The following is a 72,089-nucleotide window of genomic DNA, read 5'->3' on the forward strand; positions in this document are numbered from 1 at the left end:
TTGTATTCCTCTAAAATTTTTATTTTGAAATCCTAACCCCCAAGATAATGATATTTGGAGAAGGGGCCTTTGGGAGGTGATTAGGGGACTTTGAGAATGGTATGAGTGCCCTTAAAAAGAGGTCGCGGAGAGATCCTTTGCCCCTCTGCCATGTGAAGTTACAGCAAAAACACAGTCATCAATGAACCAGAAAGTGTCACCAGACACCAAATCTGTGGGTGCCTTGATTCTGGACTTCCCAGCCTCCAGAACTATGAGAAATACATTTACGTTTTTTATAAGCAGCCCAGTCTGTGGTATTTTTTTATAGCAGCCCAGATGGACTAAGGCAATCCTTAAGTGACATTTTTCCAGCAGTGACATTCTATGACTTGTTACCTTAGCCTTCTCATCTGTGTGATGAGCTTAATACTTCCTCTTGCCTCCAGGGCTGTTGGGAGGATTGATTCAGTCAACACATCAATTGCATTGAACAGAATGTGGCATGTGGTGTTAAAATGTGTTTGCTCTTTTGTGAGGTCCTCCCAAGTCTCCGAAGACACTATTATTGTCCCGTTTCACAAATGATGCCTTGCTCAGTCTGAGAGAGGCAAGTCACCCAGTATTTTAATGCCAAAACTGGTCAGAATTCAACCCCAGGACCTTGAAATCTACTCCCATGATAAAAAATATGTGACACAAAATTTACCTTTTTAAACATTTTTAAGCGTATGGTTCAGTGGCATTAAGTGTATTCATGTGGTTGTGAAACGATTATCACCAACCATCTTCAGACCTTTTCCATCATTCAAAACTGAAACTTTGTACACGTGAAGCAGTAACTCCCTGTTTTCTCCTCCCCCAGCTCCTGGTAAACACCGTCCTACTTTCTCTCTATGAATTTGACTTCTCTAGGAGCATCGTGTAAGTGGAATCACACAGGATTTGTCCTTTCGTGTCCTTTTGCTGATTTCATTTAGCATAATGTCCTTGAAGTTTATTCATGGTACAGCATATGTCAGAATTTCCTTTCTTTTTAAGGCTGAATAATGCCCCATTGTATGTATCGCTGTCCTTTTGTTTATCTGTTCATACCTTGACGGACACTGGGGTTGTTTCCAACTTTTGGCTATTGTGAATAATGCTGCTATGGACATGGGTATACACATATCCGTTCAGTTCCCACTTTCAGTTATTTTGTGTATATAGTTAGAAATAGGATTGCTGGATTGCGTGGCAATTCAATGTTTAATTTTTTGAGGAAGTGCCACACTGTTTTCCACAGCAGTGCCCAGGGAGTAGGGTGTGGGCAGTGCTGCATTAGGCTGAGGATTCCCTCAGTCCCTGAAGCTGGAGTCCCCATCTCTGCAGCACTGTCCCTAGATCTAAGAATTCCCTGGGGTTGCTCTGGCAGCTAGCCTAGCTCAGCCAAGTCCAGCAGACAGAACTCCTACTGCACAGCAGTTTTTAAAATGAATTACCTCCTCTATGTGTATTTTCTCTGATTGAAAAGCTTAAGGTTTGGGGGGGGGTAGGGAATTGACTGGGTGGGTGGGTGATTATTAATGATTTTTTTGCTGTGTTACAGGATTTATTAGTTATTTTTGCATTACTTCTTAGAGTTTAAAAAAGCCTATAAAATAAAATAAAATGGTAATGCATACTCACTGAAAAGAAAATGACAAAAGGCTAATAGTAAAATATGAAGAAGAAAATATGATTTGCAATCTTACAACTGCCTTTGGCTCATTCTCAATGAAACAGTTTTCTATGCAGCATAAATCCTGGTGGATATCATACCCCACATTCAATTTTAAATCATGCTCTTCTCCCCTTAAAATTAGGCTAGGAGCATTTTCCACATGATTAAAGACTAATAAGAGTTGCCATTTGGGCAGCACTTACAATGTGGCAGGTGCTGGGCCAAGTGCGCTACCCAATTTGCTCCTTTAATTTTCACAACTGCAACGAAGGGACGGGCCCTGGAGCCGAGCAACTTTGTGCTACTCCTGGTTCCATCTCCCCTGAGCTGTGTGACTTTGGGCAAGGTGGGTGTATTAGTTTCCTGTGACTGCTGTAACAGATTACCATGAACTAGGTGGTTTGAAGCAGCAAACGTTTATTCTCTCACAGTTCTGAAAGCCGGAAGTCCAGAATCAAGGTGTCAGCCCAGCAATGCTCCCTCTGAAGATGCTAGGGGAGATTTTTTCCTTGCCTCTTGCAGCTTTTGGTGGTTGCAGGCAATCCAGGCCTTGCTTGGCTTCCATATGCTCTCTCCAGTCTGCCTCCCCCCTTACATGGCCTTCTTCTTATAATGATATCAGTCACCGGATTTAAGGACCACCCAAATCCAGTATGACCCCGTCTTAACTTGCAGTGGCAAATACTCTATTTCCAGATAAGCTCACATTCCAAAGTTCTAGACACGAATTTTGGAGGGACACTATTCAACCCAGGACAGTGGGTGACCTCTCTGTGGGTCACCTTCCTCATTTGTCAGATGTGGAGAATAGTGTCTATCTTCTAGGGTTAGTCCCATGATTAAATGCAGGCACATATGTGCACATATAGCTTAGAATGATGACTAGCACCTTGCAACTTCCAGGGCTGGGCTTGCTGTAACGATGACACAGCTCTACAACCATCCCTGTCGGTCTGGTGAGAACGGTGCATCTCAGCAAGGTTAAAGGTGCTCAACTCAGGATGACACCGCTGGCATAAATGGAGCTGCTGCAGAAATTTTGGGGAGGCATCACCTTTTCAGGAGACAATATCAAAAAGCAATCAAAAGAAGAGACTTTATGCCATCCAGGGCTGAGTACGATTCCCAGCTTTAGTCACCAGGTGTGTAGCCTTGGGTGAGTCGCTTAAACTCTCTGAGGTTCCTTTCACCAGCTCTGATATGGAAGAACCCCCCCACCCCCACCCCACAGGGCTATTGTGAGGCCAAAGAAAATCTTCACGGGGCTTTTAGCCTGATAAGAAGTGCAAAGCACTCAGAAAATGACAGCTTGTTATTTAAATTTAAACCTAGTTCTGACTCGACACATTATTTTGTTTTAAAAATAACGTTCATTGTTTTTCTTACTGCAGAAGTCATATATGTTCATTATAGGACAGTAAGAACACACAGATAAGCAAGGAGGAAGTGTTATTCACCATCATGCTACCATCCAGAAGTAAAACCTAACTACCCTTCTAGTATTGCCAGTGTAATGCTACCGTCCAGAAATGAAGCTTACTAACTACCCTTCTAGTATCGCCTATGCACAGGGATGTACACACATGTATGCATATATAAAACACACTTCAATGAGTTATTTGTGAGCTGTCTTTCTTAGCTATATGCCATGCACATTGCATGTGTGTGTGTTTATCAGTATAATTTGTCACAGCTACATGATATTGCATCAAGTGGCTGTAGTGCACGTTACTGAGCCACGCTCTTATTTAGACACTAGGTGGTCGCCTGTCTCATCTTGGGTGTGTTTTGATAATGCACTGGTTTCCATATTGGTGACCTGGGTCTGTGGTGGGGTGAGGGGGCCTCTTCAGCATCTAGCCTGTGGCCACATAGGAGAATGGGAATGTCACCAATAATGTACTTGTAAAAGTTGTCAAGTGTCATGAAACATCCTCATGGTTTCATCCCGGGGTTGCCTGCTGTGTGAATTTGGGCCTCCCTTTTGTTGGTCAGGAAATGAGGGCTCCGGGGAGCCAAGAATACATCCAAGGAAGAAGATGGCAATGCCCGGACCTGAAGGCAGGACCTCTGTGTCTTAGGGAGTCTCGGTTCTGCCATCCATAGGGATGGGGGCTGAATGACAGGGGATCCCCCCCCCCATGGAATAAACAGAGAAACTCTCACTGTGTTTGGGGTCTCAAGGTCTTCCATCATATGCAGAACTTGAATATTTGGTGGAATAGCTACAGAAGGTGCCCCTTCTCCAGGAACGTCCTCACCATGCAGACTTCCATCACTACAGTTCTTTTACTGTCTGCTTCCTTTTTCTTCGCTGGCCTCGGAGCCAGCCTCCTATACCTAACACAGAAAGGAGTGCAGTAGGAACTATGCTGGCTGAAGTGAGCAGAGATGAGAGGTGGGAGCTCAGGCAACAGCTGCCTGCATGGCTCGAGCCTTTCGACCACTGTATATTAAAGATCTCTTATGTTTATACATGAGACGTGTTCTATGACATTATGCAGATTACGAAGGGTTCTGCTCATATTCATCATCTCGTAAGTCAGGCTGAGTTTAAGTTATAATGATGTGGTTTCATAGTGAGCATGATTTTTTCCCTCTTGTATTCACTTTTCTCCTGGATCTTATATATTTCTCCTGTGGCACCCTTGCTAGCATTGTGAATTTGTATCTTAAATATTAGCCGAATGGGAGTGAGTTGGTTCTTCTTTACATTAGCTGATTTTTGGCCAGCTCGAACATTTTTGGAAAGTGTTCATTTCTGTTCTTTGCTCATTTGTATCTTGTAGTCTCAATATACTATTATTTTCTTGTCAGTTTGCATGGGCACAATCATGGTTGTGACTTTTCCTGCAGACTCTTTTTTTAAAAAAATTATAGTTGTGTTCATTTTCATAAGAGAGTTTAGCATGATTGCACAGCCATACATCTTGATCTTTTCATTGGGACACCGTCAAAAACTTTAGAAAGTCCTCTCTGTTAAAGAGATTTGATAAGATGGAAATCTACTTTAGTATAGGTTTTCATGTTTTAATTTCCCAGTTTGCTTTTTTAATCTATCTAGAGGTTATTTTGATGCTAGCAATGAACTGAGACTCCAAGCTGACTTTTCCTCCCCAATATTAAAAGCAGCCTTTCAATTTCTACTTATTGATTTATTTTCTCTATCTACATACACACACACATGCACACACACACACACGTGCACACCCCTTCCATTCCTCTATAGCATCTTTACTTCTTAAATACAGTAGAAATATCTGAATATCTACAGTATTTATTTCTACTGGTAGCCGATATTGCAAGTCCCATTTATTTCGCAGATAAGTACCTTGAGACATATGGAGACAAATTAATTTTCACGGACTCACCCAGTTAGTTAGTGGAACATCTAAGAGGAAATTCCATTTCTGTGGACTCCCAACTCAGTGCTATTCCACTGATCTCCTGATACTCTATTCTTTCTCTCATAAGACACCACAATTAATGACATCACTTATTTCCACTATCTGTCTTTCCAAGTATACCTGCACTGTCCAGTATGGTAACCACAAACCATATGTGGCTATTGAGTGAGTGACATGTGGCTTGTCCAAATTGAGATATGCTACAAGTGTCAAATGCACTCTGGGATTTGAAGACTTGGTGCAGAAAAAAAAAAAAAAAAAAAAGAAAGCAAAATGTCTCATTAATAATTTTTATTGTGATTGCTTGATGAAATAATACATTAGATGTATTGAATTAAATAAAAATATAATTAAAATTAATTTCACCTGTTTCTTTATACTTTTTAAATGTGGCTCCTAGAAAATTAAGAAATACACATGTGGCTTGCATTATGTTTCTATGGGATAGTGTTAAAAACTAGATTGTCACCTCTACATGGGCACTGTATTTTGTTTATTCTGTTCTTTTTCTTAGCAATTAGCACATTTCCTAGTACATAGGAGATGCTCACTGCCTATTTGTTAAGTAAATGAATATGTGAATAAGCAAACTATACAACCACAACCACACTCCCTTATGAAAGGACATGATTCTCAAAAGTCATGGTGGCTCAATGGTTTTTTTCCTCCAAGTTTAAAGGAATTGGTTAGGCTACATGATAGTGACCAAAAAGAATCCCTTAATCACTGGGGAGCAACCTAGGCTGGGCCATGAACTCGGGCCATGGAGGCAGTCTCTGTTTGAGAACCCCCTACGTTGTCAACAGGGGGATCTTACACCGTGGTTCTAACGGCACCTTGGCTGAGCATAGACAGATTTTAGGTTTCCACTCACACAATGTGATTTGCTCCCTCTCTCTCTGACCAGCAAGTATCACTCTGTAATCCAGCCCCCTCTTATCATGCTCGTCTTCAATTTCTCTTTTAAGCAACGTGTGCACAGACACGTGGTTCCTCATGCAGCCCACCACCACACCTGTAGGTAGACTAGTACACAGCTCAAAGAGCAGACCCAGGAACAGGATCCCCTGGGTTTGAATCCTGTCTGTCCTACTTAAAAGCTGTTTGATCTCAGGAAGATTCTTTCACCTCTCTATGCCTCATCTTTCCCATTTATAGCATCAGCATTGGAGCTAATAATTCTAAAGTGTTGAGGATTGTGTCTGGGGCACACTCAGACTTCACAGATGTTACTTGTCTCCATCAGAAGATGGCAGGGCCACCTAGAACTCATTCTAATTCACAAACCACACTTACCTTTTTCTGTTTATCTTTGCTCCTCCTTGGGCCAACAAGCTGCAATCTGGGAGCTCATGTTTGCTTGATTTTTATGGTTACAATTACAGAATGTCCATCTGCAATGAGATACACTGCTATGTGTTGCAATAAAAGGCTTTCAGTCAATCTAAGTGGCAGACATTTGCTAATTGTAGGAAGTTTGGTAAGTCCCTTAATTTTGTGAGTTTTTCTAAACAGGGGAAATAATACCTACTCGCTGAAGTCACTTGACAGCCAAGTGATAAAACCTATGTCAGTCCTCTTTCTAAACTCAAAAGTACTAAAACGAATAAATAAGCAAAATATCAGATATGTGAACAGTTTGTCCACATGTTCAGAACAGAAAAAGGGGTTCACTCTGGGTAAGCAAGACTTATTTTTTTATAAGACTTCTGGGTCTATTATTTGTTTTAAATATATATATAATGTGAAATGATAGTTTCTAGGGACTGGGAGAGTGGGGAATTACTGTCTAAGTAGGAAGAGAGTTTCAGTCTGGGAGGATGAGAAACTTTGGAGTTGGGTGGTGGTGGTGGTTGCACAAAAATGTGACTGTCTTAAGGCTACCGAGCTGCCCACTGAAAAGTGATTAGAATAGTAAGTTTTATGTTATGTGTGTTTTACCACAAGTTTAAAAACAAAATAAAATTTTACAAGTAAAAAATGTGGAAAAAGTAAAGTATGGAATTCTACCATATATCTCCAGGCCACGGGGAGTCAATAGGAAACCAAGAGGCGCATGACCCCTGCCAAGACTGTGCCCACCCTCTTATCGGGCGGAGACAGGGGAGTGGAGTGGGCTTTATGATACAGAACGTGTTTAGGTTGTAGATCCCATGGGACCTGTGGATGCACAAAGGTGGGACCCCTGATGATTCTGGGGTGGTGGTGGTCTGGAAATGTGTCTTGGGCATCAGCCAGGGCAAAGGGGGTGGGTTTGATTCGGGTGGAGGAAGGAGGATGTGGGGTGTGAGTCTGGCAGGGGAGGAGATGCAGGGCCCTGTGAGTCATCTCCCCCAAGGGCACCAGGAAGCTATTGAAGGGTTTGGGGAGCAGGGGATGACACCTTCATCTTAGCCTTTCTGACAGCTCACTGGGGACGCCAACAACACTCAGAAGGCTGCTGCAATGGATCCAGTGACAGCCAGCCAGCAGGGCAGTGTGGATGGGACCAAGTGGGCAGACTGGGGAGTGTTTAGGAGTCAAGAAGGGACATGGATTCCTGGATTGAGCAACTGGGTGGATGGGAGAGCTTGAAAAATATTTGCTGGCTGGATGTCTGTGTGGACAGATGCTTGGATGGAAGATGGATGAGTGACGATGGGTGTTGGATACGGCACTTTCTTTGAACCTCCAAGCCTTTGGATACATCATCCACCTTGAGCTGTTCTAATTCCCCACAGACCTTGACGATACATCTCAAGCCTCCTCTTACTCTTCCCTTCCAAGTTCCCCCCTTTGGGTTTCCCTGGTGTCCTGCAATTTCCACTTTCCAAGCACTCTGTTACAATTGATGGCTTACTTTGCTGTCTCTGTACAGGTTAATAAAGGAAGGACTGGCAATGTCTTTCTTCTTTGTGTTCTCAGTGTCTAGCTTACAGAAGATGTTAAATTAGCATGTGTTGAATGAATGGATATGTTAAAATAGCCTCCAAGTTCACCAGATTATAAGCAAGAGCCACACCTGCCTTGGTCATCATCCTGTCCCCTGAGTCTGCCTGTCACACAGGCTGGCCTTATGCAGAGGTAGAATATGAGCTTTCTTAAAGACCCAGATATAGAAAATGTACTGGAACCAATCTTTTTTCCCAAGAAACTCCCCTTCTACCACAGGACTGCGAGCACTATTACTGTTGCTCCATCTACCATATGCACCCACGGGAGAGAACTTTTCTACTTAGGGCTTTGAACTTGGCATGCTCAGGCACTTCTTCGCTCCCCCCCTCTCATTCATTCATTCACCCATTCACTCATTCATTCACTCACTCAGCAGATGCTCTGGCCATACAACCTCAGGTGTTGGTATTCTGGTTCTGGACACCATCCATCATCAATGACACAGGATGAAGTCCGAGGTGGTGTCTGAAACCCAGGTTGTCCTGAGGGTGTGGTCCTCGCCAGGGTGTTCATTTCAAAGAACACTTGCAGATCCGCAATCTTTTTTCATGCTTCTAAAGCCTACGTGTGAAGGAATAGTCACAGGCAAGCATGGGAAGCAGATGTGAGCTCCCTGAGAAGGAAGCCCTCTGCTGTGGATGGATTGAATTGTGTCCCCAAAGTTCATATATTAGAAGCTTAATTCCCTCTGTAACTGTTGAGGATGGGAAATCCTATTATGGTCATTGTAAGGTGGGGCCCTGAAGAGGTGATTAGATTGTAGGTCCGTGCCATAGTGAATGGATTAATAATGGTGGTCAGGGGCATAGTTCTGAGGGCTTTAAAAGAAGAGCACGTAAGAGGTTAGTCTCTCTCTGTTTCCACCATTCTTGCAATGTGAGACCCCTGGGTCACTGTCACCACCACATGTGTTCCCTGGACTTTGGACTTCCAACTTTTGAAACTATAAGTAATAAATTTCATTTTCTTTATAGATTACTCAGTTCCAAGTATTTTGTTATAAGCAACAGAAATGGACTAATTCTTCTCCCAGGCAGGGTGGCTGCTCTGAGAGTTGGGGTCCCTGCTCCCTGTGCACAAAGAGCTTCCTGGTGGCTAGCCATGGACCTGCTGAGGTGTGGCACAGCCATCTACTATGTGACTCACAGGATGGGAGGGATAAACTCTGAAGTTCATTGTGATTCTTAAGTTTCAGGAATTCTAAGGCTAAATTTCTTGCAGTGTTACTTTCCTTCAACCCATTGTTCATGTTTTGTCAACTAATTTGTCAATGTCTTGAATGAAGGAGCCATGAATCAAAAAGCCAGGGCCATGGTCTTAATTATGTTAGGTTTGAATCTTTGCTTGACTGCTCTTTAATTGTGTGACCACAGGGTAGTTACATAATCTCTCTGAGTCAACTTCCTCCTTCTAAATGAGGACCCTCACATCTCCCTCTTGGTTTTCCATGGGAATTGCATGACATCGCATATGTGAAAACACCCAGTGCGGCCTCCGGTACACGGCTGTTTATTAAGTCCAAGCTCTGTCATTTTTGGCTGTGTGACCTTGAAGAAATTAATTAAACTCACCTTTGGGATCCCATTAGTTGATATATGCAAATCTCTTAGAACAACATCTGCCACATGGAAAGCATTAAGCACCATATAAACATCAGCAATGATTACCACCTGCTGTGTGCTCTCCTAACATTCTGCACATCCCCAGCCTGGTCCTCATTACAGTGTCTTGTCATTGGCTAGCTTCACCTGTCCTGTCCACCACCTGCAGCACTGCCTTCCTGCTCCCACCCCCATCCCAGCACCTGAACAGAGCCCGGGTCACTGCAGAAGCCCAAGTTGTCTGCAGAAGTTAATGAACAAAGAGGCCACTGTCGCCCAGTGCTCGGCTCTGCAGCACTGTGTCCAGATCACAGATGATTGGAATTTCCAGGAGCACTGTCTGAGGAGTCCTGTCTTCAGACCAGAGCCACCATACACCACACTGCCCAGCTCCAGTGGGTACCACAATTCATACACATTGGAGGCTCTGCGAGTGGGTCCTAGGGACACACTGTTTTCTGTATGCATGCTCTTTCTGGGAACTGTGTGACCTTGATACTCTAACTGCTGTACAGACCCCATGTGCTGGGAGCTCTGGACTCTCAGGAATACCTCAGGCATGGATATGGAGCTTGGGTAATTAATACTTCTCTGGGGGGTGGGAGGGATTCCCAGGAAGCCATAACTAACTATTTAAACTCAGTCTGTGTGGCAACAAAATATTCTAGGGAAACATGAAGTGCTGGCAGCTGCAAATCATTTCTGACTCTGCAGCTGGGGAGAGGCTGTTGTTAGGGCAGACAAGAGAGGGAACACCAGGGAGTGCCGGGAATTCCTATTAGTTGTGGGCTCAGGGATGATCCTGCCCAAGTGGTGCTGACAAGAAGCTGTTTGTGTTCAGTTTTCCTCTGGGGACGAAGGCCTCAAAGATGGGTCTAAAAGGGGCTTATTTTCTATCCTTCATATGGAGTCCCATGCTGTGGGGGCCCTCCTGGGAAATTCACCTACGAGAATGTGTGTGATAAGGGGGTGGGGCCGTGTATTTTGAAGTTATTTTAATTGTATGCAATATAACAAACTCCAGTCTGCTTAATTAAGCCTAAAGGGTGGATTAATTGGAAGGTACCTGGCTAGCTCAGAAACTGAAGGAAAAGTTGAATAATCAAGATGCTCATGGTCAAGGGGCTCGGGTGGTTTGGGAAACCTAAGCTTCAGGTGTTTGGGGTTCTCTCGAGAGCAGGGGTGGGTGAACTTTCTCTGTAAAGTGCCAGATTTTAAGTATTTTCTACTTTGGGGCCACACTCAACTCTGACCTTGTAGTGGGAAAGGAGGACATACTAGACAAATGAACATGGACATGTTCCGACAAAACTTTATTTAATAAACAGGCAGTGTATGCTGGCCCTTAGCCTGGAGTGAGGTTGTGGAGAGGACTGTGGCTTCCTCCTCACCTCTTCCTCCCGTGGGACTTTGTCTCCTCGCAATGGTGATTCCAACAGGTGAAAGCCAGGCGTGATGGGTGTAGTTCCCCAGGCCTAGGCCAGCCAACTCACTGACTCACCACCAACTGCACCTATTGGCTTAGGTTAGTCCAATCAGAGTAAAGCAGGGACTTTATTTCCGGGGACTAAGATCTCCGTCTCCCCCCTCCCCGCTCTCTATTTCTCTCTCTCTCCCCTTCCCCCCTCCACCGCCCCATCTATGAAGAAGCTCATGGACTCTGAGGTTTTCATCAACCCAGGATCTAGGGGTTTTGCCCACATTTCTTTCCACTCAAGTCACACCAGATTGACATAATTCCACCTCCTGAGTCATTACTATGAGTCAAATGCCAGTGAATCCTAGGGCACAGAGAAGAAGGAGACATTCCCCATATCCCCACAAACTCATGGCTGGTGAGAAAGATGGAAACACAACCAAAAAAGTCACAACACAATGTGATACAGCAAAAATGAAGTATGAAAACAAGACATTGTCCTTGCACAGAGATGGTGGCTCAGGACTGGAGAAGGGGTCACCCGGGCCAGCAGAGGTCATGTCTGAACAAAGACCGGCAGGAACTGGGGTTTGACAGGTGCACATGCAGATGGAGGGACAAGCATGCACAGCATCACAGAGAGTGGACAACCATGGTGTGTTCAGGAAAAACTCGTCACATCTTTCATACTCCACCTGCCAACTGTGACCTGGGCTTCTTTGGAATGACAGACTCAGAGAGGCAACTCAATGCTGTCACTGAGCAGCTGGTGGAAGCCCCAGCTGGCAGATGCTGGGAGCAGCTGACCTTGGCAGAGCCCAGTGGTGGTAGAGGTGAGGAGCTGGTCCTCCAGGACAGATGTGTCCCCAGGCTACATGGAAAACCTTCTGGCCTCTGCCTGAGCCACCACTATGTATATTTGCAGCCCCCTGGACTCTTTAATGGACTGAAACTGTAAACAGTAAATTATGTTTTTTTTATAAATTACCCAGTACCAGGTATTTTGTTATAAGCAACAGAAATGGACTAGTACACGAGCCATGTCCTTGGGCATGTAGGCCACTGTCTTCACCCCCTTGTGGACTTCCTGACACGTCAGACTTTACATCCATGTGGATAAGGTCAGGACTAACCCATATACCTACCCCCAGGAGAGGACCTGGCCTTTGACCCTTGGGTTCCTGCCAGGGCCCATTTAACCACTGAAATGCCTGAACCATGGAGTTTCAACCATGCACTGTGTGTATTTGTTTAAAAATATATATATGTTTAAATATGTATGGTAATTATTAATATATTAATAAATATATCTGTTTAAAAAAGTAAGCCTGATATTATTTTTTAAAAAACAGCTTAAATAAGCCATGATGTCCATTTGGAGGAAGCCTATTTAAAAGAGCCTTTGCCATGTGCAGTATGGTGGGGGCAGGTTTCACAAAACCTGTAAATTCCTTTTCTCCTTATGCATCCACACTTCCAAACGAATGGCCCCAGGGAGAATGGATTGCATTGAGCCTCACTGGACACTGACAGTTTTAGAAGCAAGATTGTTATTTGATATGTGGTGGCAGAGAGCCCCCAGGGGGTGATTTGTTTCCATTGTTGGACTCTGATTCCTGCATCAGTGGGTAGAGCTGTTTTGACGATTGCACACTAAAGACTTGTCAGCAGCTTCTGCTAATTGAAGGCCACCTCCCTTAGACTGATAAGCCCTGAAAGGGAGCAGGACCTCAGCAGAGAGAGATGTCTATACAAATGTTTGGCTGCTTGGGCAGGTGCACCAAAAGGGGCACAGGGGCTTGGTGAGATGGGAATTGGAGTTCTAGAATGTTCTGGTTTAAGGCTACCAAGGGGCTGCTTCTGGAGGCATTGCCTCCTTTCTCTCATGTCAATGTGGTGAGAAGATCACAAACTGTGTGCCAAAGCATCTGCGTACCCTGTGTACCCTGTGTACCCTGGCTCTGCCCCTGGGACAGGCACAGAGCCTCTCTAAGACTCAGGATCGTGACTTGAGAGACCTGGGGAGGGATGAGGATCTCCAGGCGTGCTCCTGGAAATAAGTAACACATGTGACTCACAACAAAGCACAAGTAAGGCCATGTGCTCTTCTGTCCATCATGGCTCTGTGAGAACATGGACTGAGGGTACGGTTCCAGGTGACAATGGTTCGGCCACGTCCAGGTGATGGATGGTGAGAAAAAGGCCTCATTGAAACCAAGTGTCCCATCCAGAATCTTTACCACATGACCCCTGGACAACAGGGTTGGGTGGGGGTGAAGCTCTGGGGAACAAAGATGGCTTTAGAGCTCCTGGCTGAGACATTGACTGTGAAACCAACCCCCAAAGAGTTAACCTCCCAAATTTAAGCATGGTGCAGAATCTTAAAGCTGTTTTTGTAGGAAGCAAGAACAAAAAAAAAAGCCTATGCCAGTGACCAATAGGTGAACTTTTGACAGCAGAGGAGCAAAAAACCCCTCCCTTGGATCATGCTAAGGCTGACGTTTTCTGCATGTGGACCCATGAAGAGGCATGAAACTTGCCTGCACCTGTGCAGATGAATAAAAGACATCCTCAAACCCTCTAACCCATCACCACCCTTTGCACCCTACACCGACCCTGACCATTCTCTCATAAATGTCCTGATCACTCTGCCACTGGGGAGGTGGATTTGAGAAAGATTTCTCCCATCTCCTTGCTTTGCACCTACAGTAAACCTCTCTCTTCTGAAAACTGGTGTGTCGGTGTTTGGTTCTGTAGCACGTTGGGCAAGTGAACCCCAGTTCAATTACAACTGTTGCTCAGGGCCAGGGGAGCCCAGGGTGGCCTTGGGTGGCCTTATAACCAATCTTCCTTCCTTTCTCAAGTGCTACTCAATGTGCAGAGCCCTGGCAAGGCCTTGGAGACACAGCCACCCTTTCTCCTATAGACATCTCAGTTTAATTGTCACCTTATTTTAGCTCCCTGGATATTTTGAGTGTGGAGAGGAATATCCCCTGTCGTAAGTCATCCAGCCCGAGGAGAGTGATCCTTTGCACCAGATACTATGCTAGGCACTGGTGAACGGAGTAAAGAGGGCCCACGGCCTGGCCCGGAGATGCTCCAAGTTTAGGGTGCTCCATGTTTGGGGCACTCTGTGTTAGGGGTGCCCCATGTTTTGGCACTCTATGTTTGGGGTATGCCAAGTTTGGACACTCCATGTTTGGGGTACACCACATTTGGGCACTCCATGTGTGGGTGCTCCATGTTTGGCTGCTCCACATTTGGGCACTCTTTGCTTGGGGTACACTATGTTTGGGTGCTCCATGTTTGGGGTGCTCCATGTTTGGGGCACACAGTTGGCTGCTACAGAAGAGCACATTCTGCAGCAAAGGCTCAAAATCAGCCCAGAGAAGAGATGGTCTGTCACAGGGCTCCTGCTGTGGGCTCAGCTCTAGGTGAGCCTTGTGGGGAAGGCAAGAAATGAGTATATCTTTAGTGTCCCCTGCTGGTGTGTCCAAGCCTTTGGGCTGCGTGAGGTCATCATTTAATATTTAAATAATTCTCCTACTTACAGATAGAAGTCCAGCCTCCTCCCTCAGCCTGAAAGCTTCAGGGATTTTCAGAGGCTTCCCCTTTTCCTCAGTTTTTCTTGCTCCAGTTTTACATGTTGACACAGTAAACTAATCATGAAAGATATGTTCTCTTTCTTTGGCTTGGTGCGGGTCCCTTGAGACCCTGAGAGAATGATTCAGTGCAAGTCGTTTGGGACATCATCCCTGAAAATGCTTGTCGTGCAAGGAAGTGAGGCGGGGAGGGGAAGGGGGCAGATGAGGGTGTCTCATCAAGCCACCATGTTGTTACCGCTGTGGGCAGATGGGGCTCAGCCCACTGGGCACTCAGAGACCTTGTGGAATGTGTGGCAAAGTTCCCCCCACCAAAGGGCGAGGCAGCGGGGAGACTTATCTACAACTTCTCTGTCTGTCACTGGCTGCGGGCTGATTCTGGGGGCTGAATGCAGGCTGCTTGCGCTTCCTGGCCAGAAATATATGCCCCCAGCAGAGAGGCAGGAGTGTCGGCACAGACAGCCTTCCAGCGTGGACTAACCCAGCAGAAGCAGGTGGGCGGGCACCGAAAGCGTCGGAACACCTGAATCGCCTGCTCTGGCTGGTCGCATTTTTCCTCTTGGTTGGAACCCTTCGTTTTTCATTTGGTCAACAGACCCAAGCAGTTTCCCAAGCAGGCTTTTATGAAGTGGCTGGGAATGAGGGGGCCGGGGTCATGTCACAGTGGGCACCACATGCTGAACATCAGTACCTCTGATTTCCACTGGCTTCTCTTCTCCCAGGCCCAGCCTGAGCTTTTTTCCCTCCTGACACCTTCCTACCCTCTTATTTTTCCTTTTTTCAGACATCAGGGTGACAGGAACCATGGACGCCGGGGCTTGAAGACAGTAGATGCTCGATAACTAATTATAGGATGGGTGGAAGCACATAGGCACAGATGCTAAAGGGACGTTGGCGTGTGTGGACCCGTATCCTCCAGATGATGGATAATAACTAAAGGACAAGGTGACTGTGGTCCCTGAGACCACGCCCTTCCTTTCTTATGTGTCAATTTCCCCATCAAGGAGGGTGTTAAACAAGCTGAATCGGAAGATCCCATCCAGCTCAGACATTTCATAGCTTACAAAAATTTCATAAGATGTAGAAAGTTGAAAGCCATTTTGGAGAGATGAGCACTTGGGTAAAATCCAAGAATAACATCTGGGAGGTCAACTGGGACCATCAGGAGGCTCTGAGATAGCAGAGAGAGCCTCATTGATGGTGTGACTGGCAGGAGAGAGATGTGGGGTGAGAATCTGGATAAAGAGGTGTCAGAACTAGAGGGAAAGCCTCCAAGACTAACCAAGAACAATTCACCACTAAAACAAAGACCAAGGGGTCACCAACATGGGCCAGTTAGTTTGATTTGAGCAATGTTTTCTGCACAGCCTCTTGTGCTGGGATGTTTGTTCAGCAAAGGGGACACAGAGAAGAAGACACAATGACAGAAGCAGAAGTCACAGTGATGTGACCATGAATCAGTGAATGGGGGTGGCCTCTAGAAGCTGGAGAAGAAAGATCCTCCCCAGAGGAACTTCAAGGCTTATGGGGAGTGCTAATATGGTGATAGCTGTCATGCAAAAGGTGCAACGGTCTGAGTAAGGACAAAGCACCTGGGGACAAAGACGCCAGCCTGCGGGTGCTGAAGAAGCATTGAAAATGACAAGATTGTTGAGCTCTTTCTGCAAGTTAACCGGGAATAAGCTACAGCAGAAAGGCAGCCTCAGGACAGCCGACTCCAAGGGAACTTCACGGACAAGCCACAGCACAGAGAAACAGCGTGTGTACTGGGAAGCCACACGTGATTCTCCCCAACGTGGGAAGCCACGGTGCGAGCTCAGGCTGAAGGGGTTGATCAGAGCCAGGTGTGAAGGAAACAGGGTAGCAGGGAGGAGTAGGCAGCTCTGAGGAGCCATGGGGCCGGGTGTGAGGTCCCGGCACCCTCCTCACGTCCTGCCTGTCTGGTCTCTCCCATCACAGTACGCTCCGCAGCTGGGCAGCGGCGTGCAGGTGCAGGGCCCGCTCACGCTATCACTCCTCACACCCTGCTTTCCAGATCACCGGTGATCTGCCAGGGCTGGGCACACTGCCCGACGTGAGGGCCTCAGAGATGCAGACTGAATGGAGTCAGGCGGTGTCTTAGGTGAGCCTCTATAGCCCCCGCTTCTGGGATGAGCTGGGCCAGGCCTCAGGGAGTAGGAGCCAGACAAGTTAGTGTGTGTGCATGTGTGTGCATGTGTGTGCATGTGTGAGGGGGAGTGAAAAGCTGAATTGATTGTTCTACATTAACATATGATTTTTCTTAGCATGTCACTCTTAACAGACATCTATGGGCCAGGGATCATTTTCAGTGCTTTGTAAATATTAACTCATTTACTTTTCATAACTACTCTATTGAATAAATTGTATTATTTAAGCATGTCACTCTTAACAGACATCTAAATAATGCTTACTATGGGCCAGGGATTATTTTCAGTGCTTTGTAAATATTAACTCATTTACTTTTCATAACTACTCTATTGAATAAATTGTATTATTTATTTCATTGTACAGATAAACTGAAGCACAATGACATTAGGTAGCTTTCTTGAGGTCACATACTTGAATACAATTGTGTGAATGATGTCCCTCCAAAGAAATCCATGTTCTCGTCTTGGGAACTTCTGAATATTTACCTTATGTGGCAAAAGGGACTTTGGGATGTGATTATGAATGTTGAGATGGGGAGATTATTCTAGATTATCTCAGTGGGCCCAATATGTTCACAATGGTCTTTATAAGAGGGAGGCAGGAAGGTCAGAACCAGAGGAGATGTGACAACAGAAACAGAGTTCAGAGTGATGCAGCCACAAGCTAAGGAATACAGGCAGCCTTTAAAAGCAGGTTCACCTCTAGAGCCCCAGGAGGAACCCAGTCCTTTTGACACCTTGATTTTATCCCCCTAAGTCCATTTTTGACTTCTGACCTCCAGGACTGTAAGATATTCAGTTTATGTTGTTTTAAGTCACTCGATTTGTGGTAATTTGTTACAGCCGCAATAGCAAACTAATATAACAGGTAACTGGCTCCAAACTTCCTAGTAGATTGAGTCTGGTTTCCCCACATGACATCAGATGGGAAGATGGATATGGAAAGGACAGTCTCACTGTAGTGAGGTCGGCCTCTATTAGGACTGTAGGGCAGAGAGAGAACTACATTCAGGAGGTGATGCATAAATTCTAAACCCTTTGGCATGATGGTCAATGATCCTTCAATCTGGTGGAACTGATATTGCCTCCACCTTCACTCTTCTAGTCTCCTGCAGTCCCTGGCATTTTGCTTTCCCCTGATGGGGCCATGGTATTCATCTATGCCTTAAACGTTCAGCTCTGCTCCACTGGCCCCTCTTTCTGGAGACTTCTTTTCTCCAGACTCCATCTGCTTGAATCATTCTTGTCATTCAAGGTCAATGGTTGACATCAGGAGGTTGTTATACATGTTGGACAATGGGGCTCAGTTTTTTGGGAACTTGACTGTATATAGGATTTTTGAGCTTCTAAAAGTCTGATAGGGGATTATGGAAGAGTTAGTTCTCCTGATGTGGGGTTGGCACACACCTGCTTTTTAGATTAAAGTTAGTCTAGAATGCTGACAGGTGTGTATGGGAGGGGCTGGGAAAAAGAAAGAACTCATTTTTTTCACCACTCTCTTCCTGCCAGGCACTTCAGGGACCATTTGCCTTTTTAAACTTCCCACCCACATGACCTATCCGGTTTTTACAGGTGTGGACTCCAGGTGCCAGGTTCAAGTTCAGGCTTTGCCAGCATCTAGCTATGCCATAACTCAAAATTGCTATTCCTCAGTCTTCTCATCTTTAAAATGGGAAGAGTAACAGCACAGGCCTCGTCGTGAGGATTAAATCAATTAATGCATGTTAACTTCTTAGAACAGTCCCCGACACCTAGAAAACGTGAAATGTGTGCCAGTTGTTATGACGATAATCAGTATCAAAATGACAGCACCCTTATTTTTTTACTCCTCTAAAGACATTTATTCTCATCTCTCTTTTTCATGTAGTAAAACTGAGGCTCATAGAGGTCAGTCACATGTTCAAAGTCACATAGCGAGTGTGTCAGAGCTGATTTCAACCCCAGAGCTCTCTTTTAGTGCCAAGTGATTTCCAAAACTTCTCTTTGCTCTGTACATCCATGACACATATTACTCGCACTGTCTGATCCAACTCCTGGGCCCTTGGGCTCTGTCAGCTCAGATTCTCCTCTGTCCTTCCCTAATGAGTTCTCTGTCAATTACCAGCTCCTGCCCCTGTGGGATCCAGGGCAGCCCCAGCTGATTGTTCTGTCACATCAGGGTCTAGGGAGGGCATCTCAATTTGGGCAGCTATTCAGTGGTCAATCACAATCTAAAACAGAGACAGCAGGGTGGCCTTATGCCCGGCAATTTCTGGAAACCAGCCAGACTTTCTCCCCAATAAGACACTCAATTTCTCACCATGCTGTTTTCTATCAGACTTTTCATGCTGAGCCAGGCTAGTCCTGATTATAATTGGTTCTGGCTAGTTCCCGCGGGAGCTGTTAAATCCTTTACTTGCTCACCCTGTGCCTTTGGGAAAGAACCCCTTACACCCCTGAGAACAGGTGTCTCCCCTGACTCTTGCTAAAATACATCCTTTTACTCCTACCCCACTTCATCCCAGCCATCAGCAGTCTCTTTAAATGGACATTAGTTTTGATCTCCTAGAAAAATCTGTGTGCTCCAGTTCCTTTGATAGACCTTAAGCCTGGGGCTCCAGACACCTGGTTCTCTGTAGGATATACTTGTTGGCAAATCAACCTTCTCTTCAATAAGGACTAGCCAGTAGAAGCCCTGCCAAATTATCCTTGTGGTTTCCGCAGGTTTAATTGGAAGTTTATGGGGTCCAACATGTGCTGTCACTAAGTTTAAATGCCACGTTGATTTAGTCCTCTTAGCTGGTGATATTTCTCATCAGCTCAGGATCTCAGTAACTGCACAGGGTTCAGGGATCATTATCGTTATTAAGCACTTGATATAGCTGTGATGCCATTTGTCCTGAGGGAATCTTCAGGGTATTATTATTTGTTAACCAGATGAAGAAATTGGGCTCAGAGTGGTTAAGTGATTTGCCCCAGATCACACAGTTGTGACAGACTCAGGATTAACACCCGATGTCATTTGGATGCCAAGCCTCTTGTTCTTTTCACTGTGTCTATTTTTGGTGGTTTATTTATTTATTCAGGAGCCTACCAGGCAATAATATAGGCACTGGGAGTCTAGCTGCAATAAAATGGTTTCCACCCTGGGGGAGATAAGCAACCAAGAAACAACGCTGTGAAGTGATAACTGCTCTGCAGAGGATTAAAATAAAGTGAGGCAGTGGAAGTGTAAACTGGGTCCACCTCTATGCAGGGCAATTGGTCAATAGCTAACAAAACTGGGAATGCGCAATCACTCTGATCCGAGAATTTGACGCTAGGTAATTTATCCCACAAACAGATTAGCACATATTCAAGGAAACTGATATATGTACAAGGATATTCAGGGCATTGTTGAACTAGCAAAATAGTGGAAATAATGTAAACGCCCCTCAATAGAGAATATGGCACATCCCTGCAGTAGGGCACTTTGTAGCCATTAACAAGAGTAAGGCCATTTATAAATAGATAGATAGAAATATGAAATCGAAGATACTTGGTTAAGTAAAAAAGCAACTTGTAAAACAGTGTATTTAGTGTGCTTCAATTTAATAGTGGGAAAAATCAATCAACAGAATTTACGAGGGTACTTCAAAAAGTTCTTGGAAAGATTTGTATCATTTTTAATTCTGTTTTTCCATTAACTTTTTGCAGAGCCTTCATGTGTGTTCTTCCTCACACAGATCACACTGGGAAAGCACGCACCAGAGAGTAGGAACAAAAGTTACCTCCCGGGACAATCAGTCTGGCTGGAGAAAGGAAAGAAAACTTTTGCTTTTCTCCTCCTGTATAACATTTTATATCTTTTGAATGTATATTTATTTCATATTCTAGGACACATATTTTAAAAGTAGCAATGTGGGGGCCGACCCCGTGGCTCACTCGGCTGAGTGTGGTACTGGGAGTGCAGCGGAGCTGGGAGCGCCGAGGCTGCAGGTTCGGATTCTATATAAGGGTGGCTGGTGTGCTCACTGGCTGAGCGTGGTGTGGGTGACACCAAGCCAAGGGTTACGATCCCCTTACCAGTCACACACACACACAAAAAATAAATAAATAAATAAATAAAATAAAAAGTAGCAATGTGAGTGACTTGTGGCTGACCAGTTAAGGTCTCTCTGTGGAGGTGAGGTGACACTGAGATTTGAATTTAAAAAGGGAGACAGCCCATGACAATTACGGTCTCACCCTTCCTAGCAGAGAGAGCAACTAGTACAAGGGCAGGAAGACAAAATGAGCCAGTCACGAGAAACTGAAAGAAAACCAGTGTTAAGAGAGCCCAGGAGGTGAGGGAGAGAGAGCATGTGACGTGTCTAGAGATACAGGCAGGGGCCAGATTATATAGAACTTTTGTCAATAGACATAAGGAGTTTGGATTTTTTTTTTTCCAGTTTCCAAAGGCTTTATCGATATGCTTTGGAAAAGAATGATCCATCCTACTTCTTCCAAGTTAGTGGAATGAAGAGCTGTATGCAAGACACATCAGGCAGTGCTGAGCGGACTGCTGCTTTCTCTACCTCTTATTCACAGACCCAGCTATAAGCATAAGACGTGCAGTCAACCACGTCTTCAGGCTGAAACAACGGGGTGTTTTCTTTTTCAGCACTTTGTACTGAATCACTGCCAAGAATGATGTTCCTGCTAGCTTGAATGTCACTGTCCCAGTGACTAGTGCCTAGCTCAAAGTCCACTGGATTGGTCTTCCCAAGCCAGGAGTTTGGATTTTATTCCAAGGGTGATGAGAAGACATTGGTGGATTTCAAGCAGGCAGCAGCCGGGTCTAATTTACGTTTGATAGAGTTTGGATGTGTTGTCCCCACCAAAACTCATGTAGAAATCTGATCTCCAATGTGGCAGTGCTAGAAACTGATTGAGCATGGGGGCGGATCCCTCATGAATGGATTAATGCTCTCCCTGGGGGAGGAGGGGTAGTGAGTGAGATCTTGCTCTATTAGTTCCTGTGAGAGCTGATTGTTTATAGGACCCTGGCACCTCCTCTCTCTCTTTGCTTCCTCTTGCCACGTGATCTGCTTGTACCCACCGGCTGCCTGCCACTGTCTGCCATGAGTAGTAGCAGCCTGAAGCCCGTGCCAGATGCAGCTGTCCCAGAATTGTAAGCCAAATAAACCCTGTTCTTCATAAATGACCCAGTCTCAGGTATTTCTGTTATAGCAACACAAATGGACTAATACAATGCTTTAAAGTGATTGCTCTGCAGGGTGAGACAAGAGTTGAAAGGAGCTAGAGGAGAGGCGGAAGCTGTGGTATCATCCACAGGAGAGAGGATGGTGGCTTGGCCAGGGTGACAGAGGTGCAGATGAGAGAGGTACACAGATGTGGAATAGGTTTTAGAGCAAGGGCTACGAGACTTGTTGAAAGACTGAACATGGGGTCTGTGCAAAAGAGAATCTCAAGTAATTTCTAAAGTTTCTTGTTGAGCAACTAGATACCATATACCATGGTGAAAAATACTGAGAAAGGACAGGTTTAGAGGGGAATCAATAGCTCCATTTTGGTCACATTAACATTGACATCCCTCCTGAAACCATGTTGGGATGTCAAGCAGACATTTGTGTAAAAGTAGATGTAGAGTTAGAGAGAGGTAAGGACTGGAAGCAGGGACTTGGGTGTTATGAGTAAATAGATAATATTTACAGCTGTAAGACCAGAGAAGAGAGGGTTTAGTGAAAGAGAAAGAACCTTAGGGGGCTCAACTCTTCCAAGTCAAGCAGAGGAGCAAGAGCAAGGAAATGAGACAGCGGGGGTGGGTGAGGGGTGGAAGAATCAGTGAGTTGGGGGGAAACGTGAAAAGTGTGGGGTTATGGAAGCCAAGAGAAGGAAGGGACTCTAGAAAGAGGATGTGGTCAGCTGGGTCAACTTCTGCCGAGTGGTTATTGGAGATTCTGCAGGGAACAGTCTTGGTTGGGTCATGAGGTTAGTCAGTCCAACCAAAATGAACTGAGGGGGAAACCTTAGGTGAGCGAGTAGAGGTGGACATGTAGACAGTTTCCAAATGTCCTTCAGTGGAGGGACGCAGATGGATGGGATGGAGCTAGAAGTACTGTAGGGCTAACGAAGATTTGTATTCAGTTTATTTGCTCTGAATTGTGGAGATACTAGAGCATTTTATACACCAGTAAGGATGATCCAGTAGAAAGGGGATGATTGAGGATGCAGGCAGGGGGAGGAGGAAGTAATGACAGGAGCAAAGTCCTTGAATAGATGAGGTTGGGTGAGATCTAAAAAATAAGTGGAGGGTTCACCTGAAGGACCAGAGACCCATTTTTCATAAGAAGGAAGATATGAGAGTAGGTGGTTGGTATAGGTGGGGGGAAGATGAGTGAGGTCCTATAATAGTTCTTTCCATATTTTCAATGAATATAAAGTATATTTTACGTATAGAAATGAAGTAGCAGGCAAAGTCACAATCTGAAAATGGTGTGAAGGTGGGAAGATGAGGGTGTAGGGTTCAATAAGAGAGAAGAAGATGTGAAGTCATCATTTTGGGAAGTATAAAGAGTGGTAGGATTGTAGGAATACTTTGCATGCAGTTTCAGATCTGTTGCTCTGAATTTAAAGTTAGGCCAGTCAGCAAGGCGGTATGTTTTCCTCCAGGAATATTCAACTTTTCGGTCATAGACCACTGCGTGATGAAGAAGTGAATTAATGAGGTGTGGGCTCTAACCAGGTAAGAATGATGGGGAAAGAGCAGGGGGCAAAGGAGCAAAGGGTGTTTCCAAGGGAGTGATTTATTCACAAACTGTGGTCCCCGAGCTGAGGAATGTGAGGGTAGGCATGGGGCACTTAAAATAATAAATTGGCAAGGTTAAAAAATTCTTCAAGAATCCTTGCAGTGGATACACTAGGGAGGTAATGGGAGGTGACAGGAAGTGAGTGTCTTGGAATAGAATGTCAGATGGGTACTGTTATTGGAACCACAGGTCAAGGATATGACCATAGATGTGTGTAGCTGAGAATTTAGAGCAATAGCTTATTAGAGGTGAAGTCAAGGTGATTTGATGGATCAAACATGGATATTTAAGTATTTGTGAATAATGATAAAACTGAAGAAAAGTGAGTCAGGAACCAGAATTATCAATTAATAGGTGGAATAATGGAGAGTCAGCAAGATGGTGTATTTACTGCCACCAATATTCAACTACTCAGGTGTAGGCACTAGATGGGTGAAGAAATGAATTAATGAGTTGTGGGCTTGACCATGTACAAATGATGGGGGTAAAGGGTGTTTCCAAGGAAGCAGTTCCAGTGATGAACTGTGGTCCCTGGGATAGGTGAAGAGGAAAGCACGTGCAACATAACACATCTGTTCATGACAACACAAAGGAGCACTAGGGGATGCTGAATCTAATCACATAAACTTTGAAAAAATGAAGTTTTTGAAGATGGGTCTAGGGATATCAAAGAAATAATTGGGGAGCAAAGAGGACACCTGCCCCACCTCTCAGGATTGTGCAAAGTACTGGTGTGACTGACACAGAATCTGTTGACTGTTGCAAAGACAGAAGCAGCACGGGTGGCTATCATCGTTTGGACCAGGGGTGCCTGGGCTTGGCTCGGCATTGGCTTTCAGCATTTGTCAAGTGAACGACTTCTCAGCCCTCTACTGCAGTGTCTCTCTCTCTCTTCTCATGATTCATGCATGTCGTTCTTTTCTCTCCAATAAAATAGAAAGTACTTTGAGGGCAGGAAATGTATGGTGCTTGTTTTTCTTTCCTTACAGAGCCAAGCACTTCAAGGTCAGGTATAAAGGCCCATTCCAAATTGGCTTGTTAACTGCGATCTTGGTTGCAAATGACAGAAATCTAGTTCAATTTGGCTCAAAAGTGGAATTAACTGCCTCAGAAACCAGGAGTTTCACAGGTGAAGCTGGCCTCAAGCATACCTCTGTCTTGGGTTTGCTGATGACTTTCACTGGGAATTTGTCTTCTCCTTCAGCTGAGCCTGAGCTGGCTTCATTCTCAGATGTTCTCTTTCTGAGTGGTACAGAAGATGCCAGGAGCTCTAGGTTTTATCATCTTTGAAGTGATAACCCAGTGAGAGCAGAACCATCTTTTGTGGTTGCACAGAATTTCTGTGGCTGATTCTGATGGGTATGGCTTGGGTCACCCCATGACCAAGTGTAGACACATGGCTACAGAGATGGAGTTCTCTGATGGGCTGGCTCATGAGGGCACTTTAGGGTCAGGGAAGGGGTCAATCCTATTAGATCTCATAAATAAATGTGGAAGAGCCATGGTTTCTCAAAAAACCAAAAAACAAATTGGGTTGCTATTATGAAAGAAAGCAAAGGAGGCCTGTTGGGCAGACAAAAACACCAGATGTTCATCTGCATGGACAAAAGCTGCTAACCAGGGTACTGGGGAGATTAAAGGAGATAAAGTATATAAAACCCTGCTATGGTACATGCTGCTAAGTAAGTGTTAAATACATTTTCATTCCCTGTAATCCTCCTGCTATTTTCTGGACTCTGACCATGGCTTGCTTTGCTGTGTGACATTGGACAAGTCTGTGACCTTCTTTGAGGTCAGTGAGTTTTTATGTCAGATGTCCTCATGGTAGATCTCAGCAAAATATGGCCACAATTCTTCCCCTGCCTGTATCCACATCCCTTGTCATGTGACTAGCAGCTCCTGCCATCAGAAGCTGCTCCTTGAACTGCGGCTGGCCTGCTGACTTGCTTTGGCCAATAGAATATGGCAGAAGTAGTGGGTCAGTTCCACACCCAGGTCACAAGAGGCTGGTGCTTCAGCTCACTGTCTTGGGACCCCACCTAGCGATCATGTAAACAAGCCTGAGCTAACCTGCTGAAGCTTTAGGTCACATGGAGATGGGGTTCTCAGCCAAGGCATTTCCCAGACTAGCCAGGCCGCAGCTGACCTTCCAGAAACTACAGACTCAGAGCAAGCCCAGCTGAGATTAGCCAGGCCCAGCCCAGATCCACAGACCTGCCCAGCTGACCCACAGACACGTGAGCTAAGTAAATGCTTGTGATTTTAAGACTAAATCTTGGGGTGGTTTGTTACACAGCAATAAAAATTTGATACAGCTCCTTCATAACCCAAATCTTTTATATTTCCAATTCCTGTTAAATGCCTCCCTGTAAAGCTGATTTCCTGCATATTAAACGGCTTTCTTTCTATAGCTTCAGTTCACAGGATTTAGATCTACAAGTGTTGGGCAGTAGTCTCTGCAATAAAAGCAGATTCAAGGACACTATTTTTGATCAACCATGTGGCCTTTTGATTTTTCTTATTTCCTGGAGTTTTGGTGAATGAATACTAATGCTTTTTCTTTCCTCTAGTTCTCACATGTGGGTTTTAAAAGTTTACTCTTTTATTCTTTGATTTTCAATGCTTTACCTAATGAGCCTTTGCAGTTGGACTTCAAGGACACAGGTTCACAGCCCAGGTCTGCCACTACTAGCTGTGCCCCTTGAGCAGTGCAGCTCTGGGGTTTCCTCACCTGTAGCATTAGGGATAACCAGCAGTGGCTCCACAGGATTCCAGAAAGAAATGAAACTGAATGCCTGAAGGTGTTAGCACAGTGTTTGGTGTGTCAAAGGGGCTTGACACGTGTTAGTTTTTTTTCCCTCCTAGTGAGGGAACCCTCATGAACCGTGTACCCTGTGACAGGTACTGTGATGGTTGCTGGGGATACAGAGATAAATAAGACGTCAGAGAGGTCATATTTTAGTGAGGGTGATTAATTTTAAAAGATTCATTTTAAAGAATGCTGTAATAATGAGTCAGAGGACAAAGGAACACTTGGAGGAACATTTATTCTCACCTGCAATGGACTCATGGAATGATTGTGGCAGAAAGATCTTAAGATTTCCCTGTTGGGTGGTGGTGAAGAACTAGGATGTGCATCAGTACACCTGGTTTCAAATCCTAGCTCTGCAATTTACAACAGGTGTGACCCATGAAAACCACTTCAACTGCACAAGCCTCTGCTTCCTTATTTGCAAAGTAGGTGAAATAATACTGTCAGTGTCATGGCGATTTTGTGGGGATGAAATGAGATGGTATTTAACCTCAGCACGAGGCCTGGTAAATAGCAAGAGAGATATCTGATTTGTCCACACTTTCTCTTGAGTTATGAGGAAAGAGAGGCTCGGAGAAAGTCTGCTGCTGGCCTGAGGTTGCACAGAGGAAGAGGGATGAGGGCCAGGCCTCCTGGTTCCTAGTGTTAATTCGAGTTGAAATCTTCCAGGGTATAATATTACCACGCAGATTCTCATTCAGGGAAAAGGGTTCTTCTCCAATTTCCAAATCAAACAGTGATTTTTCTAGTTTTGGAATGGAGTTGGTTTTCTAAGTTTAAGAAAGCTATGAAAAATTAAGCAAGTAAGCCATCAGAGCTGTTATGGAGTTTAGCATATCCTCTGCTACCCAGAGGATTGATTTGGTTTCTATGGTGAGCTGGGGATTTGTCACAGCAGATGCAATGGGGAAGGAGGCAGATGTCACAGAAGGGCAGGGAACCCAAATACCCACAGGACCTCAGGCATTCTTAGAGAGGACAGCCAGATGGTGAGTGCTGGAGGGTGTAAGGCAACTTCAGTGAGAGTCAAAGGTAACGAGAGTAAAACAAGCTCTGTGTTCTAGAAACTTTCACTGGAAGCTCATCATTCTAGTGACAGCCAGTCCTGGGCTGAATAGGCACAATATGAGAATTTAAGAACATTTCTTTAGAGTCACGTTTCATTATTACTTCTAAATTAAGCATTAAAATTCAGACTGGCCTGATTTAATAAGGAGAAGGGTAACTTTTAAAGTTTCTGAAGGGATATGTTAGCTGCCTGCAGTTGTGATTCAGCATACTTTTATTGAACCTTCTTGGAACCCTGCATTCTGCTAGGTACAGGAGGCCAAGACATAGTCCCTGCTCTCTAGTTGTTTAATCTAGTGAAAAAACCAGACATGAACTCAGAACTTAGCGGAGAGCCACCTTAGCAGAGAGGCTCACTCCAGCAGGTAGGGGAGAAAGGAATTGACCAGGTGGGGACAAGAAGAAATGGCATTGAGGAGATAGAAATAAGATGTATAAGACCGTAAAGTGCTTGAGAAGTATGACAAGGTCAAAGTGAGCCTAGGGCCAGGGTTGGTACCAGAGAAGGGGAAGCAGAGGCTGGACAAGTACAGCTGGACCAGATTATTTAACAGTTCAAGGGGACTGACTGTCTTATTTTATTCTGTATCTCTTACAAACTATATCATGATAGTCCATGTCAAAATATTGAATTTTTGATAAATGAATAAATGAGTGAATGAATGGTGTGCCATCACTGGAGTAGGGTGCCTGCTGGAAGGGAAGGGGTTTATCAGAGATGAAGGGGAACACCAAAAGGGGAGTCTTCAGCAGCAGCGGAGAGAAGGCACATGTCGAGGCAGCAGGAAGGGCTGCATGAATGGATGCTGTGGAGTGGCATGAACCAGAGACTGATCCTGGCTGTACCAAGGATCCTACGTGTGGTCTTGGCTGGCTTATGGAACCTCTCAGAACTTCAAGTCCTTCCTTAATAATACAAGGATAGCAATGCAAACCTGTTAAGTCAGCACTCTTTCAGTTCCAAGGGACAGAAAACCCAACTTGAAATGATTTTGGCAAGAGGGGGATATATTGGCTAAAGCAACTGAAATGCCAGGGTCTGGCTTGGCCCAGAAGCACAGATCAAATTTCCATGCCCTAGTTTTTCTCCATCTCTTTGCCCTGCTCTCCTCCAGGCTGGCTTTGTTTTCAGAAGCAGCATGCTGGCAAGTGAGGAAATCAGCCTCCATCATAAATGGAACCTCATGTTACATAATCTAAAAGTTCAAACACCAGCTACCAAGAGATCACTAATGTTAATTCCCTGGGGAAATCACTGGAACCCCCTTCCAGATCTTCAATGCTTTACTCCCTTGGACAAATTTTGTAGTACCTTTTGTGATGGTTACTTTTATGTGTCAACTTGACTGGGCTAAGGGATGCCTAGACAGCTGATAAAGTATTATTTTTGAGTCTGTCTGTGAGGGTGTTTCTGGAAGAGGTTAGCATTTGAATCAGTAGACTGAGTATAGAAGACGGCCCTCACAAGAGAAGTGAGCACCATCCAGTCACTGAGGGATCCCACAGAGTAAAAAGGCAAAGGAAGGGTGAATCTCTCTCTCTCTCTCCTTTAGCTGGGACTTTCATCTTCTCCTGCCCTTGGATATCAGAGCTCCTGGTTCTCAGGCTTTTAAACTCATAATGAACTATAGTTCGTTGCAGACAGCATACTGTGGGACTTCTCAGCCTCCATAACCTTGTTTGCTAATTTCTGTAATAAATCTCCTCTCATTTATCTACATGTACGTATCTCTATCTATCTATCTATCTATCTATCTATCTATCTATCTATCTATCTATCTATCTATCTATCATCGTCTATCTGTCTGTCCTATGGTTCTGTTTCTCTGGAGAATGTTGACTAATACAGCTTTACAACATTTTCATTCTTTAATGGATAAATATGATGACCTCTTTCAAGGGTATGGAACCAGCACACCTACTATTAATCATCTTTGAAGACAGGCAACCTTCCCCTCTCCTTACAGCATCTCTAGGTCTCTTCCCCTTTCTCTGAGTACCGTGGGACCCCCTTCTCCCTGGCTAACCTCAAGTTGATTATTGGAGGGGTGTCTTAGGTTGCATTTGTTAGTAAAATAAAGCCAAGAATGGTGGTATATTAAGAACCAATGCTCTCCCCTCTTTCCTTTCTAAAATACAGTACTTCGAATGGCAGTTTTATTTGTTTGTTTATTTTTTATGTTGAGCCTGAGTCTTATTTTCTGTAATACAAAAGGCTCCCAGTGGCTCCAGGCCTTCATCCCTCTTCTAAGAGTCAAGTCTGGTAGTAAAGAAATCTGTTCTCTGTCCTTCAGTTTGAACACATGTCTTGGACCTAATTTTCCCTGTTTTGAATCTGATCCTGTGCCTTTCCTAACCCAATCCATGGGGCCAGTGGGAAGGGCTGCATGGATTGGTTTATGTCCACTGAGTGCAGGAGTGAGGTCAGCCACACAAAAACTCATGTATCAAGAGCAGTCATTTTTTCTAAAAGCAATTCAGAGTGTTATTCCTCTGGACCGCAGCTAACAAATGTCTAATATACATTACTAATTGTTGATGGGGTGAGGATGGATTAAAATGACATATGCAAAGGTCCTGGCACATCCTATGTACCCAGTAGATACCCAGTATTAGTCTTTTTTACTAATGCACTCATTGCGGCTAAGATAACAGTAATAAGCCTGACTTCCTGCCTCAGGCAGTTGATTAAACTAGGAAAGAGCATGAATTCCAGAGGCAGTCTGCTTAAGTTCCAATCCCATTATTTCCTCTCGCCAGCTATGTGTCCTTGGTCAAGTAACACACTTTCTCTGTGATGCATACACATATCTCATGCTTTATGACATTAAATGAGTTAATACATGTAAAGTTTTTAGAACAGTGTCTGGCACATAGGAAGAGCTAAGCATTTGGGGTTACTACCCAGAGGAGGTTCGTAGTCAATTATACAGCAAAGAGCTCTGATCTCTGCCCTATAGGCAGTTAACTATACAAAAGGAATAAACTTTAATTACAAAAAAGTCTTCCCATCTCCTCAGTGCATGCAAACAATCCCAAATTCCTAACCAAGCAATGAAGAGGGCCATCTGGAATTCCTCAGGCTATGCATGAAAGCTGGGGAAATTCATGGCCTCCCCAGTTAGTGAAATGTGGTAAGAGGCAAAGTTCAGCTGGAAGCACAGAGTCCAGGCTGGGCTGAAATGGATTGAGTCCAGAGGTCTGTCACCAGGCCTGAAACTACTTGGGAACCAAGTCTTTTGAGAAATGACTGACAACTAGTGGTGTGCTGGTAAATGTTTAGCAGCTGGCTCTCTTGGGGAAAAAAAGCCTGCTATACAGTATTTGCCAATTTCCATGCTATAAATACTCCCACCACTGCTGACTTCAAACTACCAATGTTATGTCATTAAACAAGAAATTGGGAAAGAGATGTTGTATTAGTCTGTTTCTGCTGCTTATAATAAAATACCTGGAACTGGGTGATTTTTAAGAAAACAAAATTGATTGCTTACAGTTTCAGAGGCTGGAAGTTCAAAGTCCAGGGAACACATCTGGTGAAGGCTTTCTTTGGTGTTGACTTCAGTGAAAGCAAGGTATTACATTGGGAAATAGTGGAGCAGAGAGAGAGAGAGAGAGAGAGAGAGAGAGAGAGAGACTAACCTCCTCACATGTTCTCCTTTCAAAGCCCTCAGATCCACACCCCTGACCATTATTAATCCATTCACTACTGCATGGTCCTACAATCTAATCACCTCTTCAAAGCTCCACCTTTCAATTACCATAATAGAATTTCCCATCCTCGTAACACTGTCACAATGGGGGTAGAGTTTTGGGGGGACACTCAGTCTAAGGCAGATATACACAACTGGTTCTCACAAGCCTGGATAAACAGGTTCCAATACACTGCTGCCTGGATCCTCCTTGGAGATTTTCAGCTCTGCTTCATTCTTCTACCGCCGTTTCTGGCTTCACCACAAACTTCATTCTCTGTGTAGACAGTATGATGTGAAGTTTCCCATTTCTTGCCTCTGTCCAGTCATCGTTTCCTTGCTTACTCTTACTTCCCCTGAATTACCCATCTCAGTAGGGATGCTGTGTAGGTAGAGCAGGCTGTTTACTGCACACCTCCAGGGGAGGCATCACTGAAGGCTGCAGCTGTGCAGTGCACAACCTATATGATCCGCTGTGGCAACTCAGCATCCCAGGCTTGCCCTTCTCCAGGAAGTCTTCCTTGTCATTCCAGGCTGGGTTGTTGCTGTTCCTCTGCACTCCTGTAGCACCCTGAATTTTCCTCTATTCCCAACTTCCCTAAGTTAGAAAAGACACCTTCCCTAATACATTGAAAGAGTCTCTTTTAGGGTCTGTCTCCACTTCTATAAGTTCCATAAGAAGTGGGAACAAGTTGTACTCACTTCTTTCTCCCTAGCAGCTACTAGAGCACGTGATATAGTCTAGGGGCTCTGTCTGGAGTATGTTAGGTTGGGGCAGAGAAAACTCAGGGAGACAGAACTGTGTTGGATTACCCGATAAACTGCATGCAAAGGGGAAATTGGATTTGTTCTGTGGAGCCCCAGTGCACTGATACAGGTCAGCTGGGAAAAAAAAAAAACATTCAGGGATACAGAAAATGATTGCATGGAACAACATCTTAACTGACAAAACTCTTTATGCAGTAATTGGATTGCCTTGAGAGGAAGTGAGCTCCTTGTTTCTAGAAATATGTAAGCTAAGGTTTTGTGTGTGTGTGTATGCGTGTGTGTGTAAGGTAAGAAAGTAAGCCATATAGGGATCTATTATGTTGAATAAGAGACTGATACAGAATCCTTTGTCCTAAAGCAAGATCTGAGGCTACTGTTTTAAAATGCCTTCTACAACTATTAAGTGGCTTTAACATGGATGGTCATGTCACATATCCCATTTCTCCCTGATTTCCAGCTGAGAAAATATGGGGTAGCGGACAGATAGAAAGTAGTACCCACTCTGATGGGTCCTCCTAGTAGGTGAATTGTGTTCAGAGATAAATAAGCTCCAGTTGGAGGCACAGAGTGGCACCATATGACGTGCCAGAATATTCCATGCCTCTGGGCCTTTGTTCCCACCATTACTTCTGCCTGGAACACACTTTCCTGTCTGTGACCAACTACTCACTTTCAATAACACACTCGGCTCAGACTCTCCACCCTCAGGAAGCCCAGTCTGATCCCAGAGATAGGACCAGCCCCTTCTGCCATGTGCTCCAGCAGCCCTGTGCATAGTTCAATCACAGAATCTATGATGGTTCAATGAAATTCATAAAATTATGTATTTATGGTTGGTTCCAAGGATTTGAATTGGTTAAGGAATTCCCTAAGGGCTGGAGCTCCCTTACTGTTCTTTGCATCCTCAGAGCCTAGGTTAGTACTGAAAAACTAAAGATGCTCCAGAAAATCTGAAGAATTGGAATGTGAATAAATGAATACAAAAACCTATTTGGAGCATGGGGATTTCCTTGGGAAAGAAATTATTCAGAGAAGTGGATAATGTGATATCAGTGGATGAAGAGTCAAGAGAATAGACACAGAATGCGACTGAAAAGTCATGCTTTGTAAAGCGAATTGGACAAAATAGAAATGCCCCTTGATTCCTGGAAGAATTAACCCCACCCAAAGGAGTGAGTGAGGGCAGCCATGTTTCCACAGGAAGGTCCTATTTCCCTGCCCAGAGCTGATTGGTTCATGGGTGGGCATCTGACTTAAGCTGGGCCAATCAGATGTTCTCTTTAAAATCTGAAAATTTGTGCCTAGAGACTCATGACTGGGTCATCAGAGGGAGAGCCCTGGTAATGATAGCTTCTGGGGAGGTCTGCCACTCTTGAAGTGTATGGTGTCTGGGGCTGGCCCTGGCTCCTGTCCTCCCAAAGACCTGGATTTTCAACCTTTTTTTTGGATGCCAGTAGAACCCCTCCCCCAGCTCCAGTTGTGACTATCAAAAAATATCTTTGGACATTGCTGAAATCCACTGGGAGCAAAATCACACTTGATTGAGGGCCATTGACTATAACCCAAAGAATTATAAAACTGGCAGAAATAAACTTCTCAAACTTCATAATTTTAGCCAAAGCTTATATGGCCCATTAATTCTCTTTTCCCCACCAATGTGTAAAAACACCCACCTTTAGGAATTATGCATGCTCTCCCTTAACTAAAAGTTTTGTTCCTGAGAACCCTGTGAGAGCAGAATTTATTACCAAGGAATGCAAGACCTCCAGGAAAAAAAAAGAGCTAAGTTGTGAATAAACTATGAAAGCTTTGTAAATAATTTTATGGTAATCAAATAAAACAAAGTTGTTCAAACTGAAAATGAATTAAACAAATTAAGACCAAATTGAAACAAAACATTCATATCATATGCTAAAAAAAATAAGGTCATTGATGCCATTTGATGGACTGCATTTATAATAGTGGCTGCTAAGCTCTTTGTTCCCATTTTATTATCCCTTGCTTGCTAACACCTTGGGAAGTAACTTGGCATTGCGATCAAGAGAGTGAAGCTGGAGATTGAAGTCCTCTTGTAGCAATTATTCTGATTGTGTTGTGATGTTGGTTAGTTATTTAATTTAACCTCTTTGCACCTGTAACCTAAACTTTAATGGGATTTATAGTAATATCTATCTTAAAATTTGTTGGAGGATTAAATGACATAATAGATGTCAAGTACATACAGCAGTGCCCAACACAAAGTAATGATCTAGCTATTTTATTAGTTTCTTATTGTTTATCTTCTGCAGTTTAAACAAGGTGCATGCAGAGCTGTTATCTGTTGTGAGTGTCTGTGTGTTTTCATATGAATACTAAGAAGCACTTGTTTATCTGTTTGTGCCTACAACCTTATGCTCACATTTGTTATTATTTTATAACTAGAGTAATGAATTCTTATAACTATGATCCCCCTATAATTTTAGAAACATCATGCAACAAAAATTCTTGAGAAATCTCCCTGAGTTGACTTTGGCCCTCCATCATTTCTGCTGAAAAAAGTGTTATCAATTTTGCTTCTTTGAATATAATGTGTATTTATCCTGGCTGCTGCTTTAAAGAGGTCTTTCTTTTTCTTTGATTTTTCAGCAGTTTTACTTTGATGTTTCTGGGCTCTGTGTGTGTGTGTATGCATTTATCCACTGAGAGGTTTATAAGGATTCTGGAACCTGTGGATTAATGTCTTTCATCAGTTATGGAAAATTCTCACCCATTATCTTCTCCAATGTTATTTTTATCTTTTTATCTTGCTCCTTGCCTTCTGAGACTCCAATTATATTTATATGATTTATTTCTACCACGAGACTACTAAAGCCCTAAGCCATCACTTTGTTCCCTGTGAGATGAATAGGTGGCAAATTCTCTGAAGGGGAAAAGCTGTGGGAATGGTCTGGCTTGCTCACTGTGATTTTCTTCTGCCTGAGATCTTAGCTTCTCAAGACCTGCTTGCCTTGATTCCTTTATGACTCCCTCCAAAACCTATTTATTTAAAAATTTATTTTTATTTCTTCTTTTTTCTCAGTAGGAGAGTAGGTCTTGAAAATGCTACTTCATCATAGCAAGAAACTGTATGTTCTGAGTAATTTTTAGTTAATAAATTCTTATATGTATCCAGATCTCTTTTTCAAGCCCTGAAGGAAGGATAGCCTGATTCTAACCTCCTTTGATCTCCTCTAAAGCTTCTGAAAATTTCTCTTCTGCTCTGCTACTCTCTTTACTTTCCCTATATATATTCAACCCAAATTCCTCTTTTGTTAATTTTACCAAAAGGAGCAACTTGTGATTTTATTAAACATGTTCCAGCATTCTAATGTTTGAAAAAAAAATGCACATGTCAGAAAATTTCCAATGAAAAGCATGGAAAGTTGGGAAAGGATAGCTTAAATATCATACCTACTTTTGTTGTTGGGGGAGATAAAAGGCTTGCGCATACTTTAGCTCAATCAGTCTTAACAATAACCAAACAATGGATAAGGTCAGTATGATTATCCCCATTTTATAGAGGAGCAAATACACTCAAAGAATGTAAACAATTTTCCCACAGTGACAGAATCAGTTCTTCAACTAGATGGAAGACTCTCCTGGCCTACATTTTCTGGAAAACAGAGTTTGAGTCTGAAGCTTAGTTCCAACACCTTTTTGGCTGCACAGTAGCAGGGAAGGAAGCAAGAGGGAGGAGGAAAGGGAAGTGAGGCAGTGAAGGAGGAAGATAAAATATAACTAAGTGGATATTGACTTGGCCATAGCTTCATAACAAATGAGACATCTTCAGAGAAAGAGAATCCATATAAAGCTCTAGATAGTGCATTATAAGGGATAAAGGGAGAAGAATTGATCTCTCAGCTCCTATCTCCCACTAGTCAAAGTTTATATGATGTCAACACACTTGTATTTCCCCAGTAGTACCTCTTGGCCTCTCTGGCAGCCTGTGGAAAAGCTAGATGCAAAACAACTGTGGACTCATTCTCAGTGCAAACCGACAAGTGGTGCAAGCCAGCAGCAGTCCCCCCTACCTTCCTGGAGCTTGCAGGATGGCCTGGCCATGTGTAAGTGGGCCTGGGGCATCTTATACCTCAGTGGTGGCAGGGAATCCCCAGGGAGAGAAGCTCAGGCCAGGATGGAATAGGCACAGGACTTGTAAGCAATGATGCTATCTGGTCACACCCACCAGCCATATGAGAGTCTGGGTCAGCTGCCACAGCCAGTGTGGCCAGCTGAGAAGGATGAGCACCTTTCTTGGGATGGCACATTTCCAAAAGATGGCAATAGAACTCTAAATTCCCTCTTTAATAAGAATCAAAACCTCTTCCTACAGCCTACATGAACTGTGTTGATTGCAGAGATCTTTTTGAATGTTCATCAGTAACATCAAGAAAACCACAGCTGTATGTATTGAGGGAGGCACTGAATCCAGTACAGACTCCAACATCAGAAATGCAAATCATCAATATGAAAATTTCCCTCATTCCAGGGAATACATTTTCTAGGATTCTAGTGGTGAAGGAACATGTTACATTCCTTTTTACACTTTCCCTTTCTCCAAACGGGAAGAAGAAACTCAGAACGTAGATAAGGTCTGTACCAACAGGCCAAGACACAACCTTTACTATGCAGGATGTGTGTGTGTTTGTGTGTGTGTGTGCATGCACACACTCTTATAAGCAAATGTTAGTTTGCATTCAAGTGAGTGTTCCATGTGTTGGTGTAAATACGTGGGCTTGATTGTACGTAAAAGTACTTGTGCATTAGAATGGCTGTGTGTGAACGTCTTTACATGAGCATGTGGTTTGGGTGTGGGTGTGTCTTTTCATATCACATATGTGTAGGTGTGTGCACATGTGTCTGAGTATGCACTGAGAGTGCACTCTAATGTTTGTCTGTGCATGTGTATAAAGGGGCTGTGTGTGCTGGTTTGTGTGAGGCCTGCTCTGCAGCTTTCCTCCCATTCTGCCTGCTCCTGGAAGGACCTTTGCACTCCATATTCAAGAATCTCTCAACACCTCTAGATGCAAGACAGAGCGAGGGTCTCTCTCCGAAGGAACCAGCTTGACCAACCTCTCAGCCCCAGGGCCCTGCCTGGAATGGTGAACTTTACTATTGACTTTCTCCTCAAGGAAATGAAAAAGAATTAAAGCCCAAGCCCAAAGCATATATTCAGCAGCCAGCTTTACAGGTCCTGACTGCACCCAGAGAAGTGAGCCTAGAGATAGTGAAAGTTGACAGGCCAATTGGGCTTTGATCACCAACCAGCCCTTAAGGGTTTATGCCCGCACAGTACGTGGAACTCCTTCCGTCCTCACTAGTTCTGTGTCTGCAGCTGGGATTGTCCCAACCTGCCCCAACCCAGTTGGGTTCAATCCATCTGGTCTCCAAATCCCAGACTCTGTTAGCCTGGCCTGTCCACTGTCATTTGGTTCAGTGGAACTCGTATCAAGGAAGGCCGACACAATCATAAAACAAAAATGAAAAAAAAAAAAAAAAAATCCTTAAAACCCAAAACAGATTTTGAGAATGTGTGGGTCTGAGACTCTGAGACTGAGGTCCACCTGCAGGGGCTTTGCTCCTCTAAGAGATTCACTCCTCTAAGAGAGCCAGGGAAGCAGGTTTGGGCAGAGGGTGAAGCTGCACTGAGGTGTTTGTGCCAAAGGCTTCAATCCCATGGGCAGCTCTGGAGCTGGGGTGGCCTTCACAAGTGTCACCAATGCAGGAAAAGGGGATGTTGTGCAGCCATCACCACCATCCATTTCCAGAGCCCTTCCCATCTTGCAAAAACAAAACTCTGTACACATTAAACAAGAACTCCCCGTTGCTCCTCCCCCCAGCCCTTGGCAACCACCATTTTCCTTTTAGTCTCTGTGATTTTGACTACTTAGGTACCACATGTAAGTGGAATCGTACAGTATTTGTCTTTTGTGTGACTGGCTTATTTCACTCAGCATGATGTCCTTAAGGTTCATCCACGCTGTAGCAAATGTCAGAATTTCTTTGCTTTTTCAAGCTGCATGATATTCCATAGTATGTATGTACCACATTTGTTCATCCATTCAACCATGGATGGACACTTGGGTTGCTTCCACCTCTTGGCTATTGTGAGTAATGCTGCTATGAACATGGATGTACAAATAGCTCTTTGAGATCCTGCTTTTAACTCTTTTGTGTATATACTCAGAAGTGGAATTGCTTGATCATATGTAAGCATAAAATTCTATGTTTATTTATTTATTTTTTTCTGACCGGTAAGGGGATAGCAACCCTTGGTAGGTATGGTCTGCACCACGCTCAGCCAGCGAGCGCACTGGCCATCCCTATATAGGATCCAAACCTGCGGCCTTGGCACTACCAGCACCACACTCTCCCAAGTGAGCCACGGGGCCAGCCCTGTGTTTAATTTTTTGAGCAACCACCATACTGTTTTCCACAGCAGCTGCACCACTGTACACTCCCACCAGCAGTGCACAACTTCTCCACATCCTTGACAACACTTGTTATACTTGCTTATTTAATTATTTGCTTTATTTTTAAATTGCTTTATATAGTCGTCATCATAATGAGTGTGAGGTACTAAACTGGGTCTTGAAACATGGAGAGAAAGGAGTGGAGGAAGGGGCAGGATTTAGTGTGCACTACCTACCCAGCACCATTGTTCTGAGCATTGTCCATCATAGTGAGTGTGAGGATGCAGAGGAGACTAGGTTGTTGTGCACACAGAGAGGCGATAACTCTCAGAGGGAAGGGGCAGGGATAATAGGGGTAAGGTCCGAGTTAGGATAGTTAATAGAGTCTGTCCTTGTGACACTTTGGTCTTTTCATCTTCAAGGTGCTTGGACTCACCACATTACTGGAACCACAATCTGGAAATGTACCAGAATTAGGCACCTTTTCATGGGTCCTTAGTGACCCAGAAAATTGTTCCTGTTCTTTTGTAGCCACTTGCTTGACCCCACCCAAAGTGCAGGTGTGGCTGTTTAAACTACCGAGAGTAGGTTTGCTGAAACAATAAAAAGCAAAGGGCCTGGCTGGGGCCCTGCCCAGGGTCCAAATGGTCACACCCCTTGGCATCCAGAAGCAGAGGGTCAGGTCTCATCACATGGAGAGAGCCCATGCCAGGATGTCAGGAGACCCAGGAACAGGTCCAGCTACTGAATCCGGTCAAGCCCGCCCCTGGCATCACATGATCTCATGGTCACTTCAGCTAACAAACATCCTTGCAAGGCTGTTGCCCTTTGTTTCAGACCCTTTCTTAGGGGCCAGGACACAGGGGTGAATAAGACCAATCTCTGCCCTGCAGTAACTTGCAGTCTCACCACGCAGACACACAATTACAATGCAGTGGGTACTGTCTGAAGGCAAAGGAGAGCTGCTCTTCACAGCTGGTGGTGGGTCAAAGCAGGCGAGGAATGAACAGAACTAAGCTTGGTGTGGAGAGGTAAGTAAAGATATTACAATCATCCACAGATCACAGTGTTGGCCATACTTTAGGGGTGGAAAGAATCATTGCTGTTGGTGGTGATAATGGTGCTGTGACTCCTGGTCCACTGTCAGGGATGCAGCCGCAGCAGGTGTTCAACATGGGTGGAGCCCTCATATACATTCCTCATTAGGAGTTGACCCCACAGCCTGACCTGGATTCACACAGTGCAAAGGCTCAGTCAGAAGGATTCTCACTTGTTGCTACTGCGTCTTCAGGTGGGATCTCACCTCCATGCATGGGGCTGGGAAAAATAAATGTGACGAAGTGTTGGGGTATTTTTCACCTGCCTCCTTCTTCTTGGACTAGGAGAAGGCCTTATGGTATGATGGGGAGTGCCCGGGGAGAGTCAGGAGCCCTGGGCTGGGGTGGGAGCTCCGCATTTGCCCTGGGCTCATAGGTAGCAAGTCTCTACATGTCTCTGGGTATTGAGTGTGGGGACAGTGCGGGTTTGGTTTGAATAACCAGAATTATGGGCCCAGTTTATCATTTTTGTATCTTACATTATCTCCCTAAATCTTCTTGGAAGAACTCTAGTTAGCTGGGGGAAGAGCAGAGTTGTGGGAAGAACAGAAGAACATTTTCCTTGGACTCAGATACAACTTCACCTCTTATGAGTTCCATGACAGATCTCACCCTCACCAGGCCTCGGTTTTCTCATCCATAAAATGGGACCTCTCATACCTCTCTCTAAAATTGTTTTGACAATTTGAATGGAGCATTAAAGTGTCCTGCTTGAAGTGGTTGGAGTTGAACGTTAGTGGAACCAGCAGAAAGATCACAATCCCATTTCAAAGCTGCTCTCCAAGGTGGCTTTCTCTAAGGTTCAGGCAGCTTCTGTGTTCTAGAGGCCTTTCTGGGACCACGTTTTGGCTCATCTATGCAAAAAACCATTTTTCTTTGCAAGAAAAGCCTTCCAGGAGGCTAAATATCTATTCCAACACTATTGCATGAAACATTTTCAGCCTCATCTGGAAATTCCCTTTGGAGCAATGTCATCTAATAGAAATATAATAGGAGTCACATATGTACTTTACAATTTCCTTGTAACCCCATCAGAAAAAAAAATGAAAAGTAGCAGCTGAAATTAATTTTAATCATATATTTTATTCAACCCAAAATATCCCAAATATTATCATTTCAACATGTAATCGATATAAAACATTTGATTGAGTTATTTTACACTCTTTTGTATTAATTCTGTAACTCAGTGTGTGTTTTATGCTTCCAGTGCCTCTCAATTCAGATGCTAAATTTTCATTGTAAGTACTTCATCTATATTGCGAGCTCATAAAATGTGCAGTTGACAAAATAGATTCATGTATCCATGTTACTCCAAACATACTTAACAGTTTCCCAGTAACATTGTGTTAGTGAAAGAATATTTTACTCTGCTCCAGTTTTTAGATTTAAATTTAAATTATTTAAAATTAAAGAAAATTAAACATCGAGTTTCTCACTCATACTAGCCATATTTCAAGCACTCAGTAGCCACACGTGGCTAGTAGCCACTTACTGAACAGCACAGCTTTGGAGTCTAGGGTCATCCCTTTGAAGATTCCCAGCAACACCTCTTTTTTTTTTTCTTGAAGTCGGTTTTTTGAAAAACACCCTGAACTCACTGGGAGTCCTGCCACATTGGGGAAGATTGTAAAGACCAGTAAAGTGCTTAAGTTCAGAATGAAGACTAACTACACTGAGAAAGGATCACTCTACTAGTGTAGTTCCTGCCTGAGAATTGTTTCTGTGGTCATAAAAGCAATTTGGGCAAACAAGTCCTGGTGTGTTTGCTTTACAGTTGCTTGTATTACTTTACAGTCACGCCTGACGCAGATTGCAAGACAGCTGATGTGACCCAATGCACAGAAACACAGGAATACAGGAATTCAGCATGACTCATGAGTGCAGTAGCTAATGAAACTGAAGATCAGCTGGGAAATTGGGGTCAGAATCTCACTACAGCTGTCAACCCCCACCTGAGTCTGCACCCTCTCTCAGGAGGCAGACTCCTGACTGCATTGTCTGCCCAGGCTTTGCACACTGCTAAGGCAGGGCTAAACATCTCAGCTGTCCTGCCATGGACACAGGCAGCCTGGTGCCGCCTTCTTTGATACCCTCTGGCTTACGCAGAACCAGTTTTTAAAATGACCCACAAGTAAAATAGCAGCTTTGCTTTTTAACATTCTAACTCATAACAACCTCTGCAGATACATGAATTGAACTGCACTGAAAAAGATTTTTTGTCATCAAACCCTAAGGGTTTCTATATTAGCTACTCAAATACTCCAGTATGAATTTTTTTCTTTATTTTTATTTTTTTTGCTATTGACTGTGTTAAGCAGTACCAAGATTGCACAGGTACAAGATATGACAACTCCCTGACACCACCTCATACAAGAGCTTTGGGTTTGATTTTCCTCTCCCTTCCCTTCTCCTTTCTTTTCTTTCCATTTCATTAACTTCAACTTTTTAAAAACACCCGGTGTATACCAGACACTGGGGTAGGAGCTAGGGCTTCTAAAACTAGTGAGACAGGGGCCCTGCCATTAACCTTTAGCAGTTGGAAATGTGTAAACACATACATGTAATTAAGTAAGTACATTATAGTGATTATTATCTCTATCAGTTTAAATGGCTCTGTAGCCATTATTCCATTGGAAAGAGCCCAGAATTTAAAGTGAATAGGTCTGAATTCAAAGTCCTGACAAACCCTTTCATATATTATTTGTGTGTCCTTTGACAATTCACTTAAATCCTTTGAGCCTCTGCATCTGTAAAATGAGGATAATAATATCTACCTTACAAGGCTGTTTGGAAGATTAAATGAGATAATCCAGGTAAAACCTAATGGAGCACCTAGAACACAGCAGGCACTCAATAAATGCAATGCTAGTGATTATTATTTCAAATCAACCCTTTAGCAGGTTGAAAGTGATCTTTATTGTCATGCAAATTGATGCCCAAGGGGAAAAGTTTTCTTACTATTGACTGAAACAATATGTGCCAGCATCAGAGTCCCAGCCACTTGAAGACTAGGTGTCCACACTGCCTCAGAGTGCCAGGAGAGTGCATTCGAGGAAGAGCCAACCCAGTGGGGAGCTGGGGAATGCTTCCTGGAGGACATGTCTTTTAAGGGTATCTGAGAAAATCAGTGAGGTCAGGGGAAAGAGAGGGAAAACAAGAAAGATTAAATAGTGTCTAAGGCCAAAGAACAAAAATCAGGCAAGTAACAAGAGAAGAGGAAAATGTGGCATCTGCAGATAACAGAAGAAATTTATCATGGCTGGAGTGTGTGCGTGCATGTGTGTGCAGATGTGTGTGCATGTGTGTATGTTTGTTGAGGGATGGATGGTGTTGAGGGAGTAGGTGGTGGTCAGGTCTCCTGGGGCTAAGTTAAGATATTGTGTTTACCTTTACTTGCAAAAACAAAGTCGAAGGCCTTTCAATTGATCATGTATAAATTTTAGGCAGATCATAATAGCTGCTGTGTGAAGAGACTGTAGGAGAGGGAGACTGGAGGTAGGGAGACCAGACAGGACACCATTGCCACAGTCCAGGTAAGCAACAAAGGTGGCCTGATCCAGAGAAGAGGCGTGGAGACAGAGAACAGCACACAGAGTTTGGAGATATTCAGAGGGTGTCAACGATTTGAAGCCATGACTTCTAATCTGTAGTTACTGGTTCAAATATCCAGGAAAGAGACAATGCGATTGGTTTCTATGGTTTCACCAGCCATGAGTTATTTCTGGGTATCTTGCTCTGGCCTTCTCTTTGGCTTCTTTCCTTTATGTCAATGAACTGCATTGTCATTGGGGAGCAATTCAATTTATAAACACACCCTTAGATTGGGTGGCTGTGTCAGTCAGGGTAATTCATGTTACTTGTTATAACATGAATGACCCCCAAATTTATGTGACTTAACATAATAAATTTTTATTTTCGTCTGACATAAAGCCCAGTGTGGTTGGGTGGATGACTTTCCTCCAAGCCCAGGCAACTCAGCAACCCAACTGCCTTTCATTTAGTGGCTGGAATGTTCCCATGGCCTTGGAACACCAGTTCTATGTTCTGTATCTAATCACCATATAATCAAAAGGAAAGAATGCAGAAAATTGCATGGGACATTTGAGGGGCCAGGTCTACAAATCATGGATGCCCATATTCCATTATTCAGAACTAGTCACATGGCTCATATTCAAAGAATCTGGGACATACAGTTTGTGCTCACAGGAAAAAGAAGTCGCGTCTGGTGAACATTTAGCCAGATTCTGCTATGATACAAGCAGCAGTCAGATAAATCAGAATTATTTTTTTACTTCAATGATGTTTTCTTCTGTTGCTTATAACAAAATAAATGGAACTGGTGATTTATAAAGAAAATGAAATTTACTGCTTACAGTTTCAGAAGTGAGGAAATTCAAAGTTCAGGGAATACATCTGGTGAAGGTCTTGGTAGTGGTGACAGTGACCCAGGGGTGTCACATGGCAGAAAATGGTGGATCAGAGAGAGGGACAGACTCTTCATGCTCCCCTTTTAAAGCCCTCAAAACCATGCCCACAACCACCATTATTATCTGTTCACTATAGCATGGTCCTACAATTGTAGGGATTGTAGAAAAATATAAACTTTAGTATACAAAGTTTTGTGACAAATGCTTGCTAATGACATTCTAAGTAAAGCAGCTTCTAAGGGGCTATTAAGCAGCTTTTAAGGGGCTATTGAGATGTAAAGCAGCTTCTAAGGGGCTATTAAGCAGCTTCTAAAGAGGCCGTACAAAGGGGCAGGCAGGCCCAAGTACACTAAACATTCCAAGAAGGGAATGGCCCCCACCTGGTTCTAGGAACTGACTAGTACCTTATCTAAGAGCCTCCTGGCCAGACCCCAGGGAAGATATACGATTAAGAGAAGAGCCATTCCTTATCGGGGGTACCAGCCTGCTAAAGCCCACCTGTAAATCTAAAGGCACCACAGATCTAGATCTATCAGGATGCCAGCCTGCTAAAGTCTGCCCATAAATCCAAGGACGCCACAGAAAACCAACAACTCATCCTGTCATAAAGATCTGTTCAGGAAAAACTGTATAAAAGGTGCTTGTATGGTAAACTGGGGGCTGCTTTTGTCCTGGAGACAAAGCGACCCCAGCATGCTGGAATAATAAAACCTCATGTTTATTGCAACGGTCTCTATCTCGTGGTCTTTGTGAGGTGAGCCATCCCAACGTGTGGGATTTGTGCATGGTGCATGGGTCTTACACAATCTAATCACTTCTTCAAGGCCCCATGTTTCAATTACCATAATAAAATTTACCGTTCTCTTTATACAGTCACAGTGAGTACTAAATTTGGGGGGACATTCAACCCAAGGCACTTTCTTGAATCCAGAATGCTCTAGAAGGTTTCTTTCTCCATCATAAATAACTGCAACTCTTAAGGCACTTGAACAGAAAGCTTCAACTGTGTTTAAGGCTGGTCTCCTCCTCTGTTTGGTTTTGTGCCAGACCTAGTAGGCAATGTAGAAACTGACAATGAGTGCTGATGTTAACAGCAGTGAGGCCATGAGTCTTTAGTTTCAGCTTAATCCAGGTGCTCCTTAGACACTAAGATCCTGGTTTCCTTGTCCTGCCACTTGCTGGGCTGGTCCAAGCAAAAATTACTCTGTAATTTGTAGCATATGTGTGGATCTTTAAGATCTCCAACCCTTTCTGAAAAAGATAGCCATACAGTGCAAGGAAGAAGAGGACAAGAGAGGTACAATCAGGAGTTTGTGATGGATGACCAAGCCCCCTTTACCAGTCAGCAGGAAAGGTATGTGTGCAACTGAGCTTTATTGCTTATCTGTTGAGCTCTGCCAGCTTAAATGAATTGCTTGCTATAGTTTTTTTTTTTCCTCTTCCACATTACATGCTTATCTAGAAGTCTAATAACACTTTATTTAAATTCATTCTTTAATGCCTATTGGCTGTTGGCTTTTGGAAATTCCCTTAACTATTTTCAGCTTCCTCCTCATTTCTAAGTTGTATCTGATGATTTCCAAAATCTCTTTGGACTCTAATCTGTCACAACACTGTAGAGGAATACTGGGGGGGGGGGGATGTGGAAGGGAATGTCTGGGAGTTCTTGCCTCTGTCTTTACTGAGGAATACACTAGGAGTTTGACATTCCCAGAAAGTCTTGGTCTCTAATACGTTGTTGAGCAAACTGCGGTCAAGGAATGAAATAGTTTAATCCAAACTGACTCACCCAATATCTCTAGGTTCCTGATGCTTTTATGTGCTATAGTCCCTCGTCTGTGTTGGCAAGACCACATGGGCAAAAATGCTGGTTTCACAGTTAAAAAGAAGAATCTTCTATTCCACAGGGTCATGTGAAAGAGTGCTGGGGGCCTGACTGCTGGTGGATTTCCACTTAGAGTCAGTGTTCCAGAAAGATCTGTGGAAACTGCAGATGAGTGGGTGGCCCTCTCTACCATGCAAGTGAAAGGAGCCTGTGTTAAAGGGTTGGCTCACCAACCATTCAAAGGAGAATGAAGAAGCAACACAACTTCAGCAAGACATAGAGCTGGCATCAGTTGTTTCGCCTGTAATTTCTCCTTTCTTCTGTCAGAGCGGTCTGATTTTCCTGGAAAACCGTCCCTTTCCCTCTGCCATTCTCTGTGTTTCTGATGAGGTCAACTTGGTGCATCAACTCCAGTCAGAAGACTGTTGAAAAATGGTCAAGACATTTCTTGAGATGAATGGAAGAAACTGTCTCTACTAGGGCTCTTTAGAGGAAGATGCTTAAGAAAGAAGCTACAAGAGAGGAATGCCAGGTAAGAAAGTAGAGATACTGAGTCTTGAGGACCTGTTCAACATTCTGGATCCTACCATCTCTGAACACTGTATGCCAAATAGATCCTTTTTTCTCTGCCTGATTGAAGACATTTTAAGGGTGCAAAGGGAGGGTCTATCTCTAGCAACTGGAAGGGGTCTGACTAATGCAAAGGGCAGCAGATTGCCTAAGCTATTTGAATAACAATATTATAATTGCGCTGGTTATAATTTTCTGAGTTCCTGCTAAGCACTTCACAAATATTGGCTCCTCTCACAACAACTTGCAAGAGACATGATTATCACCGTTATATAGTTGTAATCACTAAGGTTCCGTTGTGTTGAGTGACTCGACCAAGGTGGAATTGCTTTTCAGTGAGGAAGCAGGGATTCAAGCCCAGTTCTACTTACACCAGATTCTGTGGGCTTGTCACTGAATATATCATCTCTCCTGAAGGGAGAAGCTGAATAAACTTGGGGACAAAGAGCGGAACCAGGGAAAACAGTTTGTTTAGGTATTCAAATGTTTAAAAGATTCTTCATCAGAGACACAAGCATCTAGTAAATGGGCTATTGTTAGAGGAAAGAAAAGGATAGACAAGAAGCAAACAAGTACTACTTGAAAAGAGCATTTGCCTAAATAGAAGGATAGAGAGCCAGCTTAGGTTTATTTTGTGCCTAACATTTTGTTAGGATTTTTTGGTGCATTAATAGAAACCAACCGGAGCTAATTTGTTACAAGGATGCAGCAAGTTGTATAAAGCCTGAGGTTGTGGATTTAGCTGTTTCAGAGAGGGTTTGGAAGGGGAAACCAGAAGGACGTCAGGCCTCTAACTCTTATTTCCACTTCTCTCTGCTTGTCTGTTTTATCCTTTTCTTCCTCTGTAGACAGGCTTCCAGTAATTTGTCATTTGCTTGGCAGAACCTGCCTGTTCCACAACTTCTTGGTTGGCATGTTGGGCAGAGACCCAGCCACGCACAGATGCTGACTTCCTGTCTCAATTCCTACTTCCTGCCATTTCCAAATTTCTCAGAAGACAGTGACTAATTGGCTTGGTGGGGTCAGCTATCTACCCTGGAACACTCAGTCCTGAATCTCTGTTGAAGTGCATGGACAGGGAGCAGTGTCCGGCCACAGAAGCTAGAAGCCCATGTGGGGGGCCCTGTGACACACTGTCCAGACGCTCCATCAGGAATTGAGAACATGTCACCTCAGCTGGTATCAGCCTGCCCCCTCTGACATCTCCTTGACATCATCTGACATCATGCCACCTTTATGGAGAAGTTGGGGGGGGTCATCTGCACCCAAATGGAATGACCATCTCCGAAGGTCTCCATCAGCTCTAGTCCTTGTGGGCTGGCTGTTTGGAGCTTGAATCACAGCTCAATTTCTTCCTGTCCTCAATTGTGTGTTCTTCCCTTCCATCCTACAAGATTACTCTTGAATAAATTTCCTACATTTGAATTTCCACCTGAATCTGTTTCCTGCAGGACCCAACCCGTGAAAGTTGGTTCCAAGAGTTGTCTAAGAAAGAAGACACTAAGATGAGCTTCTGATTGTCTGGTGGAGAGGAGTCTATCCCCGGTGGCAGGTGGAGCTCAGATGCCCTCAGTACGGAGTAACAGAACAATTATTAACCTTTCCTTGGTGGTGAGCTGGGATGGTTACTGGTGGAAGGAGTATAGATATGAGGTGAAGAATAACATAAGGACAGTGGAATGGAGTGGCTATGGCTAAGCTCAATCAAGACTGAAAAATGGAAATAAAAAGACAAGAGCAATTAATTAGCAAGTAAGAGCAGACCATGAAAGCTAAGGACCACCTGGCCAACATATAAAGAGGCTCCCATCTCCTGCAGAAAGAGGGCAGAGAAAGCTGAGTACCTAATTGTCAGAACACTTGAACTCCAAAGGAAATCAGGATCCCCCTGGGGCAGGTCAGCTCGCTATTTCAGGGTCACCAAATCTTGAATCTCCAGATTGCCCTGAACCTCTGGGCCACTGCTCCCTATTAAGAACTAGCAATCAAGATCCTCTTTACTAGCTATTTAGAAGTACACAATATAATACAATATTATTAGCTATAGTCACCCTAAATAATCAGAACTTATTCTTTCTATCTCTCTGTAACTTTGTACTCATTGAGCAACCTCTTTCCCTCCTTGCTTCCTGTTTAGGTGATGGATATGCTATTTACCCTCAGCAGATCATTTTACAATATATGCGTGTATTAAAACAACACACTGTACCCCATAAACATGTACAAAGAAAAATAAAAATTTAAAAAGCTAGCATTCTTCCTTTGCTTGAAGACACATAGAGGCCTTGCCCTTCCAGAGGATGTGCGCTGCCCTCGGGATTTGCATCCACCTCCCCATACACTTCGCTGCTAGGCCAACAACCAGGAATCATGCACCTCTCAGCCTGGGGCATGATGAGAAGGGAGGAAGGGAGCCAGATGCTGAAGGAGCCACAGGACCTGCTCAGCCAGCATCAGCAGGAGCTGGGAGAGTGTGCACAAGAGTGGATTGTGAGGGTGTGTGATCAGGAGGAGGAAATAGGAAGTTGGATAAGACAGAGTTTATTGATTTAGGAGTTCTTTTCAGAGGTACAGGAGTCAGCATCCTGGAAAGAACTCTGAGGGATGCTGAGAAATCACTGGCTCCAAGAAGCATGGAGAAATCAGTGGCCCTCACACTCCAACTTGGGACAATTCCAAAGGTCCATCCCTGTTCTAGAGCTCCCCATGAGGTCAACTGAAGCCTTAGATGGAACTGTGGAGCAACTCAATTTCTCTTTTTGTTAAATCCTGCTTTCTTCCTCTCTGTTTCACAGGTCTTGATTATAAGAGCAATTTCCCAATAAACTTTCTGCACCCTAATTTTTACCAGGGCCTGCTTCCAGGGGAACCCAACCTACAATAGACATCACCCCTCTTGGTGAATACCCTCTCACTAGAGGTCTCTACATATACAGGGTCAGAAAAGCAAATGATTTGCCCAAAGCAAATTGGGAGTGCTGCCAAGTCTCAGATCCAGATATGTCTGCCTTCCAAACCATTTTCTTAGGGCTGCCCCGTGGCTCACTTGGGAGAACATGGTGCTGACAACACCAAGCCAAGGGTTAAAATCCCCTTACTGGTCATCTTAAAAAAAAAAAAAAAAAAAAAAAAATTTCTTGAAAGCCATTGGCATCCTGCTGTGTTTTCCTATTTAATACCTATTTTTATAATTGATCTGTTGGCTAAGTGTCTTAATTTACAGGCAGAGGAAACCCAGGCTGATAGACATGAACTGCAGCATGTAGTGGAAAACAGTTGAAGAACTATGTGTAAAATGATGAGCTAAGTGTCTGCAATTCATTCATTCATTCGCTGATGTAACACAGTTTTATTCAGCTCTTATTCTGTGTCAGCCCTAGGCTGGGTGCTGGAGATACAGCAAGGAATGGTGCATAGAATCTGATCTCTAGAGTGTGTGGTCCAGTGGGACAGATGACATGTAAACAAGTAAGTGCAATAAATCACTTTTAGAGGATGAAGTTGATGATTAAAGCTGATAAAAGATGGTTAAAGCTTCCATTTAAAACCCACAAGAATAACTGAACACCATTTTTTAAAGACAGAGTCCCACAGTGCTAATGTGCTTCCCAGGGTTAGTAAAATACTGGCATTGTTTGCTATAGAACTGGCAATAAAACTGATAAGCCTGTCTTTCTTTTTATAGCTCATTCTGGTGTGAGCCCAAATACCAAGTTCATTCCTGTGTCCCACCAGTGCTTTCCGTGTGGTAGCCCAGGCAGGTATGGCCTACTGAAGTTTTGGTTGAAGCAGTGGTGTTGACAGTATTTTTATTTTAATTTCCTCATTTGGTGATGATCTCCTATGCCAAGTAGGATGGGGTGCAGGACCCCTCCTCTAAGACATAAACTTACTGTTGAGTTGGGTGCTAGTAAAACATGGAGTTGTCATCTATTTTGCTGTTTTTCTTACCTTTTTCTGGTCAGTGGTCACTAGCAATCTGTATCTGCCATCCCACTCAGTGGCACAAACCAGAGCTTCTACAGGTAAGAAGTCCATGAGTAAAGGGCAAACACAGTGGACTTAATGTTCAGCAAGACGAGGAAGAGAAGGCAGCTTACAGGGAGAGGGTAGAGGGAGACATTTATAATTAACCAAAAAATGAATACTGCATTGTTTTCATTTCCAGAGACCACATCCCCGAGCATCCCAGAGGGGATGTGACCTAGTCCATGCATGGCAGTGGTCCTGGATCTGACCACAGAGGTGTGCCAGTGTCAGAAGGGAAGGCCTGTATATGGCACCATGGCACTGCGGCAAGACACTGGTGGAGGGTGGGTGGCAGGGGTGGAAATCTCTTCTGCCCAGACACTTCTTGCCAACAGAATGGCATGCCTCCTTCATTTGTCAGGCAAAGCCCTCCTCCAGCTGATGTAAATTTACATGTCCACAGATCTTGCCTTGTTCAAACTCCATCCCACGTGACCTGGCGCCCTAACCTCCACATAAACGTGGCTCATCCAGCTCTATCTTGCAGTGAGCTTCCTGCCCTGCCATGTGCCTCCTGCATTCCCCAACAGCTGGTGCTTCCCGTGTCCTGCTCCCAGGCTGTCACCTATTTTGCATCCTCTGACACTCCTGGGCAGTTGGCCCCTCTGCCCCATGGGCTCTCTGGTTACCACCTCGCTCCTGGGTTGTGGCAGTGGCAGCTGCTCTGTGCTCCGAGCCCAGCCAGGCCGTTCACCCACTGGACGTCAGGAACAGACGACTGTTAGTTAGAAGGACTTAAGGAGTGAGTGTCTCGTTCTGCACGGATCCAGATTTGTGAAAGGGTTGCGTGGGGAATGGTGGGTGAATGTAGTGGTTCTCACTGGGGACGGCCACCAGGGGAAGGGGCAAGGACTTAGGAGTCAGGGCCACCTAGAACGAAGGGATCAGACTCTTTGGCTGATTGGCCCTTGCAGCAGTAGGGGTGGCTCTCTTTCTGTTAGCAATCAGTCTCTTGGGCAGATCTCTTGAGGTCCTTTCATTTTGTACATTTAAAGAATTCCATTCTGTTGATTTCAGTGTGAAAAAGTAAGTCTCCCATAGCAGGAAGCACTGGGCCCCTCCTGACATGCTCCCGGGATTACAAGGGGCTGCTTCAGTTTGCCTTGGCAGATCCCCGAGATATTTTGTATTTCCTCTACTGTTGTCCTCAGCACAGCCGGCTTTGCACTGTCTTTCTTTCAGTAAGAGCTGACTCCTAGCTATTTATAAGCCTCTACAGCTCAGGGGCCATTTTACTCATTCCTGTTTCTCCTGCAGACCTAGTAAGTAACAGACACGCGATGGACCCTCTGTCCACTTCTTGTTTGCTTTTTTCCCTGGTGGCAATAAAATTAAATTCAGCTGGGTAGTACCCTCTCACCCCAGTCGCTATCTTGACCTTTAGAAATATAATTGGACGTATGCAAATTTTCAAATGAAAGAATTAGCCATTTTTCTGGAAAGGTTTTACAACCCCGAAGTTCCAGGTAAATGCTGCAACCTTATCATTTGTGGAAGTGGACACACCATTCCAGGAGCCTGCAGTCCCATTGGGCAGTGGGGTACAGGCCAGAACAGCAAGTGACATTCTCTGAGCACCACACTGGGCGCTTTCCTTCTGTCAGCCCTGAAAGGAGGGCGCTACTAGCTGTCCACACACAGACGAAGAGTCCGAAACCCAGGGCGGTCATGCTGCTCCTGCTTGCCAAGTGTGGGGTGACCGAAAAGCAGGTCTTCCCAGAGCAGCCTCTCCTGGGCCTCATCATCAGCTCCATCACCTTCCAAGCAGCTGTCCTGTCCTACTGACAGGCAGGATGTCCTTGGATGGCTGAGGGCTGGGGTGTTCAGAGAAGTGCACACCTGGAAGAAAATCTACATGCACCCCCCATGAATGAGCTAGAAGAAGCCCCACGGCAAGTAGGAGGAGGACAGATGTGTCGTGGGAGAAGCTGCCCCAGCCCGCCTCCGGTTCAGGTCCCCACAGTCCCACGTCATGTGACACAGTCCAGAATTTACCCAAAGGCTGGTGGTCCTCCTACACATCCAGCTCTTTCTCCATCCTTGCTCACCTTGTTTCCTCTCACTGGAAAGCCTTCCCAGTATCCTCACCTCCATCTGGCTATGCCCTCTTCACCTCGTAGCAGACGCTATGGACACCAGGTCCCAACTTGCCTTGGCCACTTTCAAGTTCGCTGCAGCGGCAGTGAGCAGCCACCGCAGCTTCCAGCCTGCAGCACCTCCTGCCTCTGCACCTCTGCCCGAGGACTTTTCTTGGGAGAAGCTTGCTCAGCATTGTATGGGGCAGGTGGAAAATGCCAGAGACCTGACCCCCTTCAGGCAATCCTTCACCAAGAAGGGAAGAGAACATATGAATAAATGCCCCAGCATGCTGGTCCCTTGAGGGGACAATTCTGAGATGCCTTCTACACAACTGCCACCTGTTGCCCACAGGGTCACCTGCCCATTGATGCCCCTTTATGAGCTTTTGGCCTCCCTGATTCACCTTCCCTGTCTCGCTTTTGCTTCCTTGGATCACCTCCCAAGTAAGCTACCTGCGCCTGAGTCTCCATGTCAGGGTCCGCTTGGGTGGGGAGTGGATGGGTACTAAGACTGTAATAAATAATAATGCATTATATATTTCCAAATTGCTAAAAGAGTTGATTTTAAATGTTTTTACCACAAAAAAGATAAGTATATGAGGTGATAGATTTGCTAATTAGTTTGATGTAATCATTTTATAATGTAAACATACATCAAAATATCACATCATACTCCCACAAATATATGCAATCATTATTTGTGAATTAAAAACAAAATGTTAAAATAAAGACACTCATTAAGGTCCACCCATTCCTCAATGCCTTACTTGGCGACCCCATCCTTGGCTGGGGAGGATCTCCTTCTCAGTGTCCATAGCAGCCCACGGTCTCCCCTATCCCAGTGTGGGGGACCACCGTAGGTGACAATGGTCCATTTACTTCTCCAGTACCCCCACCAGGCTGGAGCTGTGTATTTTTACCTTTAGACTCCCAGCGCCCAGCAGATAGGAGATTCTCAGGAAAGATTTACTTTTCAACTCCTTGATTCACTGACTGTGTGGTTCAGTTTCTCCATCTATAAAATTGCCTGTGGTGCCCCTGACCTTGTGAATCTCCATGGGGACAAGAGGTGGTGCAGGTCAGGTGTGGGTCCCGATACATGATCACGATGTCATCATCACGATGTGGGAAGGGTGCACCCCAGTTCCATATGAGCAGGCTTGTGTCAATTTCTTACCTTTTTGAAGGGCTCTGATGTATCTCAGGTTTTGAATGGTCTTTTCTGCACCTGGGGCTTTTTCATTGTATAAATGCTGCTTTAGAGGTGGGGTTAAAATATCATTTAAAATGATCCAGATCATAGCACATAAACATGTGCACACTGATTCTGCACTCTCTATCCTATAACCTGAAACCAAAACCTGTTGAGTGAGTCCTCACACTCCAGCTCAGAGGAAGTGGGCGAGAGGTGAGGAGTGGCCACAGCAAAGCGAAGGACAGAGGGTACCGTGCCCCCTTGCACTGTGCTCCAGGGTGCCGGAGACAAGCTCCAGTCGAGTTGGGGGCCCTTGAAAAAGGGATGAAGAGGTTCAGCAAAAATAACAAACACAGGCAGAGACCTCGGTTCCTTTGAAGCACGTTCTCACCCTGCGGGCTGTCAGCGCTGCTGCAGCCAGAGCAGCTAACGCAGCTGAAGCAGCCTTCAGACTGAAAACAGCATTTGTATTTGTTACACAACACGGGGGAGTTAATGTGAGCATTTTAACTACATAAACCTTTAAAATTATTAAACCAATAGTTAAACGGAAACTTTTCTTAAAATTACGTTAGTTTTCATAAAATTAATAATCCACAAGGTTAAATAAAACTCGGTGGCCAGCCAATTCTTTCTGGTGATTATTTATCTGTTGTGGTCGGTTAGTCCGTGACTCGCTGTTCTTGACGTTTTTCACCATTGTGTTTCTCTTCTTCTTGCCCTCGTATTAACCTTAAACTCATTACCACTAGCAAGCATAAATTATATGTCTGACTCAAAATAGAGACAGCAGCGATTATGGTTACAAAGTGTTAAACAAACTTTATATATATTTTTAACTTTGAATTAATGATTCTCATATTTCTATAGGCATGAACCTATTGTTCATTTGGAAAAGGAATAAAGGATATTTGAACAGCTTTATCATGCATGCACTTCATATAGCAGTTGTGTGGCCCAATGTAAAGTGTCAAAGTGCACAGCACCATCCCTCACAAAACCAGGTGCATTCTAAATTCCATCTATAATCTTTATCTTTAGGAGGGAAAGTTGTGCATATGTTTTTGTCCCAATATCTTACTAAGATGTTTTTATTTAACTTAGGACACCAATGAGTAACAGGGTTTCTATGCATTCTTTCTCTTAAACTTAATTCTTCCTATATCTTTTTCCATTAATTCCAACCATTCTCTTAACATTAATGTAATCCCCTGTAAATGACGTTTGCCAACTTAAGTCATATTTAGGACGTCCCCTAGGAGGGTAGCAAATTTTTCCTTACTCCATATTATAATCCATATAACCATTTACCCAGATGGTGGGAAGAGGATGGGGATTTCTATTGCTTATTAATTTCTTCGGTAAAAACAATTGCTCATGGCTACTCATAAGGTGTTTTTAAAACATCCGTTGGTGTAATAAATTGACTCAAAAGGGACAATTTGGAATTGTTCAATCTTCCTGAATCTTTTGTGGGATAATCTAATTTTATGACAACAACTGTTTGTGTGTCATTTTTTGCATCTTTTGGAAACTCAGGAAACTGCCACGCTGACCAAAACATCAAAAGAGAAAGCGAAAGCAGCACCACTGTGCCAAGGCAGAGATCTTTACAGTGAAAGCAAGTGCTGGTAGCTGTGGCCCTGCCAGCAGCTCTCCCTCCGGGGCCTTGCCAACTCGGAAAGGGCAGCCCAAGCTATTCTTTTCAAGACCCCGCCATGGCACGGACCGCGCCACCAGGGCTCCTGCAGCCATTCAAACAACAGCAAATAGCTCAACAGCAATTAGATGGCTGCTATTCCCAAGTCTCCTACTGCCTTCCTCTACAAATATTTCCTTTTAGAGAAAAAAGGAAAATCACCTGTCAACTGGATGAGGGGAAATAATAGGGACTCAGTCAATTCAGACATCTTCATATCCCCAGACTCTCCAACCTGCAGAGCCCTTTGAGAGTTATTTGTTTGAAACCTACTTTTCATAACATTTATTCCCTTCAGGAATCTGGTGAGAGCTGTAGCCCCTCCACTTGGGGAAATCAGACACAACTCAGGGACTCCTAGATCCCCAGAAACTCAGTGGATCACGGCGGTTGATGAACCCTGGATGGAGCCACCTGTCCATTACATAAGCAAGCTGAGGCTCCCGGGAGGATGGGACCTGCCTCACCTCACACACAAGTCCAGGGTGAGGCTAGGACAGGAAGGCAGGAGACCTGGTTCCTATCTCCATGTTCTCTGTCATCAGCAGGACAAATAGGTAAAATTCACTAACACCTCAGTCATAAATATTTAATGTGCATACAGATTCAAGGCCTATTGTATTTTAAACATAGGTTTTTTGAGGTGCAATTTACATGCCAAAAAAATTCATTAATTTTAAGTGTACAATTCAATGATTTTTTTCAGTATATTTACAGAATTGTGCAATCATCATTGCAGTATAATTTTAGAACATTCCCATCACCCCAAAAGAAATTTCATGTCCCAATAATAGTCACTCCCCATTTTTAACTGCGTCCTAGTTAAACACTAATTCACTCTCTCTCTGCAGATTTTCCTTTTCCGGACATTTCATATGAATGTAATCATACAATATGCGGTTTTGGGGGTTTGGCTTCTTCCACTCAGCATAATGTTTCTGAGGTTTACCCACGTTGTAGAGAGGAGTATATAGTACTTTGTTCCTTTTTATTGCCAAATTGTATTCCCAGGGCCAATTGCTTGTGGTCATAGCGTGTGCATGCATGTATGTGTGTGCATAGAGGAGCCATTAGGAGTTATGGCCATGTGGGGAGGGGGTGTGGGTGGATTGTTGTATCACATGCTATTTTAGTGTCCACCCATTTTTAAAGCTGGGGTGACCCATGTGCAGGGGCCCTAAGTTAGCTGGGGAGGGTGGGGACGGTAACCGGCACTCTTTCTGTCTCAGAGGCAAGGGCTGGTCAGAACAGAGTGGTTTTTCCTCCTTACCAAGTCCTTGACACATTTCCTCTGCAAACAACAGGGATTTTCAGTTGTTTAGGCTTTAGATCTTTGGAATCTTCTCCCTCACAGAGCTGAATTTCTTTTGTGCTTGGCCCACCTGAATTCAAAAGCATGGATATCCTTATTTGCATCTGAATCCTAAGGAAAGATGGCCTCCTGACGTGCCATCTCATGATGAAAGGTTGAGTTGATCTAGAGGTCAGCAAGGCACTGCCTTGTGAAGCAGCTGCCGAAACCCTCATGCCCTGTGTGTGGCCTCAGAGGAAGTGCACGGGGTGTCCAGACCCGCTCACACCTCAGGCAGGGCACAGCTGCAGCATCGAGGTGGTGCCCAGAGGGATGCTGACAGGCTGGAGCCATCCTGGAGTGGCCTGGAGGGCATCGTGTTCAAGGGGCTTTTCCAGCTGTCTTCAAATTCTGAAGGTTTGTCACGTTGGAGAAAGAAATTGGACTCATCTGTGAGGTTCCAGAGGATGGGACAAAGACCAGTGTGCCTGAGTTACAGTTTGTGGATGACAGCAGGGGAGCCGTAGCAGAAACGAGCCACCAGAAAAGGAACTTGGGTCTGACCAGAGTTCTGGTACCAATAGGTGACTCATATCCCAACTAGGAATTTAGGTATAACTCTGGCCATGTCCACTGGAAGGACCACTCAGGCTGGGGAGCAGGAGGCTGCTGTTCATGCCTAAGGCTCATTTCTGCTGTGTGGGCCCCCGGCTGAGGGTGTGCAGATGCTGGGATTCAGCCTGCCCTTGCTCAGGACTCACTCAGGAAATGGGCATAGCTGATGCTTCTTAGGCAGAGCCTTGGGTCTGCTGTTGAGCGAGCTGAGTGAATTTGTGGTTAATGTCTTTTTTTGTCACTGTGAGCATTTTTCCATTTCCCTAAGTGCTGGGCTTTGGAGTTAAATGACTGGGGTTAAGTAATAAGAAAGGAGTAAATCTATGAGTCATTCCCCATGTTTTTCTGATGTCCTCAGCTCTATTAGTTCCCAGGAAGTCCTCCTTCATACTCCCAGCATTACTGAGGCAGTTTAACGTCTCCCATGTTTAAGAAGGACAGTGGACTTGCCTTGAAATCATTCTTATAAGGTCCTTTATGAATAGCAACAATGACACATTATGATTTTACATTCCACTTTAATAAGGATGGAATTGCCGGGGGTGATTTTGAATGAGATGGACTTGTAACTGCAGTAGGTCTTCTGGCAATGGCCTGCTCTATTTCTTGGCTCTTCACCAGATTAAATTCACTTTCCCCACTTTTCAATCCTTAACCCTCTTTGAGCTAGCAACCGGATAAACAGATCAAAGGTTTACAGAATTTCTGGCACTCAGTTGTTCTTAGAAGTCCCCCCAACAAAGTGCAGAGATCCCTGAAATAGCAGGACATCCAGTGGATGGGCCAATCTCTGCTTGGATGCTGTTGGGGAATGGGCCTCCCTGTTTTAGCTGCAGATGGTTCTTTTGCTCATAGCTCTGGGAACCTCCTTTCATTGAGCAGAGTGGAGTACACCAGGCAGATTGGTTTTAGAGACAGACAGATCCAGGTTGAGTCTGACTATGTCGTATAACATTAAGCAGGTTGTTTAATTTATCTGTTTCAATTTTATCATTGGTAAAGTGCACATAATAATATTGACCACACATGGTATGGAGGCTTAACGATAATAACAGATGGAAATGCTGAGCACAGAGCAGGTGCTCCATAAGCTATAATTATATTTATGAGTAATAGTAATACCTTGGCAGGTACTGAAGATAGGCTCATTCAAGACCTACTCCGAACCACTTTAAACTTGCCTTAACAAGAAAGGCTGGAAAGCTCAAACCAAAAAGTAAAGAAAATCAACCTTCCCTAAATTCTCTTGCGTCAGTTTTCTGCACATGACCTAGGCTCTGCCACAGATGTGGGACAACAGTGAGTGGAGGTGGCAGCCCTGGGCAGGGTCACTGGATCTTTCTGGTGGGGGTAGTGTCTGGATTTCCCAGGGCAGTCCTGGTGGCATGTTCAGCATCAGATTTGCTAGCATCACAGGAGCTAAGTGGAGCCCACCAGGAGGAGGGAGGGGTTGTCTCCTGGGGTCTCTCCTTCCTACCTTAATCCTAAACATGTAGAATCTAAGTCTGATTTGTGTCCCTTCTTGAGAGGTGAGTTAAGTCTTTAATACATTTTTTTGCTGTTTAAATTAGTTGGGGTCAATATTCTCTCTCTCTCTTTTTTTAATCTGTAGCCTAGAGCCAAGACAAATACAATTGTTTGTGGCGATTCTTCTGCTTCTAACTACTGTCTGAAATGTTTGGAGCAGAGTAGAATGAATCTTGTGTACAGACAGCTAGCAGTGGAAAAATCTCTACAATTCATTAATCTGGATACTTTGTTATACAGAGAGGTAAACTGAGGGCCAGTATGGGGGCAATAACTCCCCCAGAATCTCAAAGCTCAACATCTAGAATATTGAGTGTTTGCTCCTACTGTGTCAGGCTGTGTAGTCGTACCATGTAACCCTCACAAGGGTCCCCAAGGATAGACTTTAGAATTCCTTTACAGGAGGGAAGTAAGTCTCAGAGACCTTATGAGATTTTACCAATGAGTCAAATAGGTGCCACGTAACAGGGCTGGACTTTGGCATGGACCTAAATCCAAAGCCTGTGCTTTGAACCTAAGCACTTTGCTACCTTCTATGACATGGCTCCTTATATCACCCCTTCGTAATCCCAACTAAGTGCTTTGAAAGTGATTAGGAAAGAGGAAGGAAATATATATAAAATGGCTTTGGTGCCACTTGTGCAATCAGTGATGGTGGCGGGGTGCGGAACTAAAGGCAAAGTTGTGCAAGGGTGAATTATCTGAGAGTAGATGAAGACTTCATTATCTAAAGCAGATGTAGGTCCACTCATGAACAGAGAGAATGGCTACCTCCATGCAACAAATATCTTCAGTCCATGAAGAGAAGGGACTACTGTCACCCCTCCCCACCCTTCCACCCTTCTTCCCACCACCCAACCAACCCCCTTACGAAGGAGAGCAATTGCTAATATGTTGGATCTGACCCTGGAACTTGGATTGGACCTTCTTTTACTAGTACCTGGAAAGGGCTTCCTGCTCAGAAGGCTTGGTCAGATCTTTCTCTCTCCCACCTCCCCATCTTTGTAATTGCAACAGTATGGGTCATGAACTCATGAGAAAAGGCATAGGGGTACAGAACACCATTCATGCTTGGAGAACTGCAAGTAGATCCACATGACAGAGCATAGTGTATTGCAGAAGGAGGCCAAGAGGTGGAGAAGTAGGAGGAGACCAGATTACACAGGACCTCCTGCAGTCAGTTGTTCAGTTCCTGCTGCCCAGCCAGATCCTACATGTGACCAAAAGTACTCGAAGGTCCTCCTTCAGCTTCACTCACTTTGCCCTTGCTTCTTCCCGCCTTCCTCCCTTCCCAGTCTCTGATTCCCTCTTGGGGCTTTTTCCCTTCAAATATACCTACCATGGTGATTTTAATGGCCTTCCACTCAGACTCAAGTGTCAAAGGTGGATAAACCCTGTAGACCTGTGCCCCATCCCCCGTGCCAGATGTCACACAAACAAAACAAACACTTACTCTAGTCAGCATTTATGCTTGTGACTTTCATACCTTTTGATGATCTGAGCACCCAAAGTTAGGAGACATCAGCCCCTTTAATAGGTGAGGGTGGCCCAGAGAGACTCAGTAAAATGTCCAGGGGCTTAGTGCCCAGGGGCTAAGTGGCAGAGCCTAAACTCTTGACAGCTGTGACTCCAGCGCTGGTGCTTTGACTGAGCTGACAGTGGAAGCAATCTTTTTCATCCTTGACCTTGGCCAAACTGTCCTAAAACTCATGGTGATGTCCAGATGAAATGGGACCTACAGAAGTGGCCAGGTCTGGTCTTAGGCTTGCTTTCCTCTTTAGACCCTGAACCTTCTTATGTGGTGGAACAGGTCTAAAGAACAGCGTGAACACCTAAGGTTGCTGTTGTCAGGTGGCAATTTCATGGATCCACTTGGCCAGTAGGTGAAAGCAGAAGCCAGAAGGCTTGCTGGAGCACCTTGCTTCTGCTTTTTGTTTAGCTTCCTTACCTGTCAAATGGGGAAATCAGGCAAATGGTTGGCTCAGCTCTAATTGCTTGTGGGTCTACAGTCTGAGAAATGGAAAATAGACAAAACTCTGCAGGAAGGCTTCCCCTGGGTCCACCCTGAGCCTCTGCCTCACTCAGTTTCTGAGCTGTTGAGGGCCAAAGGCCAATGTGGGAACATGTGTCATCTCTTGGAAAACTCAGTTGGGTTGATAGAGGTTGCACAAACAGTATGTTAGAGAAATTCTGAAGCTGCCCTTGAGCTCAGTGGGGAAATAGTTGTGTGGCTGAAAGACAGCACCTGCTGTGGGTGCGGAACCTGGAAGTGGTAGCAGACCTGCCGTAGAGTAGCCAACTCTAGCCAGTGGTGGAATCAGCTCACCAGATGCAGAAGAGAGAATGATTTTCTTCTCATTGGCCTTGAATCAGTTCTTGCAGGAGTGAGATCTAGGTCTCCTCTCATCTTCAAGCCATATTTCTTGGATAGATATCATGATTCTTATTTTATATATGAATGAAATTAAGGCTCAAAGAGGTTGGGCAATTTGCTGAAGGCCACATAGCTAGGGTGTGATGTATCCAGGATTCCAATTCAGATCTGTCCAATCCCAGTCTGTTTCCTTTCCATGCGTTAGTACATGCTGCTCCTTATGTTTCCTTTCTGGCAAGGGCTGAGTTAAACTTTTACAAGTATGCATGTATTTTTTTTTAAAGACCCCACATAAGCAAATAAAAATGAATTTGAAGTTATCTTTCTCTGCTAAAGAATAACAATCTTGATTTGAAAAATAAAAATCATAGAACAGTTACAGGAACACTCAACTAAGGTCCTTTAATATTTGCTCCTGAACTTTACAGGAACAGCTATTGAGAGCTGCAATAGATGCTTGAAAAGGTGACCTCTGGCCTTTTCAGAGATTAGCCAAAAACAGATAAGGATAAAGTGTTTTCATTAAGGCGATTAGAGCTAGCAGGGGACTCCTCCTCCCAGGGAGCATTGCTTCCAGGCCTCTTTAGCTATAAGCCTGACAGCCACTGTACCTTAAGGCAGAGGAAGGGTTAATTCTACCTCTAACTGCAAAAACGGAAGAACCCTACATTGGATTCAGGAAAGAGTTTATCCTTCTCTGGTCTATTTTGATATTGCATATGATTTTTTAAAAAATTTGATTCCCAGTGTCCGATGTATTACATGACATATCACATGACTAAATGAAAAGCAAGTAAAGATGAGAAAGGTCACAAATGGCACCCAAGGGTTTATGGTCCTGAGACTGTTCTCTTAAATAATACAACTTCTTAAGATACATTATGTGGCTATCTGTTTTATAGATATAGGCTGCACTTGGCAGGTGATGACATGAGTGGTAGGGGCTAGATCATGGGGAGCCATGAGTGTTAAGATAATTCGACTTTCTCCTCTCCATAAAGGGCACCCTCCAAACAGCGTGGGGGATTGACATCATCAGGTTTGCATTGTACACAGACCACGCAGGCCAAGTGAGGAGTATACATAGACAGCAGTGGGGCTGGAGGCCGGGATATAGACAGTCAACAAGCAGATGGATAAATGTCTGCTTTCCCACTGTCTCCATGAGGTCCGGGAATTTGCCTGGCTTGTCACTGCTATACTCCTAGTGCTTGGGACAGAGTCTGCTACTGAGTAGGACCACAGTAAATATTTGTCAAATGGTTGAATGGTATAATTTCAGTGATCCCAATGAAAGAGTGAAGTCTCAACCAAAGCCTTGGAAGAGGGAACTGAGAGGAGAGAATGGAGTTAAGAAATAAAATAGAAGTCGAGAGATTTTGGTAATTGATTGAATCAAGATGTGAGGGCAAAGAGGAGACTGAGAGGCCTCCAGATTCCTGGCCAGGGGAACAGAGTGCTCTCAGTGAGTGAGATGGGGACAGATCAGGGGAGAAAATGGGGCAGGGTAAGGCTGAGGGACTGTGGGACATGCAGGTGCGGTGTCTTAGATGTGACCCACTGAGTAGTCACCTTTCCTGCAGCTCTGGCCCTATGCATGTGGTGTTCTCTCTAGACCAGAGGCTCTTCCCCGCCTTTCATTCAGTTAACCCTTGCTTAGCCCTGGGCCCACCTCAGTCTTACTTCCCCAGGGAAGCCTCTGCTGGACCCATATAGGCCAATCAGGTTCCCTGGTGTCAGGCTGTAACAGACTGTCTCCGTTCCTTCTGGCCACGGATCTCAGTGGCTGACTGGGCCCCATGTGCGTGGTTAAGGGGTTAATGTGTATCTCCCCCTCCAGAGGGCCAGCTCCATAAGAGCCAGGGTGTATCTCTTTGTGGTCACCAGTCACTCCTACTGATAGGCACAGTACCTGGTATATACTAGGAACTCAGTAAACAGTTGTTGAATAAATGATTAAATGAATGAATAAATAAATACCTGTACAGTAAATGAATGCGTGAATGAACAGTTGTCAGGGCTCTGTCTCTTAACACATGATATGATTTAAGTCCTAATTAGCTTCTCAGATGGAATCAGAGGCAGTTTTGCAGAGCTGGAGTAACATGAGTTCCTAGGTTTGAATCCATGTGCCTGCCACATAGTAGGTGCTTGGTAAATATTTGAATGACTACTGACTTTTCTTATCATCTTATCTAAATGTTATTAGGCAAGAAATGCAATGTTTGGGGCTTCATTTTTCTCATTTATCGAAATGGGAATAAGGACATCTATCTCTTCTTTTAAAAAACGAGAATTTGGTGAGATAACTTATGTCAATACCAGGCACATATTAGAAACGCACTAAATGCTTATGCTCAGCACCTGGGCTGACCATGCAATGAAAGTCCCCAGGAGTTTGTAGAGGACAATCAATAAGAAATGAGTGCAATGTCAAGAAACTCCAGGTTCTTCCACAAAGAGAAAGGATACACTCACACATGGATATACTCACGCACACACACACCCACACCCCTAATCTTCCCTCCGTACTCCCACAATTGAATTGTGTATTCAATTGCAGTGCCCACCACGCCATAGACCCTCAGTACATGCCTACTTCCTTCCTGTTCCTTGGACCTCCGTCTTAGCCCTTTGCACTGGGTTTAGTGCACAGTAGGTGCTCTGTGCAAATTTGAGCCACAGATAAAGATAAAGCAGAAAAGAAGGGAGGAAAAATAAAAAATAAAATTAAAAAGAAAAAGAAAAGAAGGGAGGAAATGAAGGAGGAAAGGGAACAGGCAGGTGTCTGTTCACGCTTTGCTTTCTTTCCAGGTACCTCATTAGCACCAGACATGAGAGTAAGGAGAGAGTGAAGCGTGCAGGAGCTGTCAGAGACGGCAGGCTCATTGTCTGAAGCTGCCCAGCACCTTTTCTTTATGATAAGCACCATGCGGGGCCCCCAAGTGTTGGCTTGGGTTTGCTGGCTCCATGTTGTTGGCTGTGCCACAATGTTGATCCTGCAGCTGTTGCTAAATCACCAGGGGGTCCTGGCCACCTCCCTGCCACCTGCCAGACTCTGCTAATGGATGCAAAGATTCAGCGATCCTCTGACAAATGGTAAGGAGAGGAACAGATCTTCTGCTTGCTCAGCACTGGAGAGTTACAAATTTCTCTGTAGACCCTGCTTTCTCCAAAGCTTTCTCCTGGACATCTCAGTGTGCACAAAACAGACCTCGCTGCCGCCCAGGCTTCTGCCTTGTCGCTCCTCCTGCAACATTCAGCGTGCCACCTGGTGATCTGGAAGTCATCCGAGAGGCCCCTAATCAGTCGGTGCTGTACCTACCTGAATTCAAATCCCAGCTCTACCTTTGACTGACTGTGTGACTGCTAAACTACTGAAGTTTCCTTAGCCTCAAGTTTTCTCAGCTGCAAAATGGGAAAGAACAAAACTCATTTATTGTTGTTTGCAGGAATAGTAAAAGGTTGTGCTTGCAAAAGATCCAGACTAGTATATATGAGATACTCAAGACATGAGTTTTTTTTCACCTTTCCTCATCCATGGTCACATCCCAGAAGTTTAAATCATCACAGTGTGGAATTTTCCTTGTGTTCCTTTCAGGGTCTTAGCACATAGTAGGACAGTAGGTCTTAAACCTCAGTGTGCATCGGTACCAGGTGAGAAACAATTAAAAATGTACAATCTCCTTGTGCTTTATAACATGTGAATGCTTTCACACTGCAGGACCTAGGAGTCTGCATTTTTAAAGGCAGATGTCATAAGGACCTCCCCCGGAGAGAGACCGTTTTCAGTAAAGTCCTGTGGTTTACCCACTCCCCAGCTGCCCAGCTTGAGGATGTGTGAAGCAGAGGAAAAAGAAAGAGGAGCATTTAAAGCAGGTTGAGGAGATCAGGGACAGAGAGTTTCTTCACAGTTGCCTCTCACTAGATGGGAAGGGTTGACAAAGCTTCTGTCTCTTGTTGCTTATATAAAACGACACTTGTGCTGAAATTGGCAAAGCTTAAGGCAAGAGGCGCGCCATGCTGGCTCCGGGTAAGTGTAATCATGGCACTCGTAATTAAAGGCCGCTGGCAGAAGGCTGTCCTGGCAGCTGAAAACTCCCTCTGGGTCAGGCGCGTTTCTAAATGCCAGCAGTTGGTTCCTGGAGCTCACTGGGAGAAGAGCTCCCTGAGGGCTCCTGGGGAATGCTGTTGCGGAAGATTATTGCTGTACCTCCTGATCAGCATCAGGGAGTTGTAGGGGAGGAGGACCAGGCGTTCTCAACACCCTCGCCCCACTCGAGCCCCGGAAGCCTTTCCGCTGCTGAGTGGGCGAACCGCTACCGCTCCCTCATCCTCTCTCCTGCCTTCTTCCTGCGGGAATCCAAGGACAGTTTCAGGATGGGAACTGAGTGGTCTTGTAGGTGAACAGGAGGGGAGGGTTTGCAAACACAGCTCCCAAAGTTCAGGCTCAAGTTTTGGTTCCCCTGCCCGCCCCTCCCCCCCCCCCCCCCAGTTTTGGCTATTTTGTTGTTTTATGGACATTGAAGTGGTGACTGCAAAGTCATATGAATGATTTCATGTGCTGCTCATTTAAATTTTGTTCCACAAAAAGCTTCCAGAAAGAGGGATACAAAGAAGCAGATATAAAGAAGAGCCTGGATTCAAGTCCGCTGCTTTGAGCACTTTCCAGCAGCAGGGCAGCCGTGGGGAGGGCCCTGCCTGTCCACAGCTGTGAGCCAGCACTGCCTACATCTAGCTCAGAGCTGCAGGGAGAAAGAATGGGGCCCTCTTCCCATCCAGCAAAACAATCTAGAAATCACCTGGAAATAGGAAAAGAAAATGTGAGGACACGCATGTGTAGTTCCTCATGGCCTGGGCCTCAGTCACTGGGTGAGGCGAGGTCTCAGAGCAGTCAGTGCTGATTCGACCGGCTTGACTGTTCGCTCCCATCATAGCGGGATAGGAGACCCCCTTTCAAGATTTCTAATCCTCTCCTTGGATACATCACTAGGTGGTAAGATGTACAAAGGCTGTTTTATTTCATGTATTGTATAACTGTATCCCAAAGCTGAAGATATATAAGAGATATATATGTGTATACATACGTACATACATACATATATACAAGATACATATATACCCATATACACATATTCTATACATATGGGTATACCCATGTATATGTATAGGCATATGCACATAACACAGAACATACACATATGTATATACTCATGTATTTCTATGCATATAAGCCACTTGTATGTACATATTTACATGTACATACATATGAATATGTATGGCGTGTGTGTGTGTATATGTATATATCTATACCTACATCTACATCATCTACAGTGTCTACATGCATATTCATGTCCACACATGTGGATGATGAGTGACTAGGAGTCTCAGGTGTGCCTGCAGCCTCTCAGTGGTCAGTGTGGGCTCCCAGGACCTCTCACTGTGTTCTAGGCTGTCACTTGATTAGCCTCTGGGGCGATGCTTCTGTCACCACTGGCTCCATCACACAGCTGCTCCGACACCGAGCAATTAGCAGGCCAGCTCTTCAGTTGCTTCATGGTTCTTTTCTCCGGAGCAGGACAGGGTCAGAGCAAGGCTGACTGATGAGTACCCTCTATCCCACCCACAAGCCAAGGCTGAGTTCCCCTTGTCAGGTGAAACCCACTCAGGGTCCTCCTGAGACCCCTCTCTGCAGGGTCCCTGACCCATGCTGCGTGTGCCCCCCTCCCACCCCATACAAACAGGAAGTCTCAGGTCTCCACACAGGCCCTCGGGTGCCATGTCCTCATTTAACATCCGGTGGTGTTAACACTCTTCCTGGAAGAGCTCCTGGGCTCCATTTCGACAGTGCTTGAAAACTGCACCTTGCAGAGACGTGGGGAAGATTAGAGACCAAGCATGCCAGGTGCCTGGCATAGAACAACGCCATGATAAATGAGAGGTGGCCTTGCTGTCCGCACTTTATAGATGAAGACACAGAGAGGTGAGGGGACTTGCTGAGAGGTGGGAAGCTGGTGCCAACCTCACATCTACCTGCCTGACTCAGAGGTCTGTGGTCTTTCTTCTTCAAGGTCTCTTGGTACAGTGACAGAGCTGGGAGATACACCAGCTTTTTTGGCTCTGGGCCTGGTGTCCTTTGTGTAGTTCCAGGTCCCCTCTGAGTTGAAACCTGAAGTCACAAGCTCAAAGTCTGCAGGGCCCAAGTGGTGGCCAGTGTCAGTGTTGAGGGCCATAGATCCCAAAGAGTGAACTGTCTCTTAGACCAGCCCCCGGGAGTGGAGGGTACACGCCCCACCTAACGTGCCCTGCCACTCAGCCCCGACCATAGGCCAGTCAGGAATGAAGGTCCAGAGTCACCAAGCATGCTGATGACTTAGAGAAGTCGCACATTGGGATTTTAGGTAAAATTTCCCAAAAATCAAAAACTAATTCAAGTGTGTGTGTGTGTGTGTGTGTGTGTGTGTGTGTGTATACGTGCATTTACACTGGCTAAACAAAACATATGTGTTAGCAGAAGCTTCCTGGCAAGCTATTGCTTTGCCTCCTCTGCCATAAACTTTTTTATAATTTAATGAAGGTATTTTGGCTAAAATTTTATTTCTTTTGCAAATGAATCTTACAAGCCTATCTCAGCTACCCCAGGCCTCTGATGACCAGCTTTATGCTTCCAGTCAGGGAAACTGAGGCAAAAACAAGCTAAGTTATTACTGAGAAAGCTTGGGGAGGGGAACTGGGGTCAGATGGGGACACAGGTCTGCTGGTGGCCATGGCTTTATAAGCCCCTAGGCTACAACTCACTTCTGTAGCGTGGAGCTCTCTGGCTGAACAAGACAGAAGCTCTGCTTCCTCATCCAGAACCCAGGAGAGGTAGCTGTGGGAGCAGCTGCATGATCTGTGGCACCCAGTGCAAAATATAAATGTGGGCTTTCTTTTTAATAGAATGACAACAGAGCATTAAACCGACCCAGGAGCCCTTCTAAATGTGGGGCCCTGTGTGACAATACAGGTCTTGCATCCATGAAGCCAGCCCTGGGCAGCCACCATCATTGGCTAGCAGAGACATTTGTCGAGCAATTATTGTGTGCTGGGCACCATTCTAAGTGCTTGTCATGTCTGTTATGTAATCCTCACTACTGCCTTATGAAGTGGATGTGCTATTATTTCCTTTGAATGGGTAAGGAAAATGAGGCACAGAGAGGTAAGTCACTTGTTCAAGATCACACAGCTGGAGAATGGCAGAGCCAGATTTGATCCAGGCCGTTTGGCCCCAAAGCCCATGTTAGTAACCACTGGGATGTAGTGCACTGTTTTTATAATTGTCACTATCACTATCATTGTCCTCCTGTGGACTTAAACAGGGAACTCAGGCTGACCAGAAAGGAGTACCCAGAGACCCTCTGGGCCAGGAATCTTATTCCCAAAGCCAGAGAGGCTCAGGGACAGGTGGCGGGACAGGTCCTCCCCAGGCTTACTGCCTGTGCGGTGCATGTGTTGGGAGGTCTGGGACCTGCAAAGCAGGGGCAAGAGAGTTCAGATGAGGACACTCCTGCTATTCATCAAACCAAACGGAGGCCTCTGCAGGGCTGAAAGCACCGGCTTTACTCTTTGATCCAAACTCTGGATCGGAGCTAATCAGCCGCAGGACGACTGCTCGTGTTACACAGCCTTGGGCTGACGCAGCGCTTTCTGAAGCCAAGGCTGGATAACAGATCCTCTCTTCCCACTGTCCTGCAGAGCTTCCAGCAAGCCAGGGCCACCCGGGGGCTTGGGGGGTGGCAGCAAATTCTCTTGAGGCCAGACAGGTACCTGCCTCTGACGAGGGAGCATTTTCCCTCAGTGGCTTCTCCTCCTGCCAGAGGGAAGAGAACAGAGTCTGTGTGATCCTTTAGCAAATAATCTCGTGAATTCAAGATTTTAAACTGCAGCAGAGAGAAGGATGGATCAACAATATTCGTGAAAACGTGGAAAACCAGGAAAAAATGTGCCCCAATTATAGTGATTCTCTGAGGTGTGATTTAATTTCTTGCCTATGACATAAAAATGATGGTGATAAAAAAGGTAGAGATTATTGTGGTAGCTAACATATATCGAGTCCTTACCATGTCCCTGGCACTTTGCTAAATGCTTTGTTCAAATCACCCCACTCACACATACCTACTTGACAAAGGTGTGATTCTACAGTCCAAACCACTTAACAATCTTTTTTCAAGTCACACTGAATTGCAGCTCAGGCAATTTACATGCAATTAATCTCCTTAATTGGACGTTTATGCTTGGATAATATAACCATGATGTAGATAAGTGGTAATTCATTCAGCTCCTATGATCAAGTCGGATTTGGCCCATGCCCACGGGAGTGTTTGGGAAAGTGGAAGGAAGGTGGGGAGGGGAGGCAGGGCTGGGGAGTTGAGGGCCACCAGGGACCCCACCTCTCACACCCCATCTGCTGTTACTGTGTCCTCACCAAGCTCCAGCCACACTGTCCTCTTGTCCTTCGTTCCCTAAATGCTCTGGGCTCTGCCCCTCTCCAGAGCCTCTGCAAGTGCTGCTGCCTTTACTCGACCACCGTTCTCTTCCTTTGCCAAGGTAACGTCGGCTCGTCCATGCGACCCTCGGTGTGGTGTTATGTTCTTGGGGAAGCCCTCTTGGTCCCTCACTGTGCTGTGCAGCTTCCTTCATAATGTGCTGTCAGAGCTGCAGTGGGACATTTACTTTTCTCTTACTTGTTAATGTCTCTCATGCATTAGACTCTTCAGTCTGTGAGAGCAGAGACCATGCCCGGCTTATTTAATTTTATTTATCATTATTGCATTCCTAACCACCTAACATAGCACAGATTCAAAGAATGCTTGCCAAAGGGATGAATGAATAGATCTGTCAAGTAGCAGGCATGTGTCAGCTCCTGGATGTGGGCGATGGATTCATTCTGAGCTGGACCCCAGTCCATACCTGGGGGAAGGGGATCGGGGGTCATGGCCTCAGCCAGAGGTAGGACTATGATGCAGGGGTCGGCACATCAGATTCTTGGTAGGTCAATGTCAGCAGCATCATTGAGCCGGATCTTTCAGGGTGTGAGGCTGGCCCTTGTGTGGACTGGATTTGAAGCTGGAAGGGGAGAGGAGCTGAGCTTTGGATGTGACCTCCCTGGCACAGGGAGCAAGGCTAATGCTCTCCCCACTGACCTGGAGTTTTCTCCTACCTGCAGCGGAAGCACTGGGCCCTCGAGGTCTAGACCAGGGGGTAGAAAACTTTCTCTGAAAAGACTAAGATAGTAAATATTTTAGGCTTTGAGGTCTATCTGGTTTCTGTTGCAACTGTTCAGCATTCCCATTACAGCACCAAAGCAGCCATAGAAAGGGCATAAACAAATGAGCCTGGCTGTGCTCCAATAAAACTTTATTTATGGACGCTGAACTTTAAATTGCACATCATGTTCATGTGTGACAATTTTATTTTTCTTTAGATTTCCCCCACCTCCAAGCATTTAAAAATGTAAAAACCATTCTCAACTCTTGGTGGTACAAAAACAGGCGTCTTGTTGGATTTGGCTCACGGCTGTGGATTTCCTGGTCTATGCTCTTGCTCTGTATCCCAGGGGCTTCTTCTGCCATTTCACAGAAGGTGCTTCTGGAGGTCTGTGTTCAGGTCCTCATCTGCTCTTTACTCCTTCTGTGACCTGGGGAGTGTCACTTGATCTCTCAGGCACAGGCATTTAGGGACTGGGTCAGATGAGTTCCATGGTCCAGCTGTGGCTTTCATCCATTGCTGGGTGATGCTGGCTTCTGGAGTCATGCTGGGGTCTCTTCTGTGCCCCTCTGGGCTGTGGGGACTCCATGCGGTTTCAAAGAAGACTCTGAGGCACAGGATGAGACTGTCACCACGGGGAGCCATCGGTAGCTGGAGAATCAGGGACCAGACTCCTGAACTGTGGGTGCCACCTGGGGTCTGGCTGTCTGTTTATCTGAAGAGTCTCCCATTCATACTGGGAGCTGGACCTGACCCATGCATTCACTGACCTCCCTTAGCAAAGCTGTGCGAGGTTATGGGAATCCATCCTTTCCTTCACACACATTGTTGTCACAAAAGAAGGATCTGACATTTAACCAGTGTGTGGAGGTTAAGACTCGGAGGGGGACAAATGACACGGATGGTGTTCCACGCGTAATGTGTGGGCAAAGATCACAGATCAGAGGTGACTTAAAAAGTAAGCAAAAAACCTATCCAGCTTGTTTCTTCTCGTATTACCTTATGCTCATAAATGACCCCTGCGTGCACCCAACCCGGGAGCCTGGGTGTACCCTGGCCTCACTCTTCCTTCCCTCTCCCGCTCACGACTAATCATGGTGATCTGTCCATTTCTCCCAGGCCCACTTTGAAATATGCTGCCTTTTTTGCACGTCCACCCCCACTGCCTCTGTGCAGTGCCCCACCCTCCCTCACCTGGGCCAAATTTGACCTCCTAAAATCATCATTAAACTCTCTGCCTAAAGACACTCCCTAGTTCTCAGGTCATGATTTTGTTTGTTGTGTTTTGCTTTGTTTTCCAAAAAGGAAAAACTGATTACATCACTTACCTGGTAGAAATTTTTTAATGGCTCAGAATGATGAAAACGTTCTGGAGATGGATAGTGAGGAATTGCACACTTAAAAATGGTTAAAACAAAAAATTTTATGTCGTGTGTATTTTACTACAATAAAAAGTTATTTAATGCCTCCCTATGGATCACAGAACAGCTTTGTAAGGCTGATAGGGACCTCGAAGAACCTCGCACGCCCTGCCACGCTAATTTCATTCTGGATACACTGATGTGAACTTCACACACGGTTAGAAACTTGCGTTCCCATGGCACCTTTTTGTTTCTCTACATTCCATTTCGTCTGCCTGATGTAGATGTCACCTTCTCTTTCCTACCTTCCTGAACATCTCCTCAACCTTTACGATCTGGGTCAACAGGAGCACGGTGACCTGGTCCACCACACTTTGCTCACTGATTCTACTTCTCTCTTACAG

Source organism: Cynocephalus volans, chromosome 15 (genome assembly GCF_027409185.1).
Source record: "Cynocephalus volans isolate mCynVol1 chromosome 15, mCynVol1.pri, whole genome shotgun sequence".
Taxonomy (NCBI): Eukaryota; Metazoa; Chordata; class Mammalia; order Dermoptera; family Cynocephalidae; genus Cynocephalus; species Cynocephalus volans.